Below are 57641 nucleotides of genomic sequence, written 5' to 3'. Positions count from 1 at the left end.
ACATCCATTACAGAGGTTTTAGCGAACCTGAGCAAGCTATCCGTTGTGTGTGTTTAAAAAGGGGAATGTTAACTCTGCTGATATTGTTGAACTTGTAAACATAAGTTGGAATAGGATATCTTAAACAATATATCCTCTCCTTCATCCCTAAACATTCCCACAGAAATGGGTTTCTCTTGTAGCCTCCCCATCTCCTTAGTCTCCTCCGAATCCACCAAGACTCCTCCCTGTCTCGGGCCAAACTGGTGTGGGCTGGTGTGCCTCTTCCAAGAAGCTAGATGGAAAACTGAGGGCCTTTTGCTCCTTGTCTTCTTATTTCCTTGTGGGGACAAATCTCCTCTTCTCTCCCCCACCCTTTTTGTTCTGCTCCGCTAACCAAGGACAGGAGAAACGCTTTTGGTTCTCGCATCTTGACACCCGCTCATTTCGCTATTCAAAAATAAAGAGATTTTTTTTCCATGCCAGGGAAGACGTCACGTAAACATGCAATTCTGAAAGGGTTGGCCTCCTGGGTGGCATTTCCTGCAGCATGTCGGAGGCAAAGGAAGACAGAAGGAAGAAACCGCAAATGTCACAACCCTGAAGGGAGCCGCAGAGCGTAACAGACACCCCCTTGCAAAGATAGGAGCGCCCCAGTGACATGGAGCTGAAACATTGACAGAGTGAGGCCAGCCAAGGGTCCGGGCAGAGCGGGGAAAGAACCAAATGGCAGCCACGGAAGGGCCCCATCCCCGCCCACTGGCAGACCACCTAAGAAGAGCCCTTCAGGATCAGGACAGTAGCCCACTTAGTCCAACATCCTGCACTCGCAGTGGCCAAATACCCTAAAGAACCTAGGAATCAAGATAGAGTGCCCCTGCACCTGGAGGTTCCATAAGAAGAGCCTGGCTACTGGACCCACCTAGTCTCACAGTGACCAACCATATGCCCCAATGGGAGCACAAGAGCAAAACTCTCCCCTTCTGTGGTTCCCAGAAATTGGTATTCAGAAGCAGTACTGCCTCTGACCATGGAGGCAGAGCATAGCCATCCTGGATAGTAGCTATCAATAGCCCTTTCCCCCTCCATGAATTTGATTTACCCTCTTTAAAGCCATCCAAGTCGGTGGCCATCACTGCTTCCAGTGGGAGTGAGTTCCAGTGTTTCACCATGCACTGTGTGATGAAAGACTTTTCTCTCTTTTTTCCATCCTGACTGGCAAGGCAGCTCCTCACTGGGGCTCCTTGGATGGCCTTCTGCTCAGGGCGGAGCTTGCCGGACTTGCCGGTTGAGGGTGTCCCCTTTGGGGAGAAGTTCTGGGGCTAGGGTGATCCTGGGGTGCAGCATCAGCCCAGCCAGGTGGGGTGTCTAAGCAGAAGAGATGTCCCACCCTTCCCATGGTATAGCATGCCACCATACCCATGGCACCTGCAAGATGGTAGCTCCATGTGGGTCATCCTTTGCAAACTCCCTCTGCTGAAGGCCAGGTTGTCATTAGAAGGTGGCTGGGGGTCCCACCTGGCTCCCTCAGAGGCAGTCCACCACCCCACCACTTCTTGGCCCTCCCTCTCCTCCTCCTTAGCCCTCCTTGGTTTGTCTCCTCGGGATGCTGGGCTAACCTCTCCTTTTCTCTTCAGAGCCCACTGTGATGCGCACTGCAGCTCGTGTTTGTTTTTAATGCCTGGAAGCTGTCCAAGCGGATGACTCACAGCCAACTCCTCTGGTGGATGGAGGTGGAAGTCAATAGACTCCCCACTTCATTAAGGGTGGCCAGGATTATGTGCAGATAGGCAGATCGCCCTCTCCCCTCCCTGCTACACCACCACCCTTGGGGGGGGGGTCTGCCATCCATTCCACTCTGCCACCAACCAACCAGCCACTGCCTCAAAGGGGCTTGCCTCACTTCTAACTGCTGAGAATATTACACAGAATATAAACTCCCCAGCCACAGGACAGGCTGTTGCAATGGGGCATAGATGCTCCAAAGGAAGAACAGGCCTCCTGCATCAGAGAGAGAGTCCGCCTAGTTCACAATGCCAAAGAGCGGCTTCTACTAGGAAGGCCTACAAGCAGGGTGTTAGCAAGGCAGCCTTCCTTAGCCGCTGCTCCCTACAACACCTGGCATGCAAAGGTAGACTGTCTCTAAAGCTGGAGGCTCCATTTGGCTAACTAACCTAATGACTTTTAAAGAGGATTGGGCAAATTCATGGAGAGGGCTACAGCTACTAGCCACAATGACTATGCTCTGCCTCCACGGCCAGAGGCAGCAATGCTTCTAAATACTGGATGTTTGGCAGACCCCTTTAGAAGAACACAGATGCTGAGAAGGGGCAGGAAGATGGAGATGCTTTTGAACATGAAGGACCAGAACCCTTTGGGAGATGCTCAGCATGAAACTGCAGAAAAGCCCCTTTCTTCAAGAGGACCCAGAGAAAGCAGGGAGGAATCAATAAAAGAAGTCCACAACAGCTTTTTTGACCTAGTTAAGTTAGTTGGCCTCAGGACTCGACCCAAAACAATCTGGCAATAAAACAGCTGGGATGGTGACCCAAAGAGGCAGAGCCTGGCTCTCTCCCTTGGCTCAGATAGCAGCAGAATCAAGCCATGCCTTAGGTGGGAAAGCAAAATGGACACAGAATCCACATGCAGGGAGTCCATCAGCATTCCCGCCAGGCCTGCTCAGTTCAACAGGGAAATGTCCCAATGGTCATGGCCAAAGTCACCATCATTGCCTCTCAGGTGCTCAAGAATTTGACTTCCTTGAGCTAAGAATCTGCAGGCAGGCCTTGTGCTTTCCGAAAGGACAGCAGGAGCAGACCCCACAAGGAGACAGGTGTCACTGAGAAATTGTTGCAGTGAGAACGAACCAACAAACATGTGAAGGATAAGGCCTTTTGTATTGCTTATGAATTAGGTTCATAACTATTCCAAATAGAGAAAAGGACAGAACTCTTTCTCAACAGGACCTCTGCATGACCTAGGAGGCCACCCTCTGCGAGGACAGAGACTCTTCCTCCTCCTCTTGATCCAAAAATGCAATCACGTTGAACTTTTTTGCAGCACCCTCAGGGTTGACCCTGGTTCCCAAAGCAATAATTGATGCAGAAACAGCATTGCACAAAAATACAGACATGTGAGTATTGTAAGTTTATTTAATAAATTTGGTGAGCTTTTCCCCACATTTCAGAAAAAAGCTGAGTATGAAAATTTACTTGTGGAATGTACAAAAGCTTTCATAAATACGACCTTTATACAAAGAGGTGATGTTTGGTAGCTTGACAAACTCCTGCAACAGCATACTGAATAACTGATTCATTTCATTTCATCTTGAATAAGTTCTTAAAGTAAACCTTGTGGAGTCCCAGTGCCTAGGGAAGGGAGCCTGGCACTGCCAGGGGTGGAGAGAGGTCAGAGAGGCAAGCCTGCTCCCACAGAGGCAAGTCTTCATCGGCTGCAGCACAATGCCCACCAAGGAGAAGGTGCCAACCCTGAAGGAAGGAAGGGTCCCAAGATCTCACAGGACACAACATGCATTTTGCAACCAGAGCACACAGGCTGCCTCGAGACTTGAGGCAATGACACCAGGTGTGGGGGGGCATAAAGGCCATAGAAGCAGAGCCTGTGCAACCTCTCCCTCCCCCCCCCGAATAGGATCCCAGTGGATCAGCTTCTGCACCCCCTAGATGCCCACTCTTCTGATGGAACACCCCCAGAAGACCCAAGTGTGACAGTGGGCAAAAAGAGAGTGGTTTGTTCACAAAGCCTGGCTGGTTGGAAACACTTCCTGGAACAGCTAACATTTGACTGGCGCTTCAGCTAAGCATAAGGTGCCAGACATCATTCACTTTGCTTAGCCGTCATTACACTCCCTGCACCCATGCCCAGACACCCTTCCTGAACAAGGCAAACACAGCTGGAATTGACAGACACCACCCCTGGGATGTTGCCCATGTTAAGCTCCCACTCCACACAAAGAGAGAGCCCTTCCTGACATGTCCACAACAACGGAGCCCGGCTCTGCTGGACCAGGAGAAGGAGCAGGAGGTGAGAGTGCTGCCTACTCAGCTGCCTCCAGGAACTCCGAGGTGAAGACAGCTTCTGCGTAATCCTCACAAAGGCCCTGCAGCTCTGTGGTTACGTCCGCCAAGGCTTCCTCCGTCAGCTCCTCGGCCAGGCTGGAGGGGGAGAAGCAGGAGGGGGGGAGACAGTCAACAGGCAGGACTACAGACTGCTGCGACTCAGCCACGATCTGCTTGATGGGGAAAATTGCCAGAGCCTGCAAGGGTCTCCTCCTCAAATGACAAGGAAGGAGATTCCCACTCAGTGGCGTAGGGAGAGCGGGGCGTAGGGGGCGCTCCATCCCCGGTTCTAGGGGAGGGGTGGTGACACTCCCCGGCCCCTCCCCCACCACCCGGCCCCCCGTCCGTGCTTCTTTACGGATGGGGCTGCCTGACCTGCCGTTCGCTCGCAGCAGCGCCAGCCTGATCCACTACGCATGCCCGGAAATTCCAGGCATGCACAGTGCATCTGACGCGTCGTGGGGTCAAGACGTACGCGCCGTGACACCCTGCCCCCGGGGGGGGGGGTTGTCTCTGTGCCGCTGCCCCAGGCGGCGAGGAGGCTTCCTCCGCCGCTGTTCCCTTGGAAGGGATCCCACCAGCATGTGACACAAGAGCAGGGAGTAGCCCCTGTCACACCCAACTGGGTATTGTTCTCCCTCTCTCTATTTAATCCCCACAACAAACCTGCAAGGTTGGTTAGGCTGAAAGGCAGGGACTGGTCCCCAAGGTCACATCTAGTGAGCTTCATGGCAGAATGAAGATTTGAACTCTGGTATCTCCCAGGTCCTAGTGCAGCATGCTAAATACTATTCTACACGGGCCCTCGCCAAAAAGGACATGACAAGAATGGCACCCCCAAACCCCATTTTTCATTTCAACCCCCCTCCCACTGGGAAGCAGAAACCCCATTTATCATCAGAAAGGGACAGATTCGTTCCAGGTTTATGCAAATGTAAAAACAAAGGGGGTTAGGCTAGATGACCCTTGGTGTCCCAACAATTCTAATTCTATTGGGTAGTGGCTGTAGGGAAGGTTCCCTCCCAGAATTCTTTGCTTTTTCTTTTGCCATCTGCCCTGATACAGAGCTTCTGGAAAACTAGAAAGCATCCCTGCTATTTTGTGACCTAATAAAGGCTTAATAAAGGCATTGCTGTGATACAGATATTGGATCCTTCTTTGGCAGTGAATGGTGCGCCCCCTGGTGTCGTCATAAGGAATCCCAATGGATGCAACACAAGTGAAAAGCAGCCTTGCCAAGCAGACTCAACTGCTCCTCCAGTACCTCTCTGCGATTCGCCAGGGGTTGAAGCTGCCCACTGCCTCATGGGAGATGCACCTCAGGTGCTGGCTGTATCGTGCACTGTAATCATGAATGCTCTGCAGCATGTTCTTAGGGACAGAGAGGAAGACGCCAGCCTCCTTCTGGCGGGGATGTGACGACGAAGATGGCAGAGTCCCATTCCTGGGCTCCAGCAGCTCCTCCATCCCAGCGCTCTTTTCTTCCTCCTCCTCCGCAGCACTGGAAGCACAACCACACAAAGTAAGTGGCCATTCCTTGGCACAGCAGGAGCCCCAAAACCAGACCCGGAAAGGTTAAGAGCCAAAGACCTAACCAATGTCACCACTGGAGAAGTGCGGTGGTTGGCCACTGTGAGAACAGGATGTTGGACTACTAGATGGGTCATTGGCCTGATCCAGCAGTCAGGCTCTTCTTATGGGGAAGCACCAGACTCCTCCCATGTGGTTCTTTCCTCTGCCTCTCTGGCCAGCCTCCCCTTTGGGCCAACAGCAACAGCCCCTCCTGACACCAATCGTGTCTTAGCCCCTTAGGTGCCCCAGCCTGCCTGTGGTCCCTTCAGCACTGCTGCATCCAGGATCCTCATCTCCCCTACCTCCTGGACCCCCCAGGGGAGAGAAGGCAGAAGAATCTACGGAAGGAGGCCTCCTCCCGCTGCCACCCCTTCCCACTCCATGGGAAAAGCTCATCTTCCTCTTGTGAGTGTCCTTAGTGGCTGCTGTGGAAAACAGGAATGTCAGCGTGGTCTTGCTCTGGCAGGTGCCTTCCCTAGTGACCCCCTTTCTGTCCCTCCTTTCACCCCAGAACCCAGCAGCAGAGGGGTACCTTGAGCTGCCTTCCGATCTGCCTTCCTAGCTATCACATGACCTGTAGGCTATTAGAATATTCATAAACATTCCGTGACTCCCGGGCAACCCACCCAAACAGGTAGTTTTCAGCCCAACCAGCAGCCCTGATGCATTTCCTGGATCCTCTACTCACTTGGTGTCCAGGGGTCTTTCCAGTACAATGTCCACTTGGGGCTCTGGATTACTCTCCCGCCTAGTGATCTGGATGGGATGGGGAGTCCCAGGCTCTTGGCCTGCCTCTGCATTTTCTCTCTCTGGGCAGTGGAGAAAAAAATCAGGAAGATGAGAAACTGTCTACTACAACCTGGGGAGCTTTGCACACATTTCCTCATCTGCCTTTCCTGTTCCCACATTCCCAGAGAGGTAATTTTTTCTTCCTCTCTCATAACACTAGAACTCCTGGAGATCCAATGAAGCTGAACATTTGAAGATTAAGGAAAGAGAAAAAGAAGGACTTATTCATGCAGCACAGTTACTGTCAAATTCCTTCCCACAGGAGGCAGTGATGGTTTCCAACTTGGATGGCTTTGAAAGAAGATCAGACAAATTCATAGAGGATAAGGCTACTGATGGCACCTACCCATGATGGCTATGCTCTGCTTCCACAATAGGAGGCAGCAATGCTTCTGAAAAGCAGTTGCTGGAAATTGCACAAGGGGGAAATTGCTCTTGTGCTCAAATCCTGATTGAGGGTTTCCCATAATGTCTGGGTATCTGGTTGGCCACTGTGAGAACAGGATATTGGACTAGATGAGTCATTGGCCTGATCCAATTGACTCATCTTATGTTCTTTCCAGGAATCATCACCTCATGGGCCACCTGCTCCAACCCAAGAACCACCCCAAGAGGCCTGTTTTCCTCTTGCAAGTCAGAGGTGGCACAACAGCAGCAACACAACCTCCAATACATGTGGAAGGAAATTGAGAAGAACACACAGAAGGCAGGGCCATTCCTTGATCTCTTGGCATCCCCTTGTCTTGTTGTTTGTTTGTTTTTTGCACCCTCTGCTCCTTTATTTCCTACAAACACAAAAACACAAAGCCTGACACTCACCCCATCTCTCTTGCCGAGCCCAGAACTCAGCATCAGAGTAAACAATCTGGTGGTACCGCCTGCGGACGGCCTCTTGGGAGCGCTGCAGGACAGAAAAGTTAATTTATTAATTAGCTGCCTTTATATCTCACCTTATTTTCCAAGGAGCCCAAGGTGGTGTCCATGGTTCTCCTCCTCATTTGATCCCCACAACAACCGTGAGGTATGTTAGGCCAGGAGGCTGTGACTGGCCCTGGTGTCAAGAGGTAGGGAGTTTGAAAGCACACTGCCTCACTGCTTTTGTTCAACGGTGATCTATCATTGTACAGTATGTGGAGACTATGCATACCATCAGATCCTGTTTGATAAGACTGTGTTTTGCAGAGCTTTGTAGAACCTTTCCATGAAAATTAATAAAAAATATTTAACCAAAAACAGGGAAGGGATTGTCTGCTATGGGGCACGGGCCTTGGTGTTAAGACATCAAGCATGGCCCCAGCCATCACCTCCCTCCCCACCCCCTGCCACACACAAGAGCAAGGCTGCCCCACTCCAGGATGCTACTGCCTCCCATGCCAGCCAGTCCTCAAGGGCCTTTATTCAAAAGCCACGGGAAGCTCTCCACCCCGCAGCCTCTTCCTTCTCAAAGGAAAAGGTTCGAGCTCCAAAATACCTCAATCTCCTCCATCCTTTGCAGCATCGCCTCCAGGTCAGAGGGGCTCGAGAGGGTCTCAATCTCCCCACGCTGCAGCTCGGCAAAGTCCTCCAGACCTGGACGTGGGAGACCAACAGGAGCCTGGCAACACACAAAGCAGGTGTTTGGTGTAGACTCCTCCCTACCCCTGGTTTAAAGGGAGGCCCAGATCAGCCCCCACCCTGCCCCACCTCAGGCAAGGCCCATTCATGCGCAGGCACCTGCCTGTCAGGCCAGCTAGACTCATCTCTCTTCTGCCTCCATAGATGTCCAGAAGGGGCTCAGAGGAGCTGGGATACAGGGCTCAAGGCCACTGTGGACAGGCAGCAAAAGGGGTCTCTTCCACCCAGGTTGCACCCAGGCCTTGACAATGAAGGAGGACACAAAGAGCTCTTGTTGTCAGGGATTCTTTGTCCCTGATCCCTGCATTGCAGGAGGTTGAACTAGATGGCCCTTGCGGTCCCTTCCAATGCTGCAACTCCATGATTCCACCTCCTCTAAAGTGGGCCAAGTAGCAAAACTTTCTCTGCCATGCCACATCAGCCAGGCAAGAGAGATCCCTCCATTTCCTGGCTCTTGTCCTACCTTCCCAATATCCTGGCAGGGCAGCTCCTTCTGGCAGATGTTCCTTTCCAAGGAGCGGTTCACCTTCTAAGGAAACAAAGAGGACACCACAGGACTTCCTGCACAGTCCCAGACCCTTCCTGGCAGATGTGTTGAGGCTAAAATGCTCCTCTGGGCAAGCAAGTGATTTGGCCAATCCCCCAACACCTATTCCGGAGCCAGGCTGCCTATTCAAGGCAATGATCCAGGCCTTCAAAACCCTAAATAATTTGAGGCTACCTGAAGGGCCACCCAACACCCACCAAGCCCTGCCTGAGGCCGAGGGCTCTGACCCACCATTGAAAGAGTCTCTTGGGAGCCAGGGAAAAGTCCATCTCTGTGGTGGGGGCCCCCTCAGGAAATTTGTGCACCTGCTATCCTTTATGAAAACCCAAAAGCAAGTATTTTTCCAGGCTGCACTCAGGTGATTTTGGGGTTTTTTATTTTTGAAAACCATGCCAAATATTGTAGCATCCTTTGTCGTTTTTGCTTATATTTCAACACTCGGAATCTTAATAATGCTGCATTTGCTTGGCTTGCTGTAATTCGCCTTGGGAGGAGACAGACCCCAGATGGTGGGCTGGGCATCTGTTAAATGAGAGATGCGGTGGAGGTCCTCAACAGGAAGTGATGTTGAAGACTGTGGAGTGGGGATGGGGGTGAAGGTTCCTGGCTGCTGCCTTACCTGTGCGTTTGCCAAGAGGGGCTCCAGCCGCTCCCGGACAGCTCGCTCCACTGTCGCCGCTATCTGGGCTGCAGAAGCACCATTATCCCTGGTAGCATTGCGGGGAGTCCAAACAATAGAATTCTATAAGAATTTGGCATTTCATGTTTACCACTTCACTCCCACTTGGGGGTTTTGGTCAAGACTGGGGTCTATTTCTCCACCTCCCTATTGTTTTCTCACTGAGAGGAGCCTTCAAAATTGAACCCAAAGCAAGAATATTCCCAAGAAACTTTCCCTCCCAGTTGACTGCAAATTTAGCATGAAAAGTTTAGAGAAAAGGAAATCCACCAAAGGAGCCCTAAGTGAAAGAAGATTCCAGGTCAACCTGAGCATTTCCTTTTCTGGGGCTGCTCGACTCTTTTCTCCCACCTCTTCCGCCTCTCTCCCTGGCCTTGGCTCTCTGCCTCTGGGACTTTTCTCCGAGTGCCTGCAAGGAAATTTGGGTTTGGGCAAGGGGGGGGGGGAGTGAGAGAAGCAATTGCTATTATTGCTGTCGTGGTTCCAACCTTGAAAAGTTGGGCATTAGCTGCAGCTAAAGTTTTGCATTGCACACTGGACAATGTATGGAGTCTAAAAGTGCTACCTTCCACAAACCTGGTACATTCCTGATGTTCTGAATTACAACTCCCACCAACCCTGAATAGCACAACTGAAAGTCCTGGGTTCAATCCCCAGCAGAATCTCTAAGAAAGGCCCTGAAACCCTGGAGAGCTTCTACCAGCTGTTTACTTAACACCAAGATGGATGGACGAAGGGCCTGACTAAGCATCTTCCTTGGGAAGAGGCCGCTGTAGCTTCCTTGCAGAACCTACACATTGCATGCAGAAGGTATCAGGTTCAATCCCCACCAGCATCTCCAAGGTATGACTTTTGGAGAGAGACCCCTGCCAGGAACCATGGATGGCTCCTGCTGCCAGGTAATGCAGATGAGGCTGAGCTAATGGACACAGATGATCAGAATGTGGGACAAGGTCTTTTCAGCAGGTACAGAAGGGGCTGCTGTGTGCTGCTCCCTGCTCAAGTAACCTGGCCGACTCCATCCCACACCGCTGCCTCAGCAGAGATGCTAACCTACCGCTGAGGTGAGGCCAGGGGGGAGGAGAGGCTGGGAGGCACCCAAGGGACCCGGCTATCGCGGGTGGGTGGCTTCGTCTCCTTGAGCCGGAAGGCGATGGTGGGCTCCTGGAAGCGGGCCTGCTTGGCCTGATGAAGCTGCGTGCCTTTTGCCCTGGGAGGGGGCCTGTTTCCCTTGGGGGAGATAAATAACAGTAAGAAAAAAAACATGCAATTCCAGACAGCTCAAGCAGCTCTTATTCAAAACATGGCACGCCTTTCACCTCAACCACTGTAATTCTGGAGAAGTGAAGGCCAAGACGTGACAGCATAGCAGAGGTAGTGTTTGGCAGCACCCAAAATTAAGCCAAGAGACAGGGCGGATGATTATACGTCTACCTACCTGCGGTCTGGTGGGGAGAAGCACGCCTCTCTTCCGGGGGGGCCTCCCCGCCTCAGGGCCAGGTCTGGTCTTCACATGCCCCAGTGCCTCCCACTTGGCCTGCCCCACCGCCTCTCGCTCCGGAGGGGGCTGGCCCTCGAGGGCTGCCATGTCGCAGGGACTGCTTGGATTGTGAGGCACCAGGAGCCCATCAGGTCCTTCATGTTCATCTAAAGGCAATGATGACAAGGCTGCTTGGGGATAGGAACTGTAAGCTCTCAGGGGCAGCCCCCAAAGGATGAATGCCATGGACAGGCAGCAAAATCTATGGGGTGCATTTTGCTGGTTTCTCTCTCCTGGACCACCCCACCTCCTCTTAGTTCCTTAAATTAATCCCCAGTGCACCCTAACCTATAAAAAGCATGATTCAGATTAACGATCTGCATGACTCACTAAGAAAGGTAATAACACATTAAAATTCAAAGCAATAACAATTAATTGCACGTGTATTCAAAATGAATTAATTAAACAAAATCATTTTAAATGGCGCAAAATTGCTGAACTTGATCCAGTGAGGAGACTGAGAAATGATATGACAGCCATCTTCACATATCTGAAGGGCTGCCACATGGGAGATGGAGCAAGCTTGCTTTCTGCTGCTCCAGAGGGGAGAACCCAAACTGATGGCATTCAAATGGCAAGAAAGGCAATTCTGACTCAAAATTAGGAAGAACTTTATGTCAGTAGTTGTTGAACAGTGGAATGGGCTCCCTTGGATTCTCCTTCACTGGAGGTTTTTAAGCAGCGGTTGGATGGCCATCTGTCATGGATACTTGAGATTCCTGCATAGCAGGCGGTTGGACTAGATGAACCCCAGAATCCCTTCCAACTCTACAATTCTACGATTCTATACCAGCTTTTCGAAGTCTGGTAGTCACTGTCACTTCCAGCCCCCGCCCCCTTGCCTCTTAGTGCCCTCCTAGGGAATCCCACCTCCAGGGGGTGCTACTGTCAACTTTGGAAACCACTGCTCTCTCCATAGAAAAGGGTATTTCTTTTTGCAAACCTCCCTCCGCAGTCAGCTTTCCCTTTCTAGACATCACAGCTGGATCACAGTCCACAAATCATCAGTCACAACACCACAAGGTTGGGCTTGCTTGGGAATCCTTCACTGCACCTCTGCCCACAATAATTATGGGGGGGGGGGGAATGCCCAGATGGGCAAAACAAGGCCTCTGCAGGGGAGATCACTGCTCGAACATGTGCAAACAGGCAAAGCAACCAAGCCTCTTCAGACTCAACAACCAGAAGACCCACCAGGGAGGAGCCTCCTGGCCACTGGTGGCTTTCTTGGCTCTGAGGCAGCAGCTTTCTTCTCTCTCTTCAGCCATCGGTTCGTGTCCATCACAGAGGCGGCTTGAGACATAGAGAAACTCCCTTTCGGCCCCCCTTTCTTGGGAGACTCCTTCTTGGACAGCAGAGAATCCAAATCCTGCCATGACAATTTGCACCTCAGATTAAACATGCAAAATGGGCTCATTGCCAAGCTCAGGAACACCCTCTCATGATTCTCCTCCAAACAGAAAGCCCCTAAACAAGCCACAGGGCTCGCCAAGCAATCCTGCACTCAAGCTTGCTCTGATATTCAGCCTTAAGAGAACTTTAGTTAAGTCCTTGCAAGTTATTCACTTGATGAAAATGCCTCTCAACAGCTGCCTAAATATCAGATACTCATCTAGGAACGGAGGAAGCTGCCTTACACATAGTCAGATCAATGGCCCATCTAGCTCAGTACTGTCAACACTGACTGACAGCAAAGGCCCTCCAGGGTTTCAGAGATAAATGCACTCCTAGCCCCACCTGGAGATGCCATTGGGGATTGAACCTGGGACCTTCTGCAGGTGAAACAGCTGCTCTACCACTGAGCGGCAACCCTTCTGTCTAATTTCAGCTGCTAACCGATTTCAGAGAGCTGGGACTACAACACTAAAAGCCCAGTTCCTAGTCCATTCCAAGTGCAACTCTGGAGCATGCAAAGTGACGCACCTCTCAGCAGTGCCCCATCTGAGGAGTGGAGTTACTGGGCAGGGTCACCCAGTCCCTAGTTGTTAAGTGACATTTTTACAATAGCCGTTTAAAAAACAAAGGTTGTAGCAAACATCCCTTCAAAACAGGCTGCCAGGAGGTGATCTCAGTTCTTTGCATAGCCACAAAAGAGCAGATTAAAATAGGCATGGTGGCCGCTCTTTTCCTTGTATCCCAAACCTGGAGGCCATGAAGTGATGCCCTCCTTCCACTGGCCCCGGACTGATTGTGGGGGGCTAGATTTCCCCATAGGAGGCAGAGCTCTTCATCTCCCCCTCCTCAGCCACAAATGCTACACCCCCGCCCCAAACAAAGGAGCAATCACACCTGACCTCGATCTGCAGCAGGAGGTCAACGACTCTGTCGGGAAGGGAGGAGGAGTCTGTCTCGAGGCGGGCGGAGCAGAGGGAGAGCTGCCGAATGAGGTGGCCCAGCTCTTTGCAGTGGGCTGGGACTGGCTGCTCCTCCGGCTGGTCAGCAAAACGGGAGGCAAAGACCTGCAGGGCCCGGACGGCTCCCCGGTGGGCTGCTGCCAGCCTGGCCATGGCACGTGACTGCATCACAAACGGAGGGAGGGTGAGAAAGAACTGAAGTTAGCTGGGCAGCCATGAGGAGAGGGCTGCTCTGAGCCAGGGCTCTTCTCCCAAACTGGAAAGGTTGGCTTATTTTCTGCTGCTCCAAAGGGGAGGACCAGCAACCAATGCATTTGAATGACAAGAAAGGAGAGTCCAACTAAACATTAGGAAGAACTTCCTGACGATAAGAGCTGTTTGACAGTGGAAAGATCTCCCTTGGAAGGTAGTAGATTCTCCTTCATTGAAGGTTTTTAAAGAAAGATTGGGAAGCCATCTGTCAAGAGATTCTTTAGCTGTGAATCCTGCATAGAGTTGGAATAGATGACCCTTGGGGTCCCTTCCAATTTTGTAATTTCTGGTCAAGGAGAGAAGCCAAGGATGCAAGAGCTTCATGGCAACACCAGAAGCAGAAGGTAGAACCAGAGGGGAAGTCTATCCCTAGCTGAATAGGATCATATATTTTCTTCTATTAAGCACATCAGTTGTGATGTTTAAGATAACTTTTTACTTGTGGTCAGAACAGCAGCTGCTGAGAACCCCAAATGTGAAATCCTTGGCCTGTAAGTTACACAGAGTTATACAAAAGGCTTCTCGCACCTTAGTTTTACACGAGTAGAAATTAAATCACATTCTCAGAGCAAAAGCATGTCTGCACTATCAGAGCTGGATGCCTGATTCAGCAGGAAAAGTTTGCCCACTTTCTATGAAACAGGCCCAAGGCTGAGATTTCTCCTGCAGAAACATTCTTCACACATTCTTCATACAGCCTGAGCCAGCAGATTCTTCTAACAATATCCTTTCACATACATTTTACAAGTCTTCGCATGTAGGCTACCTATCAACATCAATATGTTTATCCACTACAAGACCATCCTGGAGACAAGGGCAGATAGGTAGCGTGCAGGTGAAGAGATGTAAAGAAGTATGTGTGAAAGGATATAGTTAGGAGAATCCACTTACTCAGACTGCATGAATTATGCGTCAAGAATGTGTATGAAATGTTCACCCTTGAGCTAGTTTGATAGAGAGGAGGCACCCCATTCTTCTCAATGAATCAGTCATCCAGCTCTGATAATGCAGGCCTGTTCTTCCTCTGTTTAATTTACAGGCCCGAGGACTCCACTGGGTTCTCCAGTGACGGCTGCTATGACCAAGTAAAGTTGCCTTAAACATCACAATGGGGTGGTTATTTTTTTAAAAAAATATTTATCTTTTAATTTTTTTGATTTAATAACAATGAAAAGTGCAAACATACCAAAAAGAGACAAAGAACTTAACATCTCTTAACAGCTGTGCAGGGCTGTACTGCCAAATCCTGAAAGACCTGTAAACTTAATAATTTTGATTGCTGCTATTCAAGGGTTTGGTAAATTACCCTTCTTGAAAAGATATCTCATAAGTTAAAAATCTCTAAAGGGCATAACGCAAATGGCTGTTTCTTCATATATGTCATTATATTATTTCTTATACAAATATTGAGGCATATGGTGACTTAGTGCCACTAGTATATGCAACTGTCTGACTCATTTAAGGCTCACATAGAACTTTTATTCCCAATAACAATGGAACTCACAGGTGGAAAAAAACTGCTATTCTTATATATTTTTATAAAGGGAATATTTGAATGAAATAATACTTCACCATCCCTGTGTTGTCTCTTTGTACTTTTGTCCTTTCAGGCTGTGATGCTTTATGGTTTACATTTTTATTCTTTGTCTGTTTTTTGTTGATACTACAATTCTTTTAAAAGTGAGGTGGTTACAGAAGAAATCTGCCACAACCCTTTTGAGGAGGCTCCAGCATGACCTGCATCATTGATGTTCCCACAGACTCTCCAAGGCAATTTCCATCTCTTACCTTCTTTGTGTGCTTTATTTTACGAGGGCTCAGCTTCTCCAGGTCGTCCTCTATTTCTTTTACCTGTTTCAAGAACAATGCAAACAAATTAGGTAGATAAATCATGAGGAAACTTGAATTCGAAATGCTTGGTTTGCTGGTTCAGGTGAGAAGTTCTGACATCCAGAGAAGCTTCTGCCCAAGGTAGGCAGAGCTGAAATCCAGGCTGCCCCACCCAGCTCCACAGGCCCCGCAGCTACCAGCACACTGTCCCCTGGTGCTCAGTTCTGACCTGTTGCTGGAGCATATACAGCATCCGGGCAGAGCGCACGGCCTGCTCCTGCCTCCGGATCTGGACGCGGTGTTCTTCATCGGGATCCAAAATTTCCTCACTTCTCTCTGAGGGGGGGGGATGTTTAGCAAACACAAATGAGGGGGATAGGTGTGGAATTTTGGAGAAGAAAGCAGAAAAGGCTTGCACAAAACCCCCAGTCGAGAGGGAAGGGTGATGAGAGACACCTCCCTCCCAGTTGGACACAAGGCTGCCTGGAAACAGCTCCACTTCCAGAAACTGTCCCAATGGCACTTTCCCCTCGCCCAAGGCAAACAGTTAAAACTCAGTTCAAGGCGGCAACTCTGAGCTGCTTCCCCAGGAGGAAATGTGAAAGCAGCTGTCCAAATTTGTTATTATGTTAATTATTTATTACATTTATATGCCACGTTTTCCTCCAGTGAGCTTAAGGTGGTAGCGCATAGTTCTCCTCCTCACAACAACCCTGGCAAGTCAGATTAGGCTGAGAGATAGTGACTGGCCCAAGCCATATTTGAACCCTGGTTTCCCAGGTCACAGTCTGACACTTTAACCACTACAAGCGATTCCCAATTTACGCAAATTTAACTTTTGTGCACAGGGAGTCAGAACGTAATGCCTGCATAAATGGGGAGCATTCCACTACACCTCCAGCTCATGAGGAGACCTTCCCTGGAGCTCAAAGGGGAGTTTGCTACCTCCGATCATGGAGGCTTAGCACATCGTGGCTAGCAGGCGTTGAGAGCCCTTTCCTCCATGAAGTTCTCTCACCTCTCCTCACCAGTTCGTCAATCTTCTGGATGTAGTTCTGAAGCTCCTTCTGCAGCCGCCTGACCTCCAGGGTGCTTCTGTCTTCCTCCCTCTTGAAGGCTGGGGGAGGCCCGGGGCCCGGATCACGGGTGGGGGGCGAGTCGGAGAAAGAAGGGTCCGACTTGACCCGGGAGGGCGTGTAGAGGTAGACCCTGGCTCCAGAGCTGGTAGTCTCCACCTTGGGGCAGCGGCCCGGCTGACGTCCAAAATTCAAGTGAGACTTCACAACTACACTGCCAGACTTCTTTCCCTGAAGGGAGGTGGCCAGAGGGCCCTTCTCCCCCTTGGAGAAGTGCTGCCTCATCTGCTCCTCCAGGTGCCGTCGCTTCATGTCCCTCCTGGCCAGCTGCACAGCTAAGTTGAGCTTCTCTTCAGAGACAATGGAAAATGCCATGGAACCCTGTGAGCTGAGCCCATCACCAGCTCCCGGATCCCGTCTAGCCTCTGGCTGTGCCAGCTTCTCTATGATGATTGGGCGAGGGTTGCTGTAGCGGACAGCCAAGTTCTCTGGCAGGGCAGGAGCATCCCGACTGAACTGGAGCTGTGCCAAGCATTAAACAGCAAGCGTCAGCATGGGGGGAAAGATACAAGCTTTGGGCCCATCAGCCACTTTTTTTAAAGTATATCATTGTTTTAACTTTTTGAATGTCTTATTGTTGCTAATTTTTCTTTGTGATAATTCTAGTGTTTTATCTTCATTGCAAACTATTTTAAGGCTGTTTACAATCAAGTGGTATATAAGTTTTATAAACATATCGCAAAAGCAACATGCCCAACTAGTTAGGCCAAAGAGACCTAGCAGGTTGGCACCCAAACCACAAAGCAAAGGCATCACCCAGTACCTGCATCATACTCTGAGGGGCTTTTCCATCACTTTTGTCTGGCTGTAAATGAGATGCTGAAGTAACGCCGACTGCTGCTGGCTTCCTCAGCCCCATCACACCCGACAGAGCAGTGATCTCTAGTCATCTATGAGGATACTGCTGAAATACTGAGAGGAAATGAAAATATAAGAACCAACACCAGAATGCATTATATCTCATAAACTATAAATATCTAAAGGGCGGAGCTCAAATGATCTTTTTTATATATGACATGGTTTTATTATACAAATATTAAGGCACATGACCACTCAGTGCCATCAACATATACAACTATCTGTCTCATTTAAGACTAAATAGAACCTTTATTCTCAATAATAATGGAACTCACAGGTGGAGAATACAAATAGTAAAGATTTATGAAAAATGAAGTAAAATGAGTTTATACTTTATTTCCTCTTTGGAGCTGTGCTATATCTTTGTACTTTTGTCCTCCCAGGCTGTGACACTTTATGGTTTAAATCAGTTAGATTCTTAGTTCTCTTTCTATTATGCCTGCACTTATTTTGCTAGCTCAATTAAATTTAGAAAGGAAAATGGAAGGGGAAGAACTGCCACCAGCATATGCTCACTTTTCTCAAAACTATTCTCTTACTGTTCACCTTTCAAGCAAAAGAAGATACAAATTTCCTAAGCCTGCCCAGATGCACAACCTACTCTCCCAAAATGCTGCCTCAGCACATAAAATGCACAAAGGAGAAATGGAAATAAGGGCTGACCAGGTACAAAGGAGAAGGGCACAAAGAGGCTGGTTGGATCTCATCAAGCTGAGCCCAAACAGCAACTAGGGGTCCCTGGAAAAGCCTGCAACAAGGAAAGCATGAAGGCACAACCTCTCCTGTTGCTCGCCTTGGCTCCAGGGTCTGGTATTCAAGAGGAAGGCTGCCTCCTGCACTTTGTATAGCCATTAAGAAGAAGAGGAGAAGTAGGAAGAGAAAGCAACATTGCAGAGGGCATCCATAAAGATTCCTTCTATACAATTCCATGAGGAAGAAGGTGCAGGTGGCCTGCAGCTCCTCCTGCCCTGCCCCCTGGCATTTGTGCCTGCTCAGTTACCAGATCTGTGGAAGCGCTACTTTAAGGAGAAGCTGGCATCCATGTCCCACAACCTCACAGTGCACGGCAGAGGGCTCAAATGGACACAAGCAACAGGCTGCTTCCTCTCTGCGTGGGGCGGGAAGACAGTACTTTATTCTGGGCCCTCCTGAGCAGAAGGCAGAGTCTGGCCACTGTCTCCCCTGCTGTCTCCCTGTCTCCCCAGCTTAGCTGCAGGCAGCCAGCCCCTCTATATGGAGGCAAAGTGGCCCCTACCGTATCCTATGCTGGTTGGACTACATAGGAGTGTTCGGTTGGCACCTGCCCCCTACAAAGATACAGCCTCTTGTAGTTGCCCGGAGATCTGGGAGCTCCCTGCTTGACCTGGACTCCTGGCTGCACATGGGCTGCTTCCCTTGACAGCCTCCGAGGTCCCACGGAACTGGGGAGCGGGAAGAGGCCAGCCCAGCCCCTCTGCCGCCGCCCAGCCACCCACCCACCCACAGGGTCGCTGCAAGTTCTTCGTATCTCTTGACGACGGGCAGCTGCTGAGGTGGCGGGTGTGCGTGTGCAGGACATAAGGCCCAGCCGCTATCACCCTTGTGCTAGAATAGATGGAAAGCGCAAGCAGATGCAACACACCCCCACTGGGTCAACCGGGCGAAACAGCACAAACTGGCCGGTAGAGGAAAGCGGAGGAAGCCTCCATGCGCAGGAGCATTCTATCTTCTCCCTCCCCGACCTCCTTCGCACGTACCAGGGAGCCCTGCGGCGAATGGGTGAGGTGGCGAGGTGTCGGGCCCGGCCTGCCTTACTCGGTTTCTCCCTCGGAGGAGGAGGAGGCCGAGGCGGACCCCACCAGCAGAAATGCCGCCGCCACCGCCGGCCGGCCCAAGAGAAACCGCGCTATGGCCGACACCGCTTCCCTCTTCTCTCCATGGTTTCCCTGGCAACCGCGCGCCGCGAAGGCCGCCGGGAAACGGCTGGGAAAGTACGGGGGCCGACGAGAGACATCGTGGCGTGCAAGGGAAAGGGCCTGCTTGCATGTCCCAGCGCGGCCGCCGTCGTGACCGCGCGCCCCGGTGGGCGGAGCCTTCCTGGTCTACTTTCGCCTTCCGGGTCTGCTTTTCCCTGCCTGACTCCGCGCGTGTCGGTCCGCAATGAGAGGCTACGAAGAGGTGGCGGTGAGCGGCTACGAGGAGTTCTCGACCGCAGTCCAGGAGCGCCGCGACCGGCAGATCTTCGCTTACTTCAGCGGCACGAAGGACCCGCAGAGCGGCACCAGCTGGTGCCCGGACTGCGTCACCGGTGAGGCATCCTCCTCCTCCTCCTATTTGCATATGTTTGTATGAAGGAGGGGCAGCTGCTGCTTCGAATCTTGCCCCCCTCTCTCTGCGCCTCAGCCTTCCTTCTCCGTCCCATTCTGTAAAATGGGTGCAATAACGCCGGCCGACCTTGCTAGGCTGTTGTGCCGATTCGTTTTATTTATTCATGTAAAAGTCATTTCTAAATTGTTTCCTGGCTGGGGGAAAAACCCCGTCTAAAACTGCGTGCTGAATGCAGAATTACGCCACCTGAGCTGTGGGTTTTCCCTAGGGAAGCTATGATGCAGGGGGCGCTGGAGGTGAAAGTGGGTATCAGGCTTTGAAAAGCTGGTATCACTGGATCAAGTTCATCAGTTTTGCTGAACTAACTCAACTACGGTAGTTTTAATTGGATATTTAACAAATGTGCATTTTTTCCTCATTTTGAATTTTTTAGTGGGTCATGCAAACCACTGTTCTGAATAATGTTTAGGGTAGGGGGCTCCGGCAATTAATTTATGGAACTAAGGGGGGGAATGGCCCCAAAAAGTTTTGAGAACCACTGCAGTAAAGCAGTGACTTGAGATAACACTCTTGATGCACATTAATGCACTCTAAAGTGTTATGCGGGTAGCACTGTGGTCTAAACCATTGAGCCTAGGGCGTGCCGATTAGGTCAGCAGTTCAAATCCCTGGGATGAAGTGAGCTCCCGTTGCTCTGTCCCAGCTCCTGCCAACCTAGCAGTTCAAAAGCACGTCAAAGTGCAAGTAGATAGGTACCGCTCCGGCGAGGAAGGTAAACGGTGTTTCCATGCGCTGCTCTGGTTCGCCAGAAGCGGCTTAGTCATGCTGGCCACATGACCCAGAAGCTGTCTGTGGACAAACACCAGCTCCCTTGGCCTATAGAGCAAGATGAGCGCACAACCCCCGAGTCGTCCGCAACTGGACCTAATGGTCAGGGGTACCTTTACCTTTACCTAAAGTGTTATGGCTACCCATATAGCCCCCATGCTGTGAACCCAACAGGAATGATCCAGCCCCAATTGGGCTCCATGCAAGGGAGAGGAGGGGGTTGCTGGTAGCTTCAGGGTGTGTTAGAAGTGTCCGGCGTGATCAGATGGGTTGGTAAGCAGGCTGCATTTGCTTTCTTTCAGCGGAGCCCATTGTGCGGGGAGAGCTCAAGTACCTGCCTGAAGGATCAGTGTTCATTTACTGCCAAGTAGGAGAAAGAGCTTAGTAAGTATAACGTGGAGCAAGTTGGGGAGCATGCAGAGCACGGATTTTGAGCAGGGAGCCAATCCAGTGCTGGGTTTTGTTCGTGGAAAGGCCCTTAAGGCTCTGTCAGCTTTTTAGGGATGGCTGTTGTAGAAAGCAGGACAGACAAATCCCCATGTTGCCCCCCCCCCCATGTTGCACCTATTCACACCAGAATGGACACTTAATTTATCCTGGTTCAAGTACAGCCTTGCTTGTACAGGTTTGCTTGGAAGTCACTTCTTTCTCTAACATGGTATAATTATTAAGATCACTGTCATAATCATACTCAAAACAGTATCAAGGTGACTCACAATAAAATAAATCTGGTCAAAATGAAAAATTACATAAGGAATTTGATTTGACCATCAAGAAGCAATAATTAAAAGCTACACCCACACCCCTCCCTACATGATCACTATTAAAATCAACCAGATAGAAATGTCTTCCAAAACAGCAGATAAAAATTAACTTTCAAATGCCTGAGAAAGAAGTTTGATTGGCATTGAAAATATTTTATTCTGGTTTTCATTGAGTGCATTTAATGAGGAGGCGGCTACAACTGAGAATGTCCAATCTCTCTCTTTGCCAGAAGGGGGCGCTTGGACTGCCTGGCCAAACGATAAGGTTTGGGGTCTGGAAATATCCCCTGTTCCACCTCTCCTTTTCTCAGGGCATTTAGACTTTAAGGTGAGACTCCTCCCCCCTCCCAGGTCACAAGTAATTAGTCCTCACAGATTAATCTTAATGAAATTTCCCCCGTCAAAACCTTCATGCCTTTTAAACTAATGCCTTTTAAAACTTATTGCCCATTTTTATTTCCCCCCCCCCCAGTTGGAAAGATCCTGACAATGAATTCAGAAAGAATCTTCACTTAACTGGAGTGCCTACGCTTCTTAAATATGGGACTGTAAGTATTTTCACATGTGATGAATGATGGCTTGGAATCCACATTGACATGGTAGTGCGCTCTGTGCTGATTATTCCAGTATTGCAAACAATTTCATGTTTCTTAAAACAGTCTCTTTACAGTTGTGCTCTTATGCTTCCTGAAAAACTGTGCAAATGTCTACAAAGCCATTCAGTTTTGTTTTTTTTAAAAAGATTCAGCTCATGTTTACATACTCAGTATGAAGACCCACTGTGTTCAGAGCACCAGATTCAGACTGACTCCCAAGTAAACATGAGTACAGACCATTAAGTTAGTCTCTTGTTACAGCTGAACTATCTCTCAGCACTTGTAGCTGGAGCCAATTTGACTTGGAAAATAAGATCCCTGCATGACTTAGCTTTGGACTCTGCTACACACTTGTTAACTAATGATTAAATGTTTCACAACATTTCCCTTTAGGTGCCAAGCTGCTCATTTAGAAAGATACAAAACAACCTTGTAGTCAGTGTGGAATTCAAGCTGTGTAGCTATTCAAAAGCCTGGCAGTGTGCCAAAGTAGGAAGGGATACTTACTTACAGGAGGATTTTAATCTCCTGCAGCTTTTCTTAACCATTTACAATGTTTGTTTCAGCCTCAGAAGTTGGTGGAACAGGAATGCTTTAAACCAGACCTTGTGAGGATGCTGTTCACGGAAGACTAAGTTGTTTCCACTCTAATGAAAAGAGTTTGCTGCTACCAGCTGAGAAGCTGACCAGAATTCCTTCAGGAGACCAATCATGTCTTAAAATACAGAAAAATGAAGTTTCAGCCTGCAAGCCAACTGAGTTAAATAAAAATTTCTTTGATTTTGTGAGTACCATCCTATAATAGTGTATCATCAAACTGAAGCCAGTATATGATGTGTTAACAATGTGAAGTTTTTATAAACAAGAAGACAGGTCCCTGCCCTCAAGGATCTTACAATCAAAGTCAGACAACAAGGGAGAAACGAGGCTAGGAAAAATGGAGACAGCAGCTACAATGAAACTTCAAGTGGGGAACAAAAAATTAAGTCAAAAGGTCTCAGACAAAGGAGGTTTTTGAAAGAGATGTGATTGAAATACATATAATTGCTCCTCCTTGATTTCACAAGTAGCCAGTGTCCTCAAATAAACAAGGTGAACCAACAGCGAAGTCTGTTGCTTAGCTATTGCTATGGAATGTCACTGCCTTTAGAAGCATCGTATGCCACTTTGGGCTGAAAACCTGCAGAAAGTTATGGCCCATCACATCCCCACTGAGCTTAAGTATGAGAGGATTCTGTGACACGCAGCTGGAAGTGGTTCTCACTGACCAGTTACATCTTGCACTCCAGCAATGAATTTAGCCAGCCAATACAGATGGGTTTGCTTTCGCTTTTTTTAAAAAAGATCACTTATAGATCTGAGAGCTTCTCTTGTCAAAAGGAATATAGGCTTTTATTTAACAATGGACTGATACAAACCCAGCACATACTGACAAGCTTTTAAGTCTCTTTATTTGCTGCTCTCAATCAACATGCTAAAAACTAACCACCACAGGGCTTTTATATACACACACACACACACACACACACACACACACACACAGAAAGAGACATACCAACCCAAATTGCCCACCTTTCCACTGACAAGTCTTTTGGGAAATGCAGTAACTTCTTTAAATCTGGAGGGGGTGAGAACTTATTGCTACTTCATCCAACACATAAAGAAGCTGTTTATGCAGCCTCTGGTAAAGCAAAGCCAGAGGATCCATAAGAGGTGTTGAGGTCCCCCAGGGTGACTAATTTGTGCTGTGGCTGCTCAGCCAAGGCAGCCCCATGCTTGGATGATTCCAGAGTGGTGCCGCCACTGCAACTGTCCCTCCTGCACTCACTGGGGATGCCAAATGGGCTCACTTCACAGAGGTGCTGTTCTGCTGCTGTTGCTGCTGTTGCTGCTCTGCCAGGGCCTGCTGGAGGCGCATGCGCTTGCGAGAGTAGTGCTGCCAGTGCAGGATCTGCTGCTCATCGATGAACTTGGCACACTGGGCATTGACCAGCTCTTTGCGGAAGTGCTCATACTGCAGCAGCTCCAGCATGTGCAGGCACTGAGGGTACCTTTGCGACAAAAGAAGGGTCATACACACATTAGCAGAGGCTTTTAAAACACGTACGGACTGCCAGGCAAATACAGTATGATCATGTCTTATGTGCATTTAATATGCACAATTGCAATCATACACAGTTGAAGTCCAGTTGCTTGAAATCTTACACGATACAGTGGTACCTCGGGTTACAGACGCTTCAGGTTACAGACTCTGCTAACCCAGAAATAGTACCTCGGGTTAAGAACTTTGCTTCAGGATGAGAACAGAAATCGGGCAGCGGAGGCACGGCGGCAGCGGGAGGCCCCATTAGCTAAAGTGGTGCTTCAGGTTAAGAACAATTTCAGGTTAAGAATGGACCTCCGGAATGAATTAAGTACGTAACCAGAGGTACCACTGTAAATGCATAGCCAGCGCATGGATAGGTTCTTGCTTGGGAAACAAGGACAGAGAGCTTAAAAACACACTGAAAGTGTCCCCACCACCCAAACAGCTATACTTTCCATTTATATTTTTCAGCTACCCAAAGTTTGTCAGAATGTCCAAATATGCAAAGCCTGGTCTGGCACTTTCCGTCCAAACTAGAAACCGCTATTTGGAAGACTGTCTAAACTGAACCCATTTAAGAGATTATGAGTGTAGACCAGGCTTCCTCAAACTCGGCCCTCCAGATGTTTTGAGACTACAATTCCCATCATCCCTGACCACTGGTCCTGCTAGCTAGGGATCATGGGAGTCGTAGGCCAAAAACATCTGGAGGGCCAAGTTTGAGGAAGCCTGGTGTAGACTTTTCACATGTTTATCTATGTTATATTCAGATACCATTTTAGACCAAGTTATATTAAGGGACACGTAATTGGATTTTTAAGCCAATTTTATTTTTTAAGCATCTTTTTTATCTGCCCCATGATAAAATTAATGTAAATACAAGAGTCCTTTCCCTCACATGTCATGCAAACTGATCTGCCTTTAGCTCGCTGCCTTTGAGACTCTCTCGGGGCACTGGTATAAATTCCATCTCAGCACACTGAGCAATTTTTTTCAACTTTGTCATGCATTAAAGGGGGTGGTGCACACATTTGTACTTTGAGCAAGTGATGGGTAGACAGAAAACCCTTGAGTCTTGTGCGCCACTTGTAACAATCAAAAACCAGATCTATGAACTCAGGGAAAAATGACATAGTACAGGGCCCCAGAAAGGCTGTGGCAGTTTGGGACAATGACTTGTCATGATACACAATCCCTAGCCTTCAAAAGCACTGCAGAGTTCAGAGGGCTACTTGTGGGGGTTTTTCAGATAGCCAAATAAGCTCTAAGCTTGTTTAACACAGCAAGATACACAATCGTAACTCTTACTTTAGGTATTTGGCATACTCTGGTTCTTTCCAGTAGAGCAGGTATTTAAGGTAGTTAACAAACGCTTTGTCCTTGAAGAATCCTCTCTGGGCAAGAACTAGAAGAAACACAAAAATCAGTTTACTTAAAAGTGGATTTTCCCTGTTTATCCTCACAGCAGTTAGTCACCATTATTCCCATTCTACAGATGTGGGGAAAGAGGATGTACAAACAGTATAAAGGTCAACTATACGCAAAACACTCCTCCAAATGCATAGGCTATATTTTAGCCATAAAGTCACACAAAGACTGAAGCTGTTACAGAAAACTGAGGACACCTTTGCTGGATCTGGTCAAGGATGCATCCAGTGCTTTCTAATTTCAACAGTCTTAGCCACAACTGTTTTAACTTGGGTTTACCTATATGTTTTATATTCCCTAATCTGTTTAGTGGGTCTTGCCCAAATAACGTGAATAAAAACATAAATCTTGTTGGCATCTGTCTTGAGAGCCAAATGTAGTGAGTCTCTGAGGGTAAGTCAAATCACTGCGTTAGCAGTAACAAAGTGAGCTTCCATGGTGTGCAAGCCTAGGCAGGGTTTATGGCAATTCCATGCTGCCCAGACAACAAGACCCCACTCTCAGCCTCACTGATGTGGTCGAAAGGAAAGCAGAACAATGCTTGGCACCAGCTTGGCTGCAGGTGTTGCTGGAACTTTGTGTATTTATTTAGTTATTTACTTTATAAACTTTATATACCGCTTTATTGTAAAAAAAACAAAACCTCAAAGCAGTTTACAAAAAGAAAAAAGAATCAAGAAAATAAAGGTTAAATCGAGAAAATTTCACTAGAAAACATACAAAAGTCAAAATACTGAAACCAATTAAACTTACAGGAAACCCTCCCCCCATTCACACGTGTTTAACGTGTATATGACTGCTCACATGCGCGTCATGCTGAACCCACAAATGCAGAGTGGGTATTATGTGGCATCTGCAATAGTGTCAATTCTGCCAATTGAAGGAGTCGGCTGAGCACACGTGAGGTAAGGCAATCTTGTAGGTAAACCAGTCCCAGGTTGTTAAGGAGTCAAGTTAGCCACTTCCTTTCTCATTAATTTTAAAATATTCTGCGTTAGTGAACATTTGTTTTAACAGGACAGGGACAAGGAACCTGCGGTTGCAGGGGGAGGTGCTCCACATGTTCCTAGACTACAACTCCCATAATCCCTGTCCATTGGCATGTTGTCAAGGGCTGGTGGGAGGCTGAATCTAACAACTTCTGAAGGGCCCCCCACATGTCCTTCAGCACTAACCAAGGATTTGTTTTGAGTACTTACAGTTTAGGTAATTGGGGTTTGCCAGGCACTGCACAAACTCCAACTCCAACTGGAAGCGAAGGCGATTGCCAGTATCATCTGATGTGGCAAAGAGAAGAAGAAAGGCAAGTGGAATTAAACAAGAAATGAAAATGCTCCACCTGATGTCGCTCAGTGTGGGGCAGAGCTGGAAAAAGGTTTAGAACCCCCAAGTGCTATCCCTGCCCAGAAATTTGAAAAAGAGAAGCCTGTGAGAAATCCACAAGCAGAACCTGAGCACAAGAGCACTCGCCCCTCCTGCAGATTCTAGCATCTGGTGGCAAGGAAGGTGTCTCCCAGAAGCCCCCAAGCAGAGCTCTCCCTAGTCCCTGCCACTCAAGAGACAGGCTCCAACTGCACATGGAGGCTCCACTCCCAGCTCTCAAAGCAGGCAGACAAAGGAGGAACCAGGCCAAAGTTTGTGTGTGTGTGGGGGTGTTGTATCGAGGCTTTTGTGGCCAGCTGGGAAGTTCAAAAGGACAAGGAGGGAGGCAGGCAGGTATGCCCTCCCCTCATGCAGCAATAATTAGCATTCAGAGGAGTTTCGAGACTTCCTCTCATGCCCAACACTCTTTGAATGGCCGTGGCCGTCTCCCTGCCGTGGGCTACCCCACGCACATCGCAGCAGCGAGTTCCGCAAGTTAACAGCGCGACCTTTTTTGCACGGCTTGGGTTTAAATGCGTTGACTAGCCAACGGAGGCCTTTCCGGCCGAGGGGAGACCCCGCCCGGCCCAGGTTCCCTCCTCGCCCCTCGCCCAAACACTCACCGCTCTCCATAACGACGACAGCGGCTTCCGCGGCTTCTCTGCCAGAAGAGAAAAATGGCGGCGATAGCGGCGGCGGCGGCTCCTGCGCCTGCGCAGCGTAGCCCGGCCGCGGTGCCTTTTGGGAAACTCTGGGGCGGCGGATGCGGCCATGTTGCTGTTGCCGGGGCAACTGGTATACTCGGGGCCTGGCGAAGGTCCCAATAGGGAGGGTCGAATAGGGAGACCCGGCGCCGGGCGGGACAGGCTACGGCTATTTTGTTGTTGTTCAGTCGTTCAGTCGTGTCCGACTCTTCGTGACCCCATGGACCAGAGCACGCCAGGCACGCCTATCCTTCACTGCTTCTCTGGCTGTTGCTTGTTCCATGGAATATTTATGTATTTGTTATTTCATAAATTATTATTAATGTGCTACTTTTTAATTTTTTTTAAAAAAAGAACAACTCAAAACGGTTTACAAAAAAGTAAGATTCTTAGTAAAAACAATTACAACATTAAAAATATTAACAATCAGCAATAAACCGAAAGCACGTCAGCATTCTCAGTATCTGGACAGGCTTGCCAAAAGGAAAAATGCTCTTAGTAGGCAGAAAGAGTACAGTGAAGGCACCTGCCTGATTTCAATAGGCAGGGAGTTCCAAAGTGTAGAGGTGCTGCAACACTAAAAGAATTATTTCTTACAAATGCAGAGCAGGGCGTTATGCGGCACCTGTAACAGTACCAGGAAAATGCCTCCCCTGCTCCATGAACAGTGGTGGCACCAGAAAAAAAAAATATGGGCAGGGGGCACAGAAGGGGTAAAATATATTTCTAGTTGACTGATCTGTGTCCCACATGCTAAGCCCTCTGAAAGAAAAATAACAATAGTCCAGTAAGAGTCCAGATTGTTAAAACAACAACAGCCTTTCCATGCCAGTAATCACTGTGGTACCTTGTGGCAAGTTGTTCCAGGAGCCTACTATGGTGAGGATGACAGGGTGGCAGATGCCTTCCTGTAGTGAGGACAGCCCTCTCTTTGTTTTTTTTTTTTTTATAAGATTTTATTATTTTCTATTAAAACAAAACAAAAACATAGCATAAACACCAACATTAACAATACAAAAATACAATACATAAACACAATCAAACAATTACAATAAAAAGAAACATATACAAACCTTTAAACTAACACTTATCCTCTTACTTTTCTTGGTACTATCTTCTCTGTTTTTGGGGACTTCCCCCATTCCCTCCACTGTCTTCAAAATCATATATATCTTTTAGGTAGCTTTGTATCTTATTCTATTAACATTTGCCCAATTTTTAATGTGCTTAACTTTACTTAATCATATACCTAATCACATATAGATCTTAACTTAAACACCAAATCTTAACTTATTTTCTAACAAATAAATCTTTCACACCAAAAATATCTTCCTAACAATTTTGTCTAACATAAACCTGCTAAAGCCGATCTTCTATTTAGTTCTGCTCAAATATTCAATTTTACTGATTTGACTAAATAGTCTTTAAATTTCTTCCAGTCCTGTGACACCTTCTCCTCCCTCTGGTCCCGGATTCTGGCGGTCAGTTCTGCGAGTTCCATATACTCCATCATCTTCATCTGCCATTCTTCCACCGTTGGTATCTCTTCACCTTTCCATGTTCTTGCCAATAAGATTCTAGCTGCTGTTGTGGCATACATAAAAAACACTCTATCCTGACTGGGTATCTCTTCATTGGTTATGCTCAGAAGAAATGCCTCTGGTTTCTTACAAAAGGTAACTTTCATTACCTTCTTAAGTTCGTTATAAATCTTATCCCAGAAAGCATTTACCGCTGGGCACAACCACCACATATGAAAAAAGGTACCTTTTGCATGTTTACATTTCCAACATACATCTGACATTTTGGTATTCATCTTAGCTATCTTAACTGGTGTCAAATACCATCTGTAAACCATTTTCATTATGTTTTCTCTTAAACTATGACAAGCCGTGAATTTGATACCTTTCTGCCACAATCGAGGACAGCCCTCTCTTTGAAGGCCCAACCCAGTTCAAAAATCAAGAAGGGAGATCATAAATCTGTGATTCAGTAGTCAGGAAGGCTTAACTCTGCTAAAGTCAGGGTTAGGTCCAGCACCACAAGCCTGCTCCACACAGCTGCCAGTAACTAAAATGCATCTATTTGCAAGGCTCTGTAGAGCTCTCAAGCAGGGATCCTAATTCTGGGTCATAAGAACAGCCTGCTGGATCAGACCAATACCCATTCTAGTCCAGCATTCAGTTTTCACAGGGGCCAAGCAGATGCCACAATGCAAACAAATCAGGATGAGTGCTCCATAAACAGGTGGTCCCCATTGCAATGCTGTCCACACTGCATCCCTGTAGGAAGAGTTTTATGTCAGGAGTTTTGGAAGCCCAGCTTCAAATCACCACTCAGTCGTGAAGCTCCCTGGGTGACATTCGGTCACACACCCTCTCTCAACCTTGCCATCCTCACAAGGTTGTTGTGAGGATAAAATGGGGAAGAGGACCATGTGGATTATCCTGAGCTTGGAAGAAGGGTAGGTTAATGAACAGGTGATAGCAAAGTGGACATCCAATGAAGCTGGGCTTTGGAAGATTCAGGACAGGTTAAAGAAAGTAATTCCACTGAGGAATGTTGAAGAGTATGACATGCAGCTCAAAGTTAAACTGTGGAACTCACTCCCACAGGAGGCAGTGATGGCCATCAACCTAGATGACTTCAAAATAGGATTAAACAAACTCATGGATAAAGGCTGTCAGTAGCCGTGCTCTGCCTCCACACCTAGAGAAGTTCTTGTGCTCAGATCTCACTTTCCTGTGCAGAAGTTTTATTCATTCTACCTCGTGATTTGGATCCTGCTTTCCCCGCCTCCTGGCTCCCATCTCCGGTTTTGAAGTGTTCAAAGGGCACAGAGCTTTTGATACTGGAAAGCAAAGTTGAAGTTTTATCATTGGTGCCTCCTCCCTTTTCATTTAATGTTTTGCCTCACCTAAGTTTCAGGCTGTGTCTGCCAAGGGGGAGGGGGGGAGGTCCAAATTTGAGGGCACAGCAGTAGGGAACAAGTTTCAGACACCCCAAACTATCATATTTTACTGGCATATTGCTAAAAAAAAAAAAAAAAAAATCAGACTTTGGGCCACCTTTTGAATTCCCCCACAAAATGCTCCCAATGTTGTGAAAAGCTTGTGTTGCTCTATTTGCCAAGGCTGGTCCCTTAAATTCCACGTGATCTCTTAACTACTGGAGCCACCCAGTCAAAAGTCTCCTGCTGGCTCCCACTTTCCACGTTTCCTTCAGAGCTCCAGGTCCTGATGATGGCAGACCAGCTATTAAAAGAAATCGAGGCTGCAGGCACCAGGGACCTATCAGAAAAGAGGTCCCTGGTGATAAAATGGGTAAAGGGGCTGTTCCCAGGTGTGGAGTTGATCACCACAGAGGCCCTTCAGCAGTGGATGGAGGAAAAACCAGAGGAGCTGATCATTCTTGTAAGTAGCCGCTTCTTGCTGCCAGGAATAGTTGAACTGCGGAACTCCCTTCTGCAGGAGGACACCAACCTAAATGGCTTTAAAAAGATGATTAGGCCAATTCATGGAGAAGAGGGCTATTGATGGCTACTAGCCAAGGTGCCTACCATATTTTTCGCTCCATAGGGCGCACCGGACCATAGGGCGCACCTCGTTTTTAGAGGAGGAAACAAGAAAAAAAAACATTTTTCTGGTTTTCCTCCTATAAAAGCCCTGTTTTTTTGAGGATCAGCTAAAGGTTTTGCAGCTTTTTTGCAAAGGGGAAAGCCCTGGGTTTTTTTGAGGATCAGCTAAAAGTTTTGCAGCTTTTTTGCAAAGGGAAAAGCCCTGGTTTTTTGAGGATCAGCTAAACGTTTTGCAACTTTTTTTTGCAAAGGGGGAAAAGCAAAGCCCCTTTTGCAAAGGGGGAAAAGCAAAGAGGAAAAGCCCCGTTTTTATGGGGTTCAACTCACATTTCTGTAGCTTCTAAAGGAAAGGGAGCCTTTTCTACAGTTTCCAGACAGATAATCTAATCAGCCAGTCACATGTCGCTGGGGAAACAAACAACCTCCCTCTGCAGCACATTCAACAATGGAGGCCTGGGCAAGGGGGCAGGGCTGAAAGGGAGCCGGACTCTTATCTCTCTCCCGATCTCTTGCTGATCAGCTGCTGAGCGGGGTCCTTTCAACACCCCCCTTTCTTTTTGTAAAATAAAAAGCATGATCCTCTTTTGGCTCCTGGGCAATTCAGCTCCAGGGACCACCATTTGCTCCATAAGATGCACAGATATTTTCCCTTACTTTTTAGGAGGAAAAAAAGGCGTCTTATGGAGCAAAAAATACGGTATGTTCTGCCTCCATGGTCAGAGGCGGAATGGTAAAGAGTTGCCAGGTCAGCTGAAATGAGTTGAAGGCTTCAGGGCCAACTGTATCCATAAAGGATACAGTTGTGCTCTCAGATGTGCTCTCAGAATCTCTGCTGATTAAGAGAAGAAGTGAGTTGCCACAAGGTTAGAGAGATCAAAATTTCGTAATTTTTCCACAAAGGGAGAATTTGGGAACTGTGGCCTGTCAGTCTGGCTTAAACACCATGGAAGATACGAAAGGGGTCAGCTTGGAAGCATCTAGATAACGTTGCAGTGATGAGTAGGAGGTGTGGTTCTGACAAGGATAAATCTTGACAAATTTTTGCTTTTGATTTCCTGTCCTGGTGGACTGTTGGGGGGGCGTGTTGTTGTGGGTGCAATTTATCTTGTATTCAGTAAAGCACTTGATATTTTGGCTAAATGTGGGTTAAGTGATAGCACCACCAGGTGGATTCACAGCTGACTGGGAAACACCCCTCAACCCAAAAAAAGTTTATTTCTCACCAGTGGTTCCTCATCTAATGAAAGGGAGGTTTCTACAAAATCTGGGCCACAAATTTAGATATAGATGCAACCCAATCCTGTGCCTGCAGGAGCAGCAGCACCCAGCTTCTTCCCAAAGGAATGCTTTTCAAGGCACAAGGCTTCATAGGTCCATTTCCTGGGTGTTTGAAGTGGGATGGGGACAGCCTTGGGGATCCCTGTGGCACTGGACATCCCCAACATGTTAATGCCAGGCCCCCCAGAGCACATACCTGTCAACATTTCTCTCATGAAAATAGGGACGTCCCATTCCACAATGATAATGTTACTATTTATACCCCACACATCTTACAGGGTTGCCCCAGCCACTCTGGGCAGCTTCCAATATATATAACAGCATAATAAAGCATTAAACATTATACAGGATTGCCTTCAGACGGCTCTGGGGTCAGATACTGTAGCACCATACCCTCCAACATTTGTCAAGTGAAAGTAGGGACATCCTAAGGAAAAGTGGGACTTTCCAAGATCAAATCAGGAACCAAGACAGATTCTCCAAATCAGGGACATCCTTGGAAAATAGGGACCCTTGGAGGGTCTGAGAGCATTCCCAGCAACCCTTTTCTTCTTTGGCTCAAATGCTTCAGATCAGGAGCCTCCGGACCCTATTAAAGGGTTTCATTTTCATCCCAGTCACGTTTCCTATTGTGGGTCTTCATTCATGAGCCCGGGAGATATTGCCAGGCTCGCCTCCTCCTCTGTGGGTCTGTTTGAATGAGGCTTGGTTGCAAGGCCCTCTGCTCCACAAAGGGGTCAAGACACCCCTGGCTGCTTCTCACTGCATTTCAAGGTGAGAAAGCGCCACAGAAAGGGCCTCTATTGATAGCCAAAATCTGAGTTGCCTACTGACCCAGATTCTCCCCCCTGCATCAGGAGGCTAAAACAACCTCTGTGGTGTAACCCACAGAGTCAAACAAGCAGAATTTCACTGGACATTCCTTGGGTATGTTATTTTTAAAAACTGCCTGTTATGTACATACAACAGCCTCAGCGTGTCCTTTTTAGAAACGGTTTTGCTATTTTTGCACGAGGAGATATCGTGTAACTGTTTTAAGCGGCATCCTATAATCTTCCCCATTCCAAGAAAGCGTTTAAGAAGTGAGTTTTAGAAAGGCTTCTCCAGCTGACTTATTCTTAGCTTTTGTTAACATGGCAGGAGAGGGCAATTCTTTACACAATGTGGTTTTAGCAGCTAAGAAGCTATCATCTTCACAAAGCAAAGAATGCCATCCCTCCCCAGTAAACACAGCCTCTTGCTCCGGGCTAAAAGGAGGTGGGGGCAGCTCACCAGACAAACCCACAAGCTCACTTTCCCACATGGGACTTCAGAGGACAGTGCCCGGCAGGATGCTTTGGCCCTTCGCTGGGCCAAAATAAATGGCAGCGTTTTCTATTCCAGGCCACCCAAGCCAGGCCAATTTTTGTTTTCTTAAAGGATAAAATATGCAGGACAAAAATGGACCAAAAAGTTGCATCTGTTCTCTAAAACTAGCTTAGCTGAATGTGCAAGAGAATAATAGAATCATATAATTGTAGAGTTGGAAGAATCATCTAGCCCAACCCTTTGCAGTGCAGGAATAAGCAGCTGTCCTATACATTATGTGCTAAACGCAGTGAAGTGAGCTGTTCAGTATCTGACTGTTATTAAATTGAATGAGGCAGCTAATTTAGGGTGTCGTCTTGAAAGGGCAGCTATACTGTTACTTTTTAATTTATAATTATTGTGATTTTTACTCCCAGGTCAAGGTGATTGTGGAACTTTCTGGTCAAAATGATTTAGCCAACTTTAGGTACAATGCTCCCTGACAGGTGTGAGTGTGACATTGGCTGCTAAGAACATTAGAAGAGATCTGTATCTGGTTCAGGCCAAAAGCGGGCCCACCTAGTCCAGGATCCTGTTCTCACAGTGGCCAACCAGATGCCCTAAAGGAAAGCCCACAAGCAAGCAGAACCTGAGTTCAACAGCAGCAGTCCTCCCCCGAGCACATCTTGTGATTCCCAGCAACTGTGTGCTTTTCCACTTCAGGCAAGAAAACCATTTGGAGCTAGGCCTGGACTTTAGGTCAGGAGGTCTGGCTGCTGCAGCAGAAATGGGGGAAGCCCTGGCAATCTCCTGTAACATTTTATTGTTGACCCCGTTATTCCACCTGGCTCCATTTTGCTGCTGCTGTGTAGGTTTACTGTGTTCATTTACTTTGAAGGGGAGGAATTCAGGAGCATTCTGGGAAATTAACAAGGCTCTGTCATCCTGTTGACTGAGCTGTATCTGCTTGCCCAAAGCTTATCTGGAGGAATGAAATGAAGTTTGGTTGCAGTGTTGACATGTCTCCCTAGTAAACATTTTGCTCACCACCACCACCCCACACACTTTCCCAGCACATTTCGCATCACTTAACAAACTGCAAACAGCCAAGGGGTTTGTCTTTTAAAGTGGATTTGTTGCACCATGGCAACAGATTTGCCTGAATTTCCGGTAGATGCTCAGATCCCTCCTGCAAAATCCTGGTAGTAGTTGGGGGTGCCCAAAGTGACAGGGAAATGCCATAAAAAGCGTGGAATGAATTGATGATTAACAAGAAAGTCATATAAAGAGCCCACAATGGAATCAGGATGAATGCACATGTAACCTCCCCACCAGCAAATCGGAATGAAGGCCAAGAACATTCCCTACAAAAATGTGAAAAGACGACAAGAATAATGAAGCAGCTTTTTTGCCTTATAAGGGGTCCCAGGCTGAGGGGAGGCGGGAGAAGTGCTCCTGGATGAGTCCAACAGTTTCTCCTCTGACGTGTCCACGTTTGTATGACACCCGTCTAGTTTGGGGGGGATAAGTAATAAATAGAGAACAGGGGGTGTTCTGATTTTCCCCATGATAGACTACTTGTATGGTTTGTTTTTTTTAAATATCAAATGTCAAATTCATTTGTTTTTGGTGCTCACGCTTTGCTGGAGCCCTAAGCATGTGGTTAGACTGCCTGTTGGGGGTCCAACACTGGGATTATGCATTTTTTTTTAAAAAGAGAGGAAAAAGGCGATCTTTGGAACCAACCACACTCTCACAATCAATCCGCCATAGTGTGCCAGCGTTCCAAAGAGCTTGATGAGGCCCAAAAATGACTTTTTGACCTATGTGGTCCCTGGGGCACACCTACTGCTGCCTTGCCTTCTACCTTAGGACTGGGCTTTGCCCCAGAGAGAGACAGCTGTTGTGTGCCAGAACGGAGAGCAGCGTTGGGGAGCCCAGAAAGGAGGCCAAGGAGGCCCCCTTTTCCGTTTGATTCAGGCCAGGTACAATTCCAGGGCTCAGGTTGCCAGAGAGGCCAGTGTCTCTCTTTAGAATCAGCCCTTGCAGCCAACCAGTCTCCCAGCTGGGCCCAGCCAACACAAGCGTCTCTTTGCTCTCCTTCAGGTCATACTGACACAACCGCACCACAGACATTTTAAGCCTCCACTGCTTGAAATAAACGCTGCTCGATTTGCAAGTTGGTTTTGTACAGCAGGCTCTTTTCCAACCCCTGGCAATACAAGTGTGTGCGGTTGTGTCAGTCTGGTCCCCATGGACGTTGTTGGTGCCAGTTTCCAAAACAAATACTGAGGGTGCTTTTCTGTTTGCACGGTTGCCTTTGGGCAAGAGATACAGAACAATTAAATCAAGAACGAATAGACTAAAAAACAGTTTTTATCCAAGAGCTATAACTATTTTAAATGCTGTAACCAAATGATATGAACTTTGGGGAGTCGTGATGGATGGTATGTATGTGTATGTGTGGTTGTAAATGTATAAATGCGTATATGTGGCTGTAAATGTGGGATGGCATTCAATTTCGTTGTACTATGTGCAATGAAAATAAAGTATCTATCTATCTAGGCACGAGACAGGACTGACTTTGTGGCTCATTTTGCAAATTTGTGCCCAGTAGCCATCAATAGCCCTCTTCTCCATGAATTTGTCTAATCCTCCTTTAGAGCCATCCAGGTTGGTGGCCATCACTGCCTCCTGAGGGTGGGAGTTCCACAGGTTAACAATGCACTGCCCTAAAAACCAAAACAAAAAAATGCACTGCCCTGAATCCCGCAACACTCCACTTCATAGGGTGTCCTCAAGTTATGGTGTTATTAGAGAGGAAAGAATACTTTTCTCTATCCACTTTCACCATGCCATGCATCATTTTATATACTTCTATCATGTCACCACTTACTTGCTTTTCTCCAGGCAAAAACGTCCCAAACGCTGCTACCTTTCTATCCCCTTAAACATTTGGGTTTCCCTCTACTGAACCTGTTCCACAGCTGTGCCACCCTCCCTGCATTCATGCTGTCAATAAACTATATCCATCACACCCCAATATTTCTTTCTGGATTAGTCAAATCTAGATTAATCGTTCTTCTTCTTTTTTACTCAGTTTACATCTCTTTGCAGCAGCTTTCATGACTCATCACTCATTTGTCCAGTTTGGACAGCTGCTCCCTTGGGAGCTCTCCAGAGGACCCCTTCTTTGGATTTCATCATCGTGAACTGTATGGGGGTGATCCACAAACTTTCGGCACATCCCTTCAGCTCACGGAGACTCAGAGAATTGTAGAGTTGCGAGGGATCCCCCCCCCCCAAGAGTCATGTAGTCCAGCCCTGAATGCAGGAGTCACAGCTAAAGAATCCCCGATGTATGGCCATCCAACCTCTCTCTTAAAACCTCCAATGAATAAGAATCCAACTTCTTCCAAGGGAGTCCATAGTCCATTCCACTGTAGCTCTCGCTTTCAACTCTGGTCATAAACGTTCAGTCACAACAGTCCGGTTTACTGCTTAGTTCGCTGTGAATGCTGTATTATCTATTTCCTTTTACCCTCCTTCCAATAACAGAACCTGCTTCCAAACTTTAAGGGGACTTCTGTGGTGTATTGGTTAAGAGTGGTAGACCCGTAATCTGGTGACCCGGGTCCATGTCTCCGCTCCTCCACATGCAGCTGCTGGGTGACCTTGGGCTAGTCACACTTCTCTGAAGTCTCTCAGCCTCACTCACCTCACAGAGTGTTTGTTGTGGGGGAGGAAGGGAAAGGAGAATGTTAGCCGCTTTGAGACTCCTTCGGGTAGTGAAAAGCGGGATATCAAATCCAAACTCTTCTTCTTCTTCTTCTTCTTGTTCCTTTGCAATGAAGTATTTTTCAGGAGCTGTTGAGGAGTCACTGTGTCAATCTTTTGTAAGCACAAGTTTATAGCTTGGGATTCATTCGTTCATTCACTTTACTGCATTTCTACCCCACCTTTTCTCCTCAAGCAGCACTGGGTGGTGCATACCTGGTTCTCTCCCTCCCCCCTCCTCATTTAATCTGCACAACAACCATGTGAAGTAGGTTAGGTTGTGAGAGTGGCTGGTCAGCCAGCAAGCTTCATGGCTGAGTGGGGATTCAAACGCCGGTCTCCCAGGCCTAGTCCAATACAGCAGTGGATCTCTATTGGTTTTATTGCATGGGGAGTGTAAGCATCATCCATTCCCCCCCCCATCTGTCTGAGAATAAATCGGTAGGCTTCTGGTGTGAGAGAATGCATGTAGCACGTTAAAGTGAAAAAGGAATTGCTTTCACTTGCTTGCCAAAACAGTAGAATGTGTTTACCAAGGAATGGGAATTCTAACCTCAGGTAACCCTGGTGCAAATGGAAGCAGGGCAGTCTTTATTCCAGATTATCGCTAACCCAGAATACTTTTGCTCCTGGTTCTGCCCTGCTAGAATGCAGCCTTTTGCTTTGGCCCACTTCCGGGTCCAAGAATTACTTAACACAGAATTCACCCAGAAACCTTCAGCGATTCTCTCTTGCAAAGGTCAGGCAAAATTTGCAGAGTGTTTCACTTGCAAACAGGCCATGGAAAGAGGGTGTGCATAGAAGATGCTTATTTATAACCAGCCGAGGACACAAGCTGCAATTTCTTGACTCTCTCTCTCTGTCATTAGGCAGCAGGAGCAGCATTAAGATCATAGGGATTCCTGCGTGGAACAGCAGAGCCTTGATTAGAGGTTTGGCTGATCTGGCCACCAGTTGTACTGAGGGTTGGGAGTAGGGAAGGGAGCAGCAGGTGATGCTGCAGAGCTCACAAAAGCTCCATTGTATGAATGCCTCTGAATCATAGACTTGTAGAGTTGGAAGGGACTCCCAAGGGGCATCTAGTCCAACCCCTTGCAATGCTGTAATCACAGCTCAAAAATCTATGACAGATGGCTATCCAGCTTCTGCTTAAAACCCTCCAAAAAAGGAGAGTCCACCACCTTCCAAGGTCATCCGTTCCACTGTTGAATGGCTCTTACCAGTGTTTTTTTCTGGGGGTACGCACACCCCTAAACATTTCATGAATCTAAGTTTGGCCTCATTGAGGGGCAGTATTTCAATATGAGTAGGAAAATGAGAGGACTCCTAAACATATCCCCCCCCCCCCAGAAAAAAGCACTGGCTCTTACTATCACAAAGTTCTTTCTAATGTTGAGTCGGAATCTCCTTTCCTGTCATTTGAATCCATTGGTTTGGGTTCCCCTGCCTCCAGAGCAGCAGAAAACAAGCTTGCTCCATCTTCCATGTGACAGCTCTTTGGGAGTTTGAAGATGGCTATCAAATCAGCGCTCAGTCTCCTCCAGGCTAAACACACCCAACTCCCTCAACCGTTCCTCATAGGCTTGGGCAGCTGCAGCGGGCAGGACCAGGAAGCCAATTTCAGCCAAACATTAATCAACAAACATGGTTGTCACCTACTAGTCATTTTCCTCTTTCTTCTTGTTGCCTCAGGACACTCGAACTTCGGCTGAGTTTGACGTCAGCCACTTGCCGGGTGCCATTTTGGTTCCTCCCGAAGCAGATGCCTTGCTGGAGTTTTTCAAGACACGGCTTGCGCCAGGTATAGCCAGTTCCTCATGTGGTGAGATCCTCATGGTCTGCTAAGGCTGGCTTTGCCAGGAGGACTCTGGCAGGGTGTGTGTGGTGGGACCATCTCATCCACCAGGTGGGAGAACCTGGTTAACTTCTCCCCACAAATCATGAAGACACTAATGCTTCTAAATAAATGATGTAAGATATATAGGATAGATAGTCGCGCTGTGGGTTAAACCGCAGAGCCTAGGGCTTGTCGATCAGAAAGTTGGCGGTTTGAATCCCCGCGACGGGGTGAGCTCCCGTTGCTCGGTCCTGGCTCCTGCCAACCTAGCAGTTCAAAAACACATCAAAGTGCAAGTAGATAGATAGATACTGCTCCGTTGGGAAGGTATACGGTGTTTCCGTGCACTGCTCTGGTTTGCCAGAAGCGGCTTAGTCATGCTGGTCACATGACCCAGAAGCTGTACGCCAGCTCCCTTGCTGGTCACAACCCCAGAGTCGTCTGCAACTGGACCTAATGGTCAAGGGTCCCTTTACCTTTACCTAGTGATATAATATACTTCTTTTCTTCTGTTCTCTCTAAGCTTTTTTTTTTAAAAAAACTTTATTTTGTTCAATTGAAATACTCTCAATAAAAAAAATTTAAAAAATGAAATTAAAAATGTATTACGTTTTGGAGCAGCAATTTTCAAGATCAATGACAATCGTATGCTTCCTTCTAGCTTTCTCGTTTATACTCATATTTTGTTATTTATAACTGTCCTGATGTTTTGCAATTCTCTTTTCGTAACAAGACGAAACCAGCCCATTCTCTCTATGGACACAGAATGAATGGGTCTGGGGTCTGCAAGGCCTAAGGCTTTATGGCAGAAAGCCATTTCTCCCTTAAAATGTTAAAAAAAGGAGAGTCAGCCTGAATGTGAGTGAAAAGGTAAAAAGTTTAAAGCGTGAAGGAAGTACATATGGAATGTTTCAAGGCTTTTAACCAGCAGTGCTGTTTCCCTGTGTTTTTCCTACAAAGCTAGTTTCTTGTGATGTTTCATCAACCAGGTTGTAATAACTCGGTCATCCTGATAAGAGCCGTTAAGTTCCGCTTGTGAGCAGCACACCCATCAATCAGCTCAGTAGAGAGTCAGGATGATGTGAGTTTTCTCCAGTCCAATTATGCAGACTTTTACTCTATTCACACACACCTCTGTCTCTTCCAGGGCGGGAGGAGGAGGGTCCCAGCAAGCCCATCATTTGCTACTGCACAGTGGGTTATCGGTCGTCCATGGCAGCTCAGCTCCTGGGCAGCTTCTTCTCCAGGGAAGCTGGGAAGACCTGCATGGCCTCGCCCAAGATCTACAACGTCTGTGGTGGCCTGGTGGCTTGGGCCGTTGAACGGAGGCAGATGGTGGACAGGCAGGAGAGGCCCACCTTGGTGGTACACCCCTACAGCCCCACCTGGGCCAAGCTCCTGGAGCCTGAATTCAGGGCAGAGATCTGAGGAGCAGCTTGAGCTGAGCGGTGGGGGGAGGGGGTGGGCTTCCTGGCAAATTATTCCGAAGAAGCAGCAGCAGGTGACTTTCAGAACACACAAGCACCCACCCCATCCTGAAAGTAGCATTTCAAGGACTCTCAAAAGAGACTAGCCAGACAGTTCAAGTCTTGCAGTGTTTCCAATGGAATATTTTGGGAAACGAAGTGGGGGCAGGCCCACTTTTGGCTACAGAGAGGCAGCTTCAGCCAAGCTGCTTGCGGCATTTCAGCTTAATTCCGTTTTCACAATTCTATCCCACCTTTCCACTGAGCAACTCAAGGGGGCCTATGTGGCCCTACTTTCCATTTTTTCCTCACAACAGCCCTGTGTGGTAGGTGAGGCTGAGAGTGAGTGACTGGTGGCCTAAGAACACTCACTGAGCTTCATGGCTGACTGGGAGGATTTGAACCCTGTAACCAATACATCACACTGCCTCTTTTTAATAGGCTTCATTGGCTGCACACTGTTCATGATGCCATTTCTGAAACTCCTAGAGGAGGAGGTGGGGGGAAGCCTGTCTGTATATATATATACACAGTACAACAACCCGGTCCTCCACAAGCGCCTGTCCGGTGAGCATCACAGGCTCTGCTGGCGCAGGATCTCTCCTCAACAACCCGACTTTCCCCCTTTTTTTCATATAATGAGAGGGTTTTCAACCAGGTGAAGATGAAAGAAACAGGAGTGTTTTGCAGACCTCTGATTCTGCAACATGGCAGATTTATTCTGGCAAGGGAGATTTCCCCCCTTTGCAGCTGAAAAATGACCCAAGAGAAAGAGGCTACTTCCTTGGGGGTGAATGACCGGAAGGGGAGCCCAAAGGAGGCCTTTCTGTGGAAGCTCCTTCTTCCCCCAAAGTAAGCAACACTTTCCCCAGCCAGGTGTCTTCTGGAAGGAACACTTCCCATGTCCAGCCCCCACCCCCCTTGGGTCATGGGAGGGCGAATGAGGCTGACCTGATATCCCCTAATAACTCCATTGACTAGGGACAGACCATACTGTTGGGGTTTTGTGCAGTCAGGCACTGCATAAAGTCTATGAAATAAAGAAATGAAATAAAATGATGGCTTAGATTATACAATTACAGAACTCTCTTGGGAAATGAGGGTTGCATGTTTCTATCACACAGGTACTAAATAGACAGCTTACTTCTTTGTTATGTTTTGGGAGTTACAATGAGACCTATATGCCCTGATTACACTTTCCATATGAAGTGAGGTAGAAAACAGGGGCTTTCTGCTATTCTGCTGAAATTTAGTGTTTCAGTAGAAAGTACTGGTGAGCAGATTGAGAGAGGTGGTGTTTATCTCATTCCCCTTATACATTCCCTACCTTGGAGGCTGCTCTTGCAGGATGCTCAGTGCAGGGAATCAGTCAGCAGTTGGGTGTTATGTTGTGCTTGGGAACAGGGGAGAAGAGGCAAAATACACCAAGTGACTTGAATCGGGAATCCTTTTTTTTTTTTTTAAGGACATAAGGTATGTAAATAGAAAATACCTAACAATTCCTCTTGAGCATTATGCTCCTGGAATGTCAATGGATTGGGTAAGCCAAGGAAGAGATGGAGAGTCTGGAATGCTCCAAAACAAAAACAAAAAAAACCCAGAATTTATAATGCTGCAGGAAACTCAGTTTTAAAAAGAGGCTTGAGGTATTAACACATAAATATTTATTGAGGCATGTGGTATTCAGTTGCAGGCACCTCTAAAGCAGGGGAATATTTGTGTGTCCCCTCATGTATCATTTACAGAGGATGCAGTTCTTGGTGAACTGCGAAGCAGATATGTATTTCTTAAAGGGATCCTACTGTTAGCAAATGTCCCGTCCTGGGTCAGTTGTGAGACTGCCCCGAACCTGGAACAAAGCCTTGTGCACATTCCCGGCTACGCGAGACAGGTGGCACATTCAATATGCGATTGTTCCCCAGTGTGAAGAACAACACACACAAGCCATTGATGAGGCTAAACTATTTATTATAGGTAAATGCAGAATATGTCTCTGCTAGCCAGCTCAGATACTCAGAGCTGTGCATAGGAGCGTCTAGCATCTCTCGAGCCAGAACTGAAAGTAAAGTACAATAACATCACATGTGTGAGAAAGCAGATAGGACTGCTGGCTTTCTCACAGGATAAAAACAGACACATGTTACACTGGCCTCGCTGTTGCTTTTGCAGCTTGGCGTGTACAAATATCCCAACACCTACATGGGGGAAATTCATTGGGATTGATCTATAGCCCAAATAAGGACCAATAGGTGTTTTAAAAACCTGTAGTCAATCTTTTATGAGGCTTTCAACAGGGACCATTTATATGGGTGGGAATTTGAACTGGGCATTGGACCTGAAGGATGATCTGAGAGGGACATGGTGAGCCACAGCTACAAAAAAATCCATGTAGTTTAGCAGAACTTTTAGTACCACATAACATGGTGATTTGGGGGAAATTATTTCTCTTTCTGCTGTCAGGATTGCAACACATATACTAGAACTGACTGCTTTGTTCCTCTGATTTAATTGACTATACCAAGCAACGCCCCCCCCCCTTTCCACAGTCTCTCATGGCTTTCTTCTTCACAGCCTTAAGGGTGAGAAAGTTGCCTTTTAAAGACAGCAATCTCTGGGTTGCCAAATATTACCTTTCAGGTAGGAATTTTGCAATGGGTGAGACAGCCCTCTGTGGTCACTGGAAAAATCCAGCATAAGTCAGCACCATTACAAAAACAAACACCCCCCCCCAAAAAAAACCCAGGTTTTGTCCCAGAATGCACCTAAATCCAGGCATGTGAGATTAAAACAGGGGGAGAAAAACAGATAAATTTGTTCAATCCTGGAGTTCACCTCCATCGCTGCTTGCTATGCCCTTTGCCTGCTTTCAGGGTCCTCTCCCCCTTCTGTAGAGGGATACAGTATTGGAAATACCTGGTGCTGATGACACAGGTGGGGAAACCTGGAAGTGGGGGAGCAGCAATGAAGACCCACATTTTTGGCTCAAGAGAGCAGCCTTAGCTGGCAGAGACTAGCCTACTTTCTTATGTTCAGCAACAAATACTCAAATCCTTCCCTGGCATGGAAGGGCCTGGAGCCCCCTGGCTGCCTCTGCCCATCCCAGGAGAAAGAGGCTTTGCAAGCCCCCCTGCTTAAATTAACTCATAACATATATTGTTCCACACCACCCCATTCTCCATACAGTGAGAGATTCCAGGGGTTCCAGGCTCTTACCCAGCGTTTGGTTTCCTTGGAAGGAAGGTCAGCAGAGACTGTGGTGTGTTTGGGATATATGGCTTTATTTACACATATATACAACCTGAGCATAAGATGGAAGGGCTCCCAGCATCAAGCACCCCAGCAGATCTTTCTTCTCTACTAGTTGTAACTTTGGGTCCAGTACAGAACAAGCAGGTCTGTGTGTACCCAGCTTCCAGCCTGGCTCCAGTTCATCTCATCTACATTATTCTGGTTCTTGTTTGCCTACCTAGCAGCCAGGTGAGGCGGGTGGAGGAAAGGTCCACTCAATAGGGTGGAGGAAAGGTCCACTCATTAGCCCGGAGGGCACCAACACAGTGGTAGCTCTTGCAACCCAGATCAGTCTTTGGGGATACAGATGAGGACAAGTGGCCAAATAAGGTCACTCGCTGTCTTACCAATAAGCTTGTCTGACTAGTGCAACAACAGCATCCTTTACTAGATTCCAACCATCACTGGGCAAAGGACTCCCAAGTATTGGAAGAGACTCAGGGCATCATTCAGATGGACCCCTCCCCAAACCTACAACAATATACAGTGGGGAAGATCAACACACCCAAGGTTTGCAATCCAAACAGAAGCAGAGAACTCAGGGCAGGAGGCTTAATTCTGAGGTTTCTTAGCAACACAAACGGAGCTGCTTCTCTCCCCCTCTCTCTGTAGCCTCCTAGTTCATCATTTTGGCAGCTTCCCACCACTCCAGCACTAAGGACGGAGGACTGGACCTTCATTGTCCTGGTCTCAATCCCTCTTTGGCAGCAACCGAAAGAGTGAGCGCTAAGTTAGTTTGGTTAATTGAGGGTTTATCCACACTTAGCTTTCCTCCACTCTTTCCAGGCATGGACTCCATGCTTTAAAGCTCCATGTCTGAGCACCCTTTTTCCTCTCCAGAGCTTTCCCTGTGAAAACCCACTCTTTAAAGCTCAATCAGAGCAATTGGGAATAGCTCAGTTGGTTAGAGTGTGGTGCTAATAATGCCAAGGTTGCAGGTTTGATCCCCAGATGGGGCAGCTGCACATTCCTGCCTTGCAGGGAATTGGAGTAGATGATTTTCAGGGCCTCTTCCAACTCTACAATTGTATGATTCTGTGTAATGGGAAAGCTGGATTGGCATTTGCTCTGATTGAGCACTAAAGAGTGGGTTTTCATGGTGAAAGCTCTGGAGCAAAAAATAAAACAGAGCTTTATTGGACCTGAGCCTGGAAAGAACAGAGCTAAGAATCCCAGCAAAGACGGATCGAGTTTCAGATCTTCCAGAATAATGGAACTCAAACTTCATTGCCAGCTGAAACATCTTTTGGGAAGGCCGTCTTCTGCAAGCCAGTGTGGTGTAGTGGTTAGAGTATCTGACTAGGGCGAGGGCGCCGGCGGTCGGGAGCTGCCTCGCCTCCGAGGGTTAGGAGACCCGCAACCGCTCAGCGGACTCCGGTGAGCTGCGGGAGGAGCGTCCCACGGTTTGGGCACTCCGGCGGGCCCCTTTGCGCCGCTCCATTCTCAAGCTTCCCTTGTAAGAGGGAGGCTCGAGTGAATGGGTAGCGGCGTGGGGCTGTGGAGGCTGTCCCCAGCCGGGAAACCAAGCGGCGGCCGGCGGCGGCATTTGAGCGCCCCGTTCTTTCTCTTTTGGCTCAAAACAAGAAGAAACCCGTAAGCTGTAAGTACGGAGTTTAATTGGACGTTTAAATCACTTAATTGGCTTTAGGGGAGAAACGTTAAAGAGGAAGTCCGTTTCTCCCCCTTGCGACAGGAGAACAGTAACATTGACTCTGGCTGTTGCTACTTTTGGCTGATACAATGTTTTGCAGACTTTGGATTTGATCTATTATGAAAACCCCTGTAAGGGGCAGAACTGAGAATTTCTGAGGTATTTTTTCTGAGAGACTGTGGATTATAAGGTGAAGAATTTTTGCACTCTGATCAGGGGGAAATGGCGGCTGTAATTTGAGATTTGAAGATGGAAAAGTACTGAACTTTGTTATTTCCTGCCTACTTCTGCCATTTTTGGTTTCGCTTTTACGATGACACCAGACCCAGCGATGACTTTAGGACAAAGGACAATTCTTCTTAAATTAGAACTTTTGCAGCAAAATGTCACCGAAAGTTTTACTGAGATTTTTGAGATGCAAACTGCCATTAAGGACTTTGCCAAGGAACTTAAAGAAACAATTAGAGAGCGATGCTTGGAGATTTCATCTGATGTAGAGAAGGCGCAACCCCAGGACGAAGAAAAATACTGTCAACGTGAGAGGTCCGGGATTGTTTATGGCGACGTAACAACGGCTTTCTGGGGTGGGAGCCCAGAAATGCAGGAACAACAATTTTGGAACTTACAACTACAATTTGATTTGAAGACTGAACTGGAGATGCGTGGTGGTGATGTATTACGACCTTTGAAGAATTCAGCAAAGTTCCTTTGGGACAAGGTTTTGGGTTTTGGATATAAAGGAAAAGATGACATTTTGGACAAGGGTTTGGGAAAAGGTTGGGGGGAGGCCTGGTGGGTGAATGTGATGGGAGGAGAGAAAATGGTAAGAAGGGGGATAGGGTGAAAGAATATATATGATTAAATAGGAAGGCTTATCATGGTACCCCGACGTCAGAGAGTAAAAATAGATTTGGTTTGGAGAAGAAATACTTAGGTTTTTTTTATGATATTGTACTGGTTTAATGATTTATAAGGTATGAATTAGAAGTAATAAGAGCAGCAGTTTTATGGAACCAAGAAAAGATAAGGTTATAAGAAGTTAAGATTTGTAATAGGAGATGGTATTTTTTGATACATTTAGAATTTAAAAGATATAAGTTGTGGAGATAAAGAATAAGAATGATGGTGAATGTAAAGTTAAAATAATTAGGATAGTTACTAAAGTAAATTAGAATTGAACGCAGGAGAGAGAACGGGGGAAGTCCCCCAAACAAGATTTGGAACAAGATTAAAATTAATAGTTGGTGTGTTCCAGTGTTAAGGTTTGTGTTTGTTTTCTTTTAATTTGTTGATGTCTTTTGTAGTATTTGTTTTTCTTTGTTTGATTGTTATTATTTGTATTAGTTGTACTTGTTTTTTGTAATGTGGAAAACCAATAAATTTTTGTAAAAAAAAAAAAAGAGTGTCTGACTAGGACCTGGGAGACAAGTGTTCAAATCCCCACCTCGGTCATGAAGCTGACTGGGTGTAACCTTGGGCCAGTCGCTCACTCTCTGCCTAACCTACCTCACAGGGTTGTTGTAGGGATTAATAAGGAGGAAGAGAACCATGTATGCTACCCCTGAGTTCCTTGGAGAAAAAGTTGGGGTATAAATAAAAGGAGTAAATAAATCAAAATAAATCCTGCAGTTCCAACAAGAAGCAGACAGATAAGCACCCCCACCCTGGAGAGGTAACACCATGAACAATAACAATACAAATAATATTTAGTCTTTGTCAAGCATCTCAAAAACCCTGCCTGCCCTGCAGGCTCAAGCAAAAGCCCCCCCCCCTTCACAGGGAGTAAGGAGACGTAAGGAAGGAAGATGAGGATCCATGGCAATGTCACGAAGGCTCCTGCAGACCCCCTGCCAGATGCCCTTTGCCCTCGGTCCTCAATGGCCCCAGTCCCTCTCTTCCTGATCTTTCCCATTGAGACTGCAAACTCTCTAGAGCAAGATTCAGCCACTTGGTGCTTAGCGTAGTAGTCCCTACTATAGCATCACTGGCCCTGAGGGGGGAACCCGTGTGTGACCCCTTCAGACATTGTTTGCAGGGCAGCACACCCACCCACACCCCTCACCCCCTGCCCTGATGATTGGCCCTGCTGGCTGCTGAGGCTGATGGGAGTTGGGAGCCCGGCAGCAGTATCTGGAGGAGCACAGAGGTCCTTTCTGATTTGTGAGTGTTTGTTTATTTTGTTGCATTTACATCCCACCTTCCCTCCGAGGAGCTCAAGGTGGCAACACAGATTTCCCCCGCCCTGTTTTATCCTCACAACAACCCTGCAAGGAAGGTTGGGCTGAGAGGCAGTGGTTGGCCCAAGGTCAGCTGAGTGGGGGATTTGAACCCTGGTCTCTCCTAGGTCTTACTCCGACACCCTAACCACTGTACGCACCACTGGCTCTCTTGTATTCCAAGGCATTGGGGTGAATTAACCAGCTGTTTATTTAAAATTTACAAAACGCAAGTGGTGCTTTATTAATATTTTAAGGCAATTAAATAACAACATTAAATATATTAGGGCTACCTGTATTAGAATCTGGCTGTTCTGTCTTTCCTCCCACCCCACCCCTCTTCCCTGACCACGCCCAGCCCAGTGGCTACTCCACCTTCCTGGCTTAGAGCCTGCAAAGAGGTCATTTCCACAAGGCATTTTAAGGCAAGGGTGCCAACTTGAATAAAATATGGACGGGGAGGAGGTAAGCCCCGCCCTGCGTAATCGATCACATGGCATGGTGAACACACACCATTTGAATGGCAATGCCCATCAACTTTGGGGGTCCTGGCCCCCTCAGATAATTTATTGGGGGAGGGCGAAGGGACTTCAGCCCCTAGGAGTCGGCTCCTATGTTTCAAGGTGCCATCTGGGGAAGCTCTGGGCCTTTGCTCAGTGGCACAGCATCGGCCTTGCATGCAGAAGGTTCTAGGTTCAATCTCCAGCAGCCTCTCCAGGTAAGGATGGGAGAGATCCTTGCCTAGAACCCTAGTGAGCCGCTGTTGCCAACCAGTGTTGACAATACTGAGCTAGATGGGCCAATGGTTGGACCAGTGGCGTAGGAAGGGGGGCGAAGGGGGTGGGGTGCCCTGGGGTGCACCCTGGAGGGGGTGACACTCTGGGTGCCCCCCCCTGTGCGACACCCAAGCCAGCCCCGCGGACACCCGGTAAAGAGCCACGCTCGGCGGAGGGGCTCGGAAACCTGCTCGGTGCTCGCTTTGCTATTTCCGGCTCAGCCACAGGCAAGGGGTGGACTAGCCCCTTACCTCCACCCGAGCTGGAAATAGCAAAATGCACGCTGAGCAGGTTAGCTGTCGGCGTGCGCTTTGCTGCTTGGGCTGCGGGCCGAGGCGAGCTGCGGGTCAAGCCCCTCCCCTCCACCCGCAGCTCAAGCGGGAAGGAACGAAGCAAAGCGCCGAGCAGTGCCGCTCAGCGCTTTGCTTCGTTCTTTCCTGCTTGGGCGGAGGGGAGGGGCGGGCTTCTCTTGGGCTGCTGATGCCCCTCCCTCGCTCGCCTCTGCTCCATAGCACGCATGTGCAATGTCGCTACGCATGCATTGAATGTAATGAGATATGCGTTGTACGTAGCGACGTTGCGCATGCACGCTACGGAGTGACTCCGCCCCCGGGTTTGCCAACCCGGGTGGCGAAGCGGCTTCCTCTGCCTCTGGGTTTGACTGTATAAAGCAACTTCCTATGTACTTTGTGTCCACCTGAGTGGGGCCTCCTGCCCAGCTGGACTCTAGGTCAAATATTTGTTCCGTGTGCATCTTTCTTTGTGCAATGGTTAACCTTCAGGCCCCAGGCGGGAGGGAGGGGGGGGAGGCAGATCCTGGTTCCCATGGCCTGTGGAAGTCCCTAGGCTCTCCCTCAGTGGCTGTGAGTCTTGCCAGGCCTGTGGCCTCCCCCCTCCCTCAGTCAAAGGAAATGTATTACTTGCAACTCCTGCGTTGCAAGGGGTTGGCCTAAATCAGGCCCCTCCAAACTCGGCCCTCCAGCTGTTTTGGGACTACAACTCCCATTATCCCTAGCTAACAGGACCAGTGGTCAGGGATGATGGGAATTGTAGTCTCAAAACAGCTGGAGGGCCGAGTTTGGGGGTGCCTGGCCTAAATGACCCTTGGGGATCCCTTCCGACTCCACAATTCTATGATTCTATGAAAAGTAGCAGCAGCAGCAACTTCTTCTTTGTCCTGTTTTATGGTCCTTTTCTTCTCTTAAAAACAAATGACCCGTATTCCATTCAGACGGCTGGTCCCAGGAGAAGACGCCCCTCCTGCTGGGGTCCCTTGTCCTCCTCAGGGTCCCTTCACAAAGCAGCAGAGGCAGCAATTGGAGCAGGTTTCAGACAGTCTCTAGCCTCAACCCAAAACACACCCATGGACTCCAAAGGGCCAGCACTGGAGGGAAAGTTCCAGGGCCCAGGCGGCTGAGGAGGCGAGGAAACCCACGTGCCAAGGTCCTCTTTGGCTGACCCACCCCTCACTTCCCAGTGGTGTTGGCCCACAAAGGGAAGGTGTCCAAGTGGAACATGGCACGGCCCCAGCTGTTTATGGCCAGGGTGATGCAGAAGATACCGATGACGTTCAACATTATGCCCGTCTTGGCCTGGGAGGGAGAGAAGAGAAGGAAGAGGCAGGTGTCTCATGGGTCACGTTCAGACAGTAGAAGACTTTTGTGGGAGGGAGGCAAGGAGGAGACGCTGCCATCAGAGCATGACCTGTCCTGGTCAGGAGGGAACCACCCCTTACCCAGAGAGATCTCCTTGTCCAGGAACACTGTGTGCTCTCCCCCTTCACGTGGCCTGGATGTTTTGAAGAACACAGTGTACAGTTAGGAAAGAGGCCCCTAAGAGCATAAGTTGAGCCCGCTGGATAAGGCCAATGGCCCTTCTGGTTCCAGAAGCATTGCTGCCTCTGACCATGGAGGCAGAACATAGCCATCGTGGTTGGTAGCCATCAAGAGCCCTCTCCTCCTCCATGAGTCTGCCCAATCCTCTTTCTAAACCATCCCAATCTGGTGGCCATTTCTGCCTCTTGAGGGAACGAGTTCCATAAGAAGAGCCTTCTGGATCAGGCCAATGGCCCACCTAGGCCAGCATCTTGTTCTCAAAGTGGCCAACCAGGTGCCCATAGGAAGTCCACAAGCAGGACCTGAGGACAAGAGCTGTCTCCCCTCCTGCAGTTTCCGGCAACTGGTATTCAGAAGCTTTGAGCAAAACCATCATGGCTGGTACTTGGGTCTCTAGCTGTTGTTGGACTACAACCCCCATCATCCCTAGCTAGCAGGACCAGTGGTCAGGGTGATGCGTATTGTAGTCCAAAAACAGCTGGAGACCCAAGTTTGGGAAACATCTGCCGATTAATATCAGTCAATGCACTCAGTTGTGTCATCTTGGTCAGGCCCACTGGGATTCCTCCATGCCAGGCACAAGCCAACCAAGGCCTTCTTGCTTGCTCAGCCTTAAGTTGAGCCCCACAGCAGCTGTTTTAAGATTCGTCAAAATCGACAGGAGACATTAGCATCCCCTTAAAGCAGCCTTCCCCAACCCAGATGTTTTGGGCTACAGTTCCTATCAACCCCAGTGGGCAAGTATCATTTATTCTAATATGGTGTGCTGTCTGCAAGGGCTGATGGGAGTTGTAGTCCAAGACATATAGAGAAGTTGTTTCCTAACTTTTTTGGGGGGGACATTGCCCACTTGGTTCCATAAACACCTCCCCAGTGCCCCCCTACCCTACAGAAAGCATTATTCAGAGTAACTGTTTGCGTGACCCACTAAGGAAGATAATAAATTTAAAACAGTAGCAATCAATTGTACAAATGCCCTAGATATTTCCTCTCCTTGCACAAAATAATAATAATCTGGGAGACCTAAGCCAAGCAGGGAGGCAGTGGAGATGACCACAGGGGGGTTGGACTAGATGCCCCTTGGAGGTCCCTTCTAACTCTACAATTCCATATGTTCAAAATCCAATGGAAACGTCCCCTCCAGGGAAACCCCCCTCACCTAGGGAGTGGTACCGGCCACTTTTGGGAACCACTGATCTAGAGGTTTTGGCTTCTTAGCAGCACCCACAGAAAGCAGCCTGGGGGGGGGGGCTGGGGAAGGCCTGAGCAACAGCAAAGCTGCCCCCTTACCATGTCTGAGACGCGGAGGTGTCCGTAGGAGAATACGATGGCATTGGGAGGGGTGGCCACGGGTAGCATGAAGGCAAACGAGGAGCTGAGGGTGCAGGGAATCATGATGTAGAGGGGGTTGACCTGGATGGACTGCGACTGGAGAGAAAGAGAGCAGAGAATCATGGGGTTGGAAGGGGTCCCAGGGTCATCTAGTCCAACCCCATGCAATGCAGGAGTCACAACTAAATCACCCCTGACAGGAGGTCCTCCAACTTCTGCTTGAAAACCTCCCATGAAGGAAAGCCCACCACCTCTCTCTTGAGAGTCCATTCCACTGTCAAACAGCTCTTTGCATCAGAAAGATATTCCTAGAGTTTAGTCGGAATCTCCTTTCTTGTCGTTTGAATCTGTTGGTTCGGTTCCTCCCGTCTGGAGCAGCAGAAAATAAGTCTGCTCCATCCTCCATGTGATATTTGAAGATGGCTCTCCCATCGCCTCTATTCCAGGCTTTCTAAACAGATATGCCAGACCAACAACTGTATGCTTGTGGGGCAGAGACCTGTTGCCTGATACTTGGCATGGATACTTGACACAGTAACAGTCCTAATCTAGGTCCTAGTCCTCGAAACTTATTCAGCTGGGCCTAAATGTGAACCTCGCTGGAACCCGGCAGGCTGGCTCCATTCTGCCTTGGTTTCCCTTGTTTTAATCCTTATGACCTAGGTTGAGGGTTGTCATGCGTAGAGCCGCAACGAGGAATAAAAATCAGGAGGGAAACTCCCTTACCAAGGAGGCGAAGACTGGCAGAAAGAGGGTTGCAGTGGCCACGTTGCTGGTGCATTCGGTGAAGATGGCGATGACCAGGGAGAGGATGATGGCGATGGCCCAGGGGGGGACGCTGTGCAGAGGGGTCATCTGCTCCCCCAGCCATCTGGAAAGCCCTGAAGCCTGGAGTTGTGGGGAAGGGACAGAGAAAGAGAATATTGTCCAGGGCTGAAATCAAGTGTTGGTCAGCGATCAAAGCAAAACATAGTGTCAGAGATAGATAGATAGATAGATAGATAGATAGATAGATAGATGATAGATAGATAGATAGATAAACTTTATTTGCATTAGCCAATGGCCATAGCAACAATAAAATATCACAATGTATACAGAAAAGAAAATTTGATATAAAAACACATTTTAAAATCCTGAATTATCAATCAGTTAATGGCCCTTATTCTAATTGCCCCTGCTATAAACCTGGCAAACTTGGCTGTTATCTGGTCAGCCATGGTCTGATAGAAGAAAGGGCACTATGGCTGTCATTGGGCGCCCTGGGATGGTTAGTAGGAGTGGGGTGATGATCTCATTCTTCAGGTCTTTGTAGAGGGTACAGGACGTACAGGACAGGAGGACGTGTGCCACTGTTTCTATACTACCATCTCCACAGGGGCAAAGTCGTTTCTCAGGTAAGATCTTTTGGAATCAACCCTCAAGTACAGCGGATGGCAAAACATCCAGCCTTGCAAGTGTGAAAGCACGTCTGTATTTTGGAATAATAAGCTTGTGCAAATATGGGGCCAAAGAGTCGAAATGGGGTGGTGGGAAATGAGCGTACCAAGGGCAGTGAAGTTAACTCCGTATTCAAGAAACCGAAACAGATCCCAGTAGCTCTTCCCAGTAGGTCCTGCTCCAGCAATGCAGTTGGGAGAGCTGAAGGCCCCTGCCTCCCAACACCTTCTAAGTCTCCTCCTCTCTCTGACTTCCCAAGTAGTCTTAAGACTGTGTCTGCACACAACCAACCTCAGCTCTGCTCTTTTCATGTCTCCGTGTGTTCTAGGAGACCAGCAGGGAGGGGAGCTGTTTGCAGCAGGAGGGGGAGACTCCCTGGCTTCTTCAGCAGCCTGCCTCATCTCTGCCTCTTGGCCCCCCACCCCACCCCTTCTTCTGCCTCTGATTCCGGACTGCTCTCTGCCACAGCCTCTTCCTGCTCACTAAACTCTGTTGCCTCTTCTGCTTCCAACACCTCCTGCTCCCAGTCTGCTCCCTCTTCTCCCTTCTAACACTCATCGGCATCCCAACACAATCTGAGCCTTCTTCCCCTGGGGGTTCCCTTAGGGGTTTCCCAACTGGATGGCCCTTGTGGTCTCTTCCAACTCTATGATTCTATGACCACTCCCCTGTATCCAGCCAGTCCATGACAATATTGGGGGGGACCAGACCACCGCTGTGGTCTCTGACAATCTATTGTATTTGTCCAACCACTGTGTGTGTGTGTGTGTGTCCTTAACCCTTTGGGGCCCATGTAGGGCTTTGCAAAACCCACAAAATGCATAAGACTGCTGCTGGATCAGGCCAGTGGCCCATCTAGCCCAGTATCCCATTCTCACAGTGCCCAACCAGATGCCAGTTATGGGAAAACAGCAAGCAGGACCCAAGCAGATAAGCACTCTCCGGTTGTTGTTCGCCATGATCTGGCATTCAGAGGTAGACTATCCCTGGGCATGGAGGTTCAGCTCTCACAACAAACCTCCATAAGAAAAGCCCTGCTGAGTTAGGCTAGTGGCCCATTTAGTCCAGCATCCTGTTCTCACAGGGGGCAATCAGGTGCCTTAAAGGGAAGCCCACAATAAAGATTTGCGCACAGGAGCAACACTCTTCTCTCCTGCGGCTTCCAGCAACTGGGATTCGGAAGCATTTACTGTCTTCAGACAGCTCAGGCAATGCACAGAGGAGCCTCATCGCAGGGGAGGGATCCATACAGGTCTCCTCTTGAGCTAGAGAGTGTCTTACTGAATTGGTGCCCCTCCCCACATTAGAAATGGGGGTCCAGTTCCCGATTCCCCCGAATACATCTTGGGGTTGTTTTGGTTCTAAGGATTAGAGCAGGAACCAGCTTAGTGGGGCCAAGTCCTGCACACTGCTGCAGTGCTGCTGCTGAAGAGGCCTCTTTTCCAATGCCTGGATGAGGCCGGCAGGTTGGGCAGCGCACAGCACCTTCTTTGTCTGAGCCCGGCAGGGTTTGGCTCAGGCCAAGTTCTTCTGGGGAGGACAAGGGAGGCTTGTTCTGGAGGGGCTGCTGAAAGGCTGGCAGGGTGGGGTTTTTTGAGCATTTAAACCTATCATTTGGAGTGGTGCTCAATATGACCAGGGAGAGAGTTTGCAGCCATTTCCAAGCAAGTTGAAACTAGGTCAAGTCCTCCCTTCTCTTGGGGACATCAGAATGCAGCTGGCAGTGGCAGGAGGGGGCTCTGGTGCCAAGTGGCATCGTGGAGGGCACATTCCCCACCACCACCTCAAAGCCAGAAAAATGGCACCATCACAGGAATCGCTTCCAAGAGCCCTGGATGGAACAGGCAGAAGGACAGGCCTGTAACCTGCTGCACCATTCTCTGCCATGGGGCACAGCCAGCCCCACCAGTGCTGCGGTTCGCTTGGCGCAATTGACGGTGGCCTCTGAGCTGGAGAACAGCCAGCCCTGGCATGCTTCTAATGTTGCCAGGGAGACTGGGGACCGGATACTGCGGTGGGGGGGGGTCAGGCTCAGCTCAGGCAGAGGCCCCTCAAATTCCCCACTCCCCATGGCTTAAGCACACAGGAGGAGGCCTCACTACAGCCACCTTAGAGTTGTAGTGGTTAGAGCATTGGACTAGGACCTGGGAGAGCCCTGGGTTCAAATCCCCTCCGCTCGGCCATGGAGTTCACTGGGTGGGCTGCCCCTTAGCCTAGCCTACCTCACAGGGTTCTTGTGGGGATTAAATGAGGACAGGGAAATAAGTAAATCATTTGCAAGGCTTTCCCAGAAGGATTTCCCTTTCCCTTTCCCTTCCTGCTCAAGCTTTTGAATGGAAAATGAGAGAGGCCACACTCAAGACTTGCCTGGAGGTTCATAGGCCCTGCTCCCCCCCACAATTCCCAACATTACAGGAGCTCACATTACTAGGAAAGGGTAGTGCACTCTGCATGTGGCTAGAGGCACCCTTTGGCTGTCCCACATCCTTTATTTACACACAAAAAGACATATTCAACGACGCTGTCGCTGTGGAGGGAGCCACACATGAAATGCATGCCTCCAAAGTTGGGTGGCAAAGGTCCAGGTTTGGCAGAGCTCTCTGATCCCCACGACCAGCCAGCCGGCTTCCCCCCACCTCCTGCGACCACCAAGGACTTACATCACTCCCACTGGCCAGGGCGAAGCCTCCTCCGAGAAGCAGCACGATGCTCCATGGCATCTTATGCTGGACCACCTTCCACTCCAGTAATGGGGCAGGGAAGAAGGGCTCCTTCATAGCTGTGGAGAGAGTCCAAGAGAAGTTGGGTGTGAGGGGGGAGGCAAAGCAGTTGCCAGCGAGGCCCCCACCCACCCACCCACCCACCCACCATGCAGCTGGCACCAGCAGGAGGCTGCCAGCAGGCTGGGTGCCATGGCTAGGGGCACACAGAGATCCGAATAACTTTATAGGGTAGGAGCTATTGAATAGGGGAAGAAGGTGGCCGACTCTCCTCCACAGATGGTTTTTAAGCAGAAGTTGAATGGCCACCTGCCAGGGATTCTTCAGATGGGATTCCTGCATTGCAGGGGGTTGGACTGGATGACCCTTGGGGGTCCCTTCCAACCCTACAATGCTATGAAATACTGGCAGAACCTGGCATGCCCCTCCTGGTCTGTCTCTTTCAACCAGCCTCCTGAAGGGCCCTCGGGGGTCTCTGCCTTCCTTTACCTTCCTCTCCATCTTCTAGGTCGCCGCTGCTATGACTGCAGAAGCCACACCTAGGCTTGGTGGCAGGAAGGATGAACAGGAGAAAGGCCACAAAGATGGCCACGGTGGCATCCGTCACATACCTGGAACACATTTGGGAAGATAAAGAATGAGGAGGAGGAGGAGGAGGAGGAGGAGGAGGAGGAGGAGGAGGAGGCAGCAGCAGTGTCCCATTCCCCTTGCTCAGTCCCACAAGCAACAGGTCAGCCAGTGGAATGCCTCAAACCTCCAGCCAGCAGCACCGCACACACACACACCCCAGAGGGAACATGAGCTCCCAGGAGAGAGACGAGAACCCTCCTTGCTGCATCCCTCTCTGGGCCTCTCCCAGGAGTCCTTTCAAAAAGGATATTGTAGAGTTGGAAAAGGGCAACCCAAATGATCAAAGGGATGGAGCAACTCCCTTATGAAGAACGGTTGGGACTTTTTAGTTCAAAGTGAGAAAGAGGCCATTGATAGCAGTTTGTGAAATTATGCATGGCTCTTCTGGAACCTCCAGGTGCAGATGCAGTCTGTCTTGATCCCTAGGCTTTTAGGGGAACCTGGCCACTGTGAGGACAGGAAGCCGGACTAAATGGACCATTGGCCTGATCCAACAGGGCTCTTCTTGGGTTCCTCCAAGTTGCTCAGATTCTCCCATTTAACCTCCCAAATTTCCTGCACAAGCAAGATTTCCTCCGGGCTGCTCCTAGTGTCTCCCAGCCAAGCAGGGATTCGAACCCAGAGCCAGAACATTCCGGCACAAGGAGGAGGAGGAGACTCTTCGCTGCAAGGAATCCTGCCCTGAGCCATTTGCCTGAAGGCACCTGAGTCCCCTAAGCCTGGTGCTATCGGGGAAAACCCCTCCCCCCCCCAAAAAGTACAAAAAACACCACACAGGTAGCATCGCCACTCTGCAAAATGGCTGGCAAGAGGAAGAACAAAACCCACTCACTCCTTGTCCTTGTTGAAGAAGTTGGTGGCCCAGCCGGGGACGAACCCAGGGTCCCTGGTGAACCAGAGGAGGATGAGCAGGGTGAAGGCCAGCAGCACGTTGAACTCTGCAAAGGAGATGGGCCCCAGTTTCCGGTGCTCCTCTTTCAGCACCCGCAAGGCGGCCAGCTCCTTTTCGGTCCTCTGGGTCCCACAGCCCCAGGTCTTCTGGAAGCTGGGGAGAAAGAGCAGGGTGGTCAAGGCAGGGGGCCAAGTAGACTGCCAGGTAACCACTCTATCAGGCTGACCTTTTGGAACACAACCTGGGGGATTCAGCAAGGAGGGAGGGAGGGAGGGGAGGGTCCCACAACCGGGCACTTGACGCAACTTGGGAACTCGGCACATTTGTGTGTCTTGTGG

The 57641-nt window shown here is 48.5% G+C and overlaps 4 protein-coding genes across 4 annotated transcripts in view; 1 reads left to right on the top strand and 3 right to left on the bottom strand.

Moving 5' to 3' along the window:
* Nucleotides 1-3597: 3597 nt before the first annotated feature.
* On the bottom strand, nt 3598-17283 carry KIAA0753 (KIAA0753 ortholog). The gene is made up of 16 exons (XM_033171465.1): nt 17135-17283; nt 16254-16833; nt 15465-15571; nt 15194-15256; nt 13094-13315; nt 11994-12168; nt 10698-10906; nt 10317-10489; nt 9567-9668; nt 9200-9287; nt 8497-8562; nt 7891-8013; nt 7239-7320; nt 6319-6439; nt 5323-5559; nt 3598-4154 (listed from the first exon to the last, which is right to left on the bottom strand). The coding sequence occupies exons 1-16, from the start codon at nt 17228-17230 to the stop codon at nt 4037-4039; spliced, it is 2562 nt and encodes an 853-aa protein (XP_033027356.1). The 5' UTR covers nt 17231-17283; the 3' UTR covers nt 3598-4036.
* Nucleotides 17284-19298: 2015 nt separating this feature from the next.
* Nucleotides 19299-22518, top strand: TXNDC17 (thioredoxin domain containing 17). Its single transcript, XM_033171467.1, has 4 exons — nt 19299-19516; nt 20667-20748; nt 21601-21676; nt 22291-22518. The coding sequence occupies exons 1-4, from the start codon at nt 19369-19371 to the stop codon at nt 22357-22359; spliced, it is 375 nt and encodes a 124-aa protein (XP_033027358.1). The 5' UTR covers nt 19299-19368; the 3' UTR covers nt 22360-22518.
* Nucleotides 22519-23463: 945 nt separating this feature from the next.
* Nucleotides 23464-27289, bottom strand: MED31 (mediator complex subunit 31). The gene is made up of 4 exons (XM_033171466.1): nt 27224-27289; nt 26438-26515; nt 25119-25215; nt 23464-23775 (listed from the first exon to the last, which is right to left on the bottom strand). Exons 1-4 carry the CDS (start codon nt 27231-27233, stop codon nt 23571-23573), a joined length of 390 nt encoding a protein of 129 aa, XP_033027357.1. The 5' UTR covers nt 27234-27289; the 3' UTR covers nt 23464-23570.
* Nucleotides 27290-49622: 22333 nt separating this feature from the next.
* Nucleotides 49623-57641, bottom strand: part of SLC13A5 (solute carrier family 13 member 5) — a 19169-nt gene continuing 11150 nt past the window's right edge. The window contains exons 7-12 of the mRNA XM_033172308.1: nt 57244-57456; nt 56271-56392; nt 55722-55840; nt 52351-52512; nt 51583-51720; nt 49623-50049 (exon numbers count right to left, since the gene is read on the bottom strand). Of these exons, the coding sequence (XP_033028199.1) occupies nt 49924-50049; nt 51583-51720; nt 52351-52512; nt 55722-55840; nt 56271-56392; nt 57244-57456 (880 nt within the window). The 3' untranslated portion in view covers nt 49623-49923. The remainder of the gene's footprint in view (nt 50050-51582; nt 51721-52350; nt 52513-55721; nt 55841-56270; nt 56393-57243; nt 57457-57641) is intronic.

The sequence above is a fragment of the Lacerta agilis genome, chromosome 15 (assembly GCF_009819535.1).
Source record: "Lacerta agilis isolate rLacAgi1 chromosome 15, rLacAgi1.pri, whole genome shotgun sequence".
Taxonomy (NCBI): Eukaryota; Metazoa; Chordata; class Lepidosauria; order Squamata; family Lacertidae; genus Lacerta; species Lacerta agilis.
This window is presented reverse-complemented; position numbering and strand designations above follow the sequence as displayed.

Excerpts from the sequence above, each read along its gene's own strand:
- KIAA0753 (XM_033171465.1), bottom strand. The coding sequence starts at position 17,230 with ATGGGGCTGAGGAAGCCAGCAGCAGTCGGCGTTACTTCAGCATCTCAT. Across the intron at positions 10,490-10,697 it reads TTCTCCCCACCAGACCGCAG|GGAAACAGGCCCCCTCCCAG; the intron begins GTAGGTAGACGT and ends ATCTCCCCCAAG. Across the intron at positions 9,669-10,316 it reads CCCCTGGCCTCACCTCAGCG|GCACTCGGAGAAAAGTCCCA; the intron begins GTAGGTTAGCAT and ends ATTTCCTTGCAG.
- MED31 (XM_033171466.1), bottom strand. Across the intron at positions 25,216-26,437 it reads AAACCCCAATTACCTAAACT|TTCTTGCCCAGAGAGGATTC; the intron begins GTAAGTACTCAA and ends TGTTTCTTCTAG. Across the intron at positions 23,776-25,118 it reads GAGTATGCCAAATACCTAAA|GTACCCTCAGTGCCTGCACA; the intron begins GTAAGAGTTACG and ends TTTGTCGCAAAG.
- TXNDC17 (XM_033171467.1), top strand. The coding sequence starts at position 19,369 with ATGAGAGGCTACGAAGAGGTGGCGGTGAGCGGCTACGAGGAGTTCTCG. Across the intron at positions 19,517-20,666 it reads GTGCCCGGACTGCGTCACCG|CGGAGCCCATTGTGCGGGGA; the intron begins GTGAGGCATCCT and ends GCTTTCTTTCAG. Across the intron at positions 21,677-22,290 it reads CGCTTCTTAAATATGGGACT|CCTCAGAAGTTGGTGGAACA; the intron begins GTAAGTATTTTC and ends TGTTTGTTTCAG.